Source organism: Tetrao urogallus (genome assembly GCF_951394365.1).
Source record: "Tetrao urogallus genome assembly, chromosome: 2".
Classification (NCBI taxonomy): domain Eukaryota; kingdom Metazoa; phylum Chordata; class Aves; order Galliformes; family Phasianidae; genus Tetrao; species Tetrao urogallus.
The window spans coordinates 76,413,910-76,477,471 of NC_136814.1; the positions used below are offsets into that span (position 1 = coordinate 76,413,910).

At 39.3% G+C, this 63,562-nt stretch overlaps 2 protein-coding genes across 2 annotated transcripts; both read right to left on the reverse strand.

Moving 5' to 3' along the window:
* Window positions 1–401: 401 nt before the first annotated feature.
* On the reverse strand, window positions 402–28,640 carry LOC306944064 (cytochrome b5 reductase 4-like; the record flags this gene model as incomplete). The annotated part of the gene is made up of 16 exons (XM_079532500.1): window positions 402–456; window positions 1,209–1,373; window positions 2,756–2,842; window positions 7,429–7,579; window positions 8,033–8,185; window positions 8,315–8,455; window positions 11,992–12,114; window positions 12,769–12,801; window positions 13,415–13,508; window positions 13,609–13,666; window positions 15,242–15,296; window positions 19,685–19,726; window positions 23,220–23,304; window positions 25,320–25,420; window positions 27,988–28,141; window positions 28,566–28,640. 16 exons carry the CDS (start codon window positions 28,638–28,640, stop codon window positions 402–404), a joined length of 1,572 nt encoding a protein of 523 aa, XP_079388626.1.
* Window positions 28,641–29,212: 572 nt separating this feature from the next.
* On the reverse strand, window positions 29,213–31,074 carry RIPPLY2 (ripply transcriptional repressor 2; the record flags this gene model as incomplete). The annotated part of the gene is made up of 3 exons (XM_079549990.1): window positions 29,213–29,378; window positions 30,780–30,844; window positions 30,913–31,074. 3 exons carry the CDS (start codon window positions 31,072–31,074, stop codon window positions 29,213–29,215), a joined length of 393 nt encoding a protein of 130 aa, XP_079406116.1.
* Window positions 31,075–63,562: the final 32,488 nt, after the last annotated feature.

The following is a 63,562-nucleotide window of genomic DNA, read 5'->3' on the forward strand; positions in this document are numbered from 1 at the left end:
TACAAGGTTTAAATTCAGACAGTATTGCTCTTCAGAGATATTACAGTAAGAAATAAGACTTTCAGCTCAAAACCTAAATCAGTGCTTGCAACAAAAATAACTTTCATGAACCAAAACAAGAGATACCTTACATAACACATATCATACTCTTCTGCTTCCCTCTACAATAACTTAATACACACAATGTCTTAAGTATTAGAAAAAAATATTTACAAGATAAGATTTACAAGATAAAACACAGTATAAAATTTCTTCTTCCAAAGATGTATTTCTTTCAATAAACAGTTTGGTACCAAGTGTGAAATTTCAAGTCTTACAAAAATCACTTCTCACTTATTTAAATTCATGAAGGTAAATAAATAAGATTGTATTGAACAAACAGACTGAGATCTTCTACAGCTTTACGCAGTAAAAGCATGCATCTCTTCTTGAGAGTATCCAAGATCCTCCAGACATCTGGAAGTCAGAAAACAAATTTGTAACATCAATATCTGGAATCCAAAATTCAGCACAGACAACTTCAGCACCTCTGTCTTGTTTTCATTAAAACACACACAGTGAAGTTTTCCTTCACTTACCTTAGTAAATGCATTTAGAAAACACTTCACGACCATGTATGACATGTTAGGATACTAACATAATTCCTAAAAATAAGTAGAGCTATCATTTGATGCATCTCTGCTTTATTAAAAGACAACAGTTATTGTATTGGGCAATTCCACCCTCCATTAGATCTGTGCAGCTGTCCTCAACAATGCCACAAGAAAGACAACCCTTTATCTTTAAACATAAGCCATATAATGAAAGTATTTGGTACAGATGTAAATAAATACATTAATAATAATCCAGAGAACTGCTTGTGATGGAACAGCAGCTTTGATTTTTACTTCCACTAACTTAATTTATCCAGCTAACACCTACACAGTAAGCTTATTTCCAATTATATCATTTGTTTCTCTGAGTAGTGAATTTAAAGCAGGAGTTCAGAAAAAAATAAATAAATAAAGAGATGCTCTTAGAAAGTTTTGATAAGTTACTAAAGCTCATGAAACTCGCATACTGCATTCACTCTTTAATTATAAGCTTTGTTGAAAAGCACAAAATAAAGCCATTTTTGAAAGACTTTCAAGTCAGAAACAACATAGCTGGCAAGGCTGATCAAACTTCACAGGTTCCTCATTCCCAAACTCATTACTTAAAGTACTCACTGTAGTCCCTGCTGTGTAAAAGGCGTTGGACCGCAGATGCAGATAAGCACCTTGGAGTCTTTTTTACTTCTTTTCATACACTCAGAGAGAAGAGCTGAAGAAATCTTCCCCCGTTTACCCATCCAGTCTTCTGCTGGCTCTGAAAGAATGAATTGAACCTCAAACCTGGAAAGCAGAAGAATATTCCAGAAATATTGTATCTTATTAGAAAACAGCAATATAAAATAGTACTGAGACACTGCCATCTGCTATGATTGTTTTTTTTTGCTCTGCTCTATTGCTACTCTACAATGTTAATTCTTACAGACATTTAGCTGTTCCCAGCACCATGTCAATCAAACAGCCTCCACAGTTGGGTGTTCAATTATTTAATGCAATCTTTAAATGTTAAGAACAGGAGCTGTGTATTTCATCTTACAATAAAGAAATAAAAAACAGCAGGTACCAATCAAGATACCGAAGCATAGATTTTATTTTTCCATTACTGACTTATCCAAATGTTGGCATTGCTCAATTCACAAGCAGGGAAATAAGAATGTTTAGCCAAACCTTTGAAAATATCAGCACAATTTAATTAATGAGAAAGTGTTCCAACTTGTTTCTAAAACCCACTAACAGTAGTTATTGAGTGAAAAACAAGCACTTGTGTATCTGAGGCTGCTACTGAAAGGGAAAAGGGGGATTTTGCTGTAAATTTGCACAATGTCTAGACTACAAAGCTTCAAAGGTGCCAGACATCACTATGTTATGAAATAATATTGATTCTTCACATCAGTGCCATGAAGGAACAGATGAAATTAATTTGTTCACACAATTTCAACTAAGAATTACATAAGCATAAATGAAACATGTTTGTTTCACCAAAAATTCAGGCATTAGTGATTTAACTAGTGCTAAAAGGGTATTGAACTTAAAAGGCAGCCTAACATTCCTATGTCTGCTGACATAAATCTGATATGCTAAATGAAGTTAATATTACACGTGCACTACTGTGTTTTAAGCCATAATTAGATTGTAACTGAGAAAAATAACAGTGAATAAACAGTAAGTAAAAATTTAAGTAGGGCCTAATTTGAACTCTGAATTTCAAGCTAAGAATTTTGGTCAGAAAGTGACACTAAAGAGACTTTTCATGACTCCTCGGTAAATTCAGTGTTGTTCAGTGGATACACTACCCTAGTCTATTATTTCCCTCTCTTTGCATTTCTATATGTCCTATCACTAAGGCTAATTTTCTTCATCTTCAAAAAGCTTCTCTGACACTCTTAGCTATTATTACATCTAACATTCCATCTCCAACAAACATCTCAAACAGTGCCACACCAAACTCTTAGCTTCCCAGAACATAATGATATACCCTGCTGCTATGCATCTGCGACCTGTATAACCAAATCACCTTCAACCTCTTGTCTCACTAAATTCGAGGTAAGAGTTTCCAGAAGCAGGATCTGCCCTTGTGCCATAGCTGTTCAGTTACTGTATGCCTCCAGATGTGTTCTGCCATACACTGGTATGATAAAATTGATCTTCACAAGAGTTGTAAATACCTTTCATCTTTAAGAGCTAATTGCTCTAGCTGTTTTCTCCAAAGTATGTCATCATCTTTTTTGTTGAAGAAGATCAGCTTCACTGTCCTTAAAAATAAACAAACAGTATAACTGCAGGTTGTTCCTGTTAATGAATCAGAACTTAGTGGATTATAAAGAAGCTTCTTACATTAAAACAAACAAAACCCCACACTTTTCCATTCTCTTCTTAAATCTTTTTTTGCTACTAATCCACTAAATCTTTCTGGATGCACTTTAAATCTGTTGGAACTGTGACCCTCTCTTCTAAATGCCCCTAACCTTGCCTATGATTGCAACTTATCCTTCAGGAATCACCGTTTTTAGAAAAATAAAGTCTTTTATAGTTACTATAGCCTGACTGAGAATACAGTCTGCTTGCTTTTCAGGATTTATCTAGTAGTTTCTCAATATTGTTTGAGCACTAATGCTGCAGTTAATACACCATTAATGAACTCTATCAATCTTTTCCGTGTTACATCTCTGCAAGCTAGTATATGTAAGTGGAATTTCAAGAAGCTCAAGTCAATACTAAATTCCTGAAGATAGAACCCTAACATATACGAGTAAAGAAACCTAATTCATGCAAAACTACAGCTGTGAACCTGAGCTCCATTCATTAGTTCAGTGCCCAACACCCTCCTATATGGAAAAAACTTTGCTTCCAAGAGACCAACAACAGACGCATTATGTTTACGTGAAGCTGCATTGAAGCTACTATTTCCCTTCTCCTCCACTTGTTAGCTTGCAGAGCCATCTTTCATTCATGTCACATATGCTAGGATTTCTGTGGAGAGGAGTACATGGTCTCCAGCTGCTACTTAACTGCAATTTAAAAGTCTATGTTCTCTCTGAAGACATCACGTTTTTCTGTCTTTTAACCTTTTTCCTCTTTTGCAGTTTGGTCACAATTCAAGATACCAGCAAATCTCCTAAAAGCTATAGGAGATGCCAAAGGTAAGAGATCATCTACTTAAGAGAACACATTCATTTTCAGCTGTCAAAACTTCAGCACCGAGGTATGATAGTTATGTATAATACCAATCATCAACAGCATTACCGAGAGGTTTCAGATGCAGTACAACTCAAAGTAACTTGCAGTATACAAGCTCTGGAAAGCCTTCCCAAATCAGCCATGATGAATCTTTAAACCCTAAAATTAACCCAAAGACCAGGGTTCTTTACCCAGGTTCCCAGAGCCTGCTGCCCTGGAAACATGGAAAGTAAAGCTTACTTCAAGAACGTAATGCTGTCAAAGCTGGGGTGATGCTCCACCGCATTAAGTACTACTCAGGTGAAGAAGAGTCAACAAAAACACACATGGGAAAGCCATTGAATTTATTCCTTGAGTAAAAAGGTAGGAACTGGGATGTGCAAGAAATAATTCTGCACACTCTTACTGACATTCTGTACTCACTGTATACACATTTATCTGGTGCAGTGCTGCTCAGAACATGTTATAAAGAAAATAAATATCCCCAAAACTTGGAATTAACTGCTAAGAGTACTGCTACAAAAGAGGGAGAAGGCAGCTAAACGGAAAATGTAGAGATTTAGATATGATCCTTATTGCTAGAGAAGACGTATTTGACAGAACAATGATGGAGCTTCAGATCAGAAAAAGAATGAGGAATTGTCAGTTTTTTGAAAGTTGATGGGAGTCAAACATACCGAATCATCTGGGGATGATAACAATGAACTCTGTAAATTGCTATGAAAGGTCTTAAAGAAGGGTGCACAGGCAGAGGAACAAAAATGGTCCTTACATGAACACAGAGGAAGAAGAAGTAGAGAATGTTGTAAAACCAGCTTCTAAAACAGAAAAGAATGCTGACAAAAGTGGAACGCTGTATTAAGAATGAATATAAAATTGATGTGGTAATTTAGGAATGAAACCTAAAAACAAAACAAGACAGCTATCAAAGAGAATGAAGAACAGGCTGTTCTAGAGAAGTGTTAGCCCTCTGCTGAGTGCTTAGTGCCTCTGTGCCTCAACCTTCTTTATGAAATGCATCCAGCTGATCGTAGCAATACAGCACAAGTAAAAAGGAACAAAAAAATCTCAAAAACTGTGCAAATATTCTTCTGAAAGGAATACTGTGTCCTAATACAATCTGGCCAGAAAGAGACGAAACAAGGCTGAACTAAAATCGTTATGGCTTCATATACAAAAGGATATTGCAGACAGGAAGAGAATCGATTGCATTCCATGTTCAGTGTAGATAGGAAATGACAGACCTAAAAAAAATAAAATGAGGAGACAAGCTAGACAGAATGAATGGAAATCCAATGATCCAAGATAATAATGTCAAGGAAAACACCATGCAGGGAAGCTGCAGGTTCTCGAGTGTTAGCAGTACTACCTCAGAGGCTCAGTCAGCACCTGACTAGAACTAGACAGAGGCTGCTTCAGTAGGTGATGTGATCATAAAGTCATTCAGCATTCTCTCTGCAATTTGTGTTCTAGTGTATGTGAACCACATCTATGGCAACTGTTACTTTGCACAGTCACATAAAGAAAATAACATTCATATATTTATATATATTATATACACAAAGTATACAAATATAACATAAATACATGTATACACATGTGAAAGAATTCTGCGAGATTTGTTTTAAAATAAAAGTTGGAAAAAAAAAGTTGAGGGTAAACAGCAAAAATAAGGCCATCAAACAGAGCCGTCAGTTCATCAAACCTAGAGCAGTCAGAAACGCAAGGCTTAGTACCTATACTGAATCAAGATATTCTAACCATTCTACCTCATGAGTCACCATGGCAAGTAGAAAAAAAAAAAATCATTTATTTTAATTAATAAGAAAATATATGCTGCTGCAGCTTGAACTAACTGCTGCTACTGAGTTCCCATAAGAAACCATGCCAAAGAGAATTAAAATGAACACTTCTGGTCATCTTTCAAGGACACAGTAGACACAAGCACCAGCTGTGCAGCAGTAGTGTTCCACACACACTACCTATTGTGTTTATTCTGCTTATGAACAACATATTAAGACTTGCATCTTTTACTATTGGTTTTACTTTCATATTATATTTACCTTACACATATAAAGTTTTCCACTCAAGAAGGACAAGAAAGTCAAATTCACTTAATAGTGTTTCCCAAGTATTTTGCCAGGTGATAAATTTATTTCACAGTGCCTATTTGCATGTGACAATACAAGATCCTTTGGAAAAGCCTTACCCTCAAACAGTACATACGTTGTGTCCTCACAAAACAGCATTTTTTTATGCCAGACAACATGCAGTATAAGAATAACATACACTTTTAGATTCTTTTCTAGAAACAGATCACTGAAGTATACATGTAATCCTTTTTATCTTTATTACGAAGACTACCTTCAATTTAAATCCTTTATCCTCTTTCAAAATGTGCTTTATGAAGACATAATGAGCCAAAACATCCTGTGCTTATATTCAATAAAACCCAGTAATACAAATTAATGACTCTTACAAAAGTCTGAATTTAAAGATACAGGAAAGGAGTGTCAAATCCATAAAACTATCCTCTGCAACAGCTCTTAGGAAAATGAAGGTCAGGCATGCTTTCTATTTATGTGCTCACACAAATCACAACAGTCCACACTGACAAAAATAATCTATTAAGAAATTCCATTAAGCATGATGCTGGAAGCAAACTGTGGCTAAAAGCAATACAAAAATACCTTGTATCTCTTTATAGAATCATAGAATGGTTTGGGTTGAAAGGGACCTTTAAGATCATGTAGTTGCAACCTCCCTGCCATAGGCATGGACACCTACCTCTAGACCTCTTTCAGAAGATGAGCCCCAGTCACCCTTTGCATTTCCTTTTGAAGCTGAGCTACCATGTTATTGAGTTTACCTGAACTCTCCTGAGACTTTTTACACTTCTAGTATACATTACAGATTAAATAAAAGATACACATGACAAAACATTATTTTAGGGATCCACGTCGCCTTTTACAAGAGAACAGACCCAAGACAAGCAAGAATCACATGCTCTGCCTGAAGGCAACTGAAATCCGTATTTGAAGACAGCAGCATGGTCAAACTCAAAAACAAAACAACGAAACAATAAGAACAATGGACCATATCTGGAGTAACTTTAATTTGAGCTCCTAGTCACATTCTTCTCCTCTCAACAAGAAAAGATTTTTCTAAGTGATACTGAAGAAACAGTTGAACTCCAATGAAAAGCACTTATGTCTCACATCAAACCACAGTTTACTCTTCACTGTGAAGTGGATTGAGATAACTAAGCCCAGGAACTTGAAAAGCTAAGGGAAGCTCAAAATTACAAACAGTAAAAAAAAAATTGATGTTATTTATATGTCTGCAGTGACACTGTTCAAGGCAAATGAAATTAGCTGCCTGCTGAAAATAGAAGGAAGATTATAACATGTAGAGTTACATTAGCAAAACGTAATCAAGCGGCATGCAGAAAACTAAATGGTAAAAGAGTGAGAAAACTTGAGCAGAGACACAACAAAAAGAAAAGGTGCTCTGCATCAGTATCTCTAAAACACACTGAAGAAAAATGCTTTCATGCCCTTTGGTTTTGAAATCATTTTATTGAGGACAGCCCATCACATTTCATCTCATTCTTCCTATGGATCACTTTAGCTTGAGGTTAAACCACAATTAGTGTACGTACCGGAGACAATCAACTTTAGCCAGAGCAAAATTCAGCAGTTTAACCATTGGTGTGAAGCCTGTGCCTGCTGCCAATAAAAAGAGGTCTTCTAGAGCTTCAACTTGTGACTTCTTGAAGTTACCTTCAGGATTGCTGACAGAAATATCATCACCTTTAAAATCAAAATAGAATAGTAATCCTTAATGAGATGAAAACAAACTAGTAATCTGATTTTTAAAAGATCCTTTTATACTCCCTTCATCTTTGTAGTGTTAGAATTCATTTCAGAAGGGTACAATATAAATCACACATGGATCATTTATGCTAAAAGAACAGGTGTTCAATCAAAATGATTTGTGAAGTTACTATTAAAAATCTACCTTATATCTGAAACATAAAAGGAAGTATATCTTGAGTCTAATAAAACAGATTTGCTTGTCTTTATTAAAAAAATACAGTCATTTTTATTTAAGATATATACACTCAAATACAAAACAAGCAACTAATATATTTATATACACAATCAAGTACAAGTAACTAACTGCTTGATACAGCTGACATATGTGCAAAGACAAGGCCAACCTCTGCAAAACTAAACACGAAACATCTTAAGCCACATACTTACCTATCTGTAGGTGGTCAAGTGCCTGCGTAAACAATCCACAGGAATAAATTTTGATCATTAAATATATATGCGCACCATCCTGGCAAAATGGTTCTTTGAAATCCAGTGGCAAAAAAGGCAATAAAGGTGTATATGGTTTTACTACTTCTGTCCCTAAAGAAAAGACAAAAGGTAGCTGATAGAATAGGAAAATTGCATACAGTAAATTATCTGCAAACAGCAGAGGCTCAAAATAGAGACATGCGTTAAGATATCGCTGGTCATGTTCTCAGTTTTTCTTACCTGCAATGATTTGTTTGAGGTAAACGTGTTGTCCAATGGGAACCTGGAGATGAGTGCTCTTAGGCAGCATAAAGCAGAAGAGCTTGGTGTCATGGGTAACTTCTGTCTTAGAAACCAACTTGCATTTCCTGTAGAACAATCCTAAAAGCATCAATTGCCTGTTACTTACATATCTTTTAATGAGAAAGAAAAAAAAACAATAAAACCAACAAAACCAATAAGAATACTTTACAAAAATACTACAGATAGATGCTTTTGTACCATTAAAATTATTTTTCTAATTTGGAGCTAATTTTTTAGCCTTACTTTAGGCTCTTACCAGACTGAATCTGTGTTATTAGATAGCAATGACTATGAAGAAGCAGAAAATCAACACAATTTTTCTTTCAGAAAGCAGAACCATCTCTGTACCACATTGTACCTGTACTAAAGTCACCACAGAACTTCAGCATGAATAAAAATCTGTAGATTAAAACAGCTTGGGTAATGGAAATGAAAAGTAAGGAGGCAGAGCACCACGCTGCCTAAACTCACCCAGCACTCTGGGTATTTATTCAGCTGACCACCCTGCATTGTTGCTGTTTCACTGCTACTGACACAGCAAATATTTCTGATAGGGCTGTCCACAGGGAATAATACTTACAGCTCTTGCAGAAAGATGGCATATATTGGCTAAAATGTATGCTCTGGCACCCTTTCATCAACTACTATCCTAGCACCTATACTTACAGCACTGATACTACTACACTATACCAGAACACCTTGTGTATGCTCACCGGAATTTCTATCCCATTGTTTAAAACATCAAACAAGTTACAGCAGGAGGAACTTACATTGATGACAGTTTAAAATGAAAATGTCCACGTTCATGCGGAGTTTTTTCATCTTAGATAGACAAGCACAATGGCCTATCAACATGCAACTGCAAAGAGCTTTGCACATTTTTTGGGGGGGGACAAATATCAACATTTAAATGCTTACACCTGACATAAAATAAAACTAACAAGTGAAAAACAAATAGAACTCAAGGCAATGCATCCGTGATAGCTGCACAGATAGCACAGAATAAAAATGCCAGATGTAAAGCTATAAAATAGCTTTAACTAGACAGCTCAGCTCTCAAGGCTCTCCTTTAGCACTGGTACTGTGTAAGGGAAATGTTGAGTCCTGGCCTGAACCTCTGAATGATAACCTCAAGCTAGCCATGAGTCAGCCACAGGAGCACAGGTGAAGGCAATTCACCTGTGCTGCTGGAAGGGCTGGAGCCTGGCTGCACCTCTCCTAGACCTATTTAAGAGCTGGGTACCAGTGGGGAAGGATCTCTTCTGGAGATCCACTCTACTGCAGTTTTGTAAGTGAGCCCAGGATATGGGTAAGCTTTCTACCCTCTTTTTGTTATTACAGTCTGCTTTGCCTAACTCTCTTGTTTATTTTGTAATTATAACATCTTAATATTCATTGATTATCCATACTGCTCTTGCTGTTGCCTACCTGCCTGCCTAGAAGAGGTGCTGGTCCATAGAGGTAGGTGCAGGTACACAAGTTACAATACACCTTGTATCAGTTGTTCCACCTACTCTTCTCAGCCATGGTAAAACTTCAGTAACTTTGCTCCTCAACAAAACAGGGGTAAAGTTACTCCATCTGCAGCAAAAATGCTTTTTTTCCCATCTTATTACAACTGATACATCATGTAAGCACAGCTACTTGCACAACCGGTATGTCCTTCCTCCACTCTTCTAAAAGTTCTCACGGATCTTTCTCAGTTGTCTCACAGCTACACACTGGAGTAGCATAAGCAGCCATTTATCTACAGGAAACCACCCTGGCCAGCAGCATACGCGTCCACGCACCTTTCTGAAGGGATTACTCTCCTACTTGACAGTATGTTCTGCCTGTGTTAAAAGTGCTTCTAGCATTGTCACACGTAAACAGTCAAACTGCAACTGTCCAATCTTAATATTATTACTATTCAATAATGCAAAATACATTATACTAGACTGTAAGTAGTATTAAGGAGAGCTGCTGTGTTTGCAACACACTTTGTATTATTGGTTTCTGCAGTTCATTGAAGGAAATATAATATTTTCTTTAAAGACTTGCTTAACCTCTTATATAAAAATGCATCAGTTCACTTTACGAGGTCAGTATTACTTTACCAGGCTGGAAGTCATGATCATTTTACTTCCAGAATATATTTGTTGTACTTCATAAAAAGTTGTTTGCACACCAAACCAGTTTCACATCCAGCAGACAGGAAAAACAACTGAGTTGTTAATTACTATTTCTGTGCTCTTAGTACAAGAGATGGGGCTTTCTCACACTTAACAGCATTTGCTCTATGGGAGCAAAATTGAAACCTAAGCAATTTAGAGGCAGGAGGCACAATTCTAAGCAAAACTGAGTGAGGCTGATTAAGTCTACACTATGCAAACAGAAGCCTCCAGTGTGTAGATATTATTTCCAAACTGAAAGCAGAGAGCTGGAATAAAGGAAAGACATTTAGCTGAACATTCCTCTTTTGTAACCCTTGGAGTATTTCAATTTTATTTCTTAATTAATAAATCGCTGAATAAAAAATTCTGGACCATGGTTTAAAAAGCCACAGATATCAATATACTTACTATATTTCCTCACATTAGTAATTGAGGAACTGAAGAAACTCAGCTCAGCAAGCTCTGATTCAATAGGTTCTGAAACTTGCGTAAGCAAAACTACATTCTGAAATAACCTAAATGTAGCTAAGAAATGTGCTTTTATACACATAATCTTCCTTTTTGGAGCACAATGTCTCAATTTTCATGGTCTAATTACCATAACTACGAGCCAGCAAGAGTGAACAATGTTTAATCAGTTCTTAACTTTGCTCTCACACATAAGGCAGTCTAAATTTAGTCAGCTTTTGAGCATAAATAGGCAGAGGGTCAAGAGTGCTTCAGAGAACTGGGACAGTAGCAATAACATCAGAAACATCTTTATAATATATTATGTTATTGTATGGAAATTTCTAGTTTAGCTGGAAAAAAAAAAAAAAACAATCACAGTGATCAAGGTAATGCACTTGAGTGCTGCCACAAGTTCATACCATTCCCTCACCACAAAATGAATTCATATGTAACCTCTATCATCCCCTGCAGATGCAGCAGCTTATTTAGAGGTGGCTTTGAGTGCCTCGTTTAGGCATAGCTCAAGTTACAAAGGTACAGAGTGCTGGAACAATGTTACAGCATTGAATAGGGATACATCTGTAGTAATAGCAGGACGTGGAGGTTTTTGTTTCTTCACTAGTTACTCCTACATCCCTTGCCACAAGGTAAAGGTCTACTGAAGTTTTCATACAGATAGAAGGGATATCAAGCACACAGGCACCCATGAGATGCAACAACTCTCAATCAGTTTTCAACTTTCCCTATTACGTTCTCCCACCCTTTCTGCAAGACTCAAAGGCCTCCAATTCTACTGGAAGACAAAACAAGAAAATGAAACCAGGAGGAAAGAAACAACAAAAAAACTTCTACTGTGAATCTGTTCAAGGAGAGTATCTGAACAGTTTTCAACAACTCCAGAAAACATTCTTAAAAAAAAATGAAGTATGGTCACAGAAAAGAAAAATCCTGGGTGAAAACATGTTGAACATGCCCTAAAAGACTTAGAACTGCCAATGAGGCCGTATTTACCTCTTTCCACGCGCCTGAGAAGTGTATTATGACTCTCCAAAGGCAATCCCAGCACTTTCCATTGAATATGATCCTTTTTCTTCAAAATAATCTCTACCTTCCCAACTTTTTCAGCAATATTTACTATAAGAGAAAATTGTTTCCTACTGTTACTTTTAGTTACACTTCGCACAACAATATAATTTTACTCCCCTATTAAACTCAAGAAGGATTAGTTATTTTTCAAGAAGCACAGGATTAATGCATTATATTATAATATTTTGTTATCCCTAATGCTTTATGGGGCCTTTAGAATACATATAATTAATGTATAATATTTAATACATCTAATAAATATGTTGTGAAAAGATTCACAGTCCATTCGGTCAGAAATAACACGAAGTTTGAGTCCTTATTTACTGGAAATAGTTAATTACTACCACATACTTCCCTTTTTGCCAAATGGCCATTTGAATGAATAAATAAGTTTATGAAAATCCTATTCAAAACATAGAATGGTTTATATATACACACAACACAGCTCCCTTCTAATTATTTTAGTGATACTCCAAAGGATCAGAGCACCATCAACATTATTATTATTATTATTATTTTTTTTACAAGCTCAAGTGTCAAAACGAAAAAAAAAGAATTTAATTGTATGGTTTGATTTGGTTGACTGTGTCAGAAGCTGATGGTATGAAAAGCTGTGAAGTACCTGATGGATCAGAAAATTAAATGAAAGTTCTATATTTCTTCTAACATGGGAATGTAGAAAAGTTACAAGAGACAACTTACCAGCAAAGTCATCTTGAACTTCATGATCCAAGTCTGAAATAAAGAGCAACAAATTAGTTTAAGCAAAAACTGAATTACATTCTATATATGTAATACATGTCTTTATATATTTGTACAGCTTAGAGCAAGAAATACTGTGTGAAGTAACATGCCTACAACCCTATGTGTCTTTACTTGGTCCTGAAATTTCACTCTTGCTTCATATCAGTCTCAGTGTTTTCTGCAAGCTAACGCATAACATGTTAAGAAAGGCATCATTCTCTCCTTTTTTTTGTTTTTAAACAGTGACTCATGATATAATTATCAACTTGTATTCATCTAAACCATTCCACCTCCCCTTTTTGAATAAGGGCTTTTTAGTAAGTGATCTATAACACACACCTGAAATAGAGAAACTTGCATAACTTTTACATCAGTCTCTTACTACACTTTATTCCATGTTGGTTAGAACATCAAATAAGAAACAGAATAAAAAAAAAAATATACATACTGACCAGATGAAGATAGGAGTTGATAATGTAATCATTTTCAATAAAGAGGAATAAAATTTAAGTGGTATATGCAAAACATATATGGCCTGATGTGAAGGTTTTAATATCGGAAAACAAAAATTAAGTATTTTCAACTGTAAAATCACAGTACCTACCAACTTCTACAAGATACGAATGGTCATCCAGGATGATCTCTCCCCTTAGTCTTTTGTGTTGACAGTCCACTATCACCAACTCTGCATTCATACCCTTTCACAGACAAGGAAAAAGAGCATTTTAAGGAAGTTCTCCAAGAATTCAAGCTGGATCACAAGATCCTGTAATTATCTCTTTCATAAAATACATTTACCTTCTGCTTAGTATATATGACAACAGTGATCAAATCATCTGTTTGAAACCAGTCATAACTGTAAAACAGAAGTACAGGAAGAAAAAAAAAATGTATATATATAGACTTTTGTTCAGCATGCCAAAATATATTTAATGAGCAATTTTCAAGCAGAACTTCTTTCACAAAGATACCAGCCAAACACATTATTTACTATATTTTCAAGAGGTAAGCCCAGCAATTATAATTTTGAAAAGAAGATCAAAATAAAAGCAGTCTAATTATTCATCCTAATAGTGCATAGCAGTTAAAGTTATATGCAGTGGTTTTAGTTATAAAGCATATGCATCCTCTTTGCAGTATATGAACCTTCCAAGAAAGATGGTTGAAGTCCTTGGCTCCAAGCAAAGTTATTACATTGTCAGAGCAGTTTCCAAGAGTTCTACCTTTATACCACAAAACCACAGTTTCCTTCATTTGCCCAGATTTAGGCTTTACATTCTCACGATTCCCAAGCTACCCAAATCTTGTAATAACTACAGGGTAGAGTAAGCATTTGAAGGGCATACTGTATATTTATTGCTTTCCATTACCATACACTTGCCAGGGTTTTCAAGACCTCTTTGGCACAGCAGCCTACCTATCCAAGGCAGAAAAGCTATACATCTGACTACATCTTACACTTGGCTCTCAAGTGCACATCTGTAGTTCTGACATAACTCCAGCATCATGAAGGCTGCAATCCCAGTAAGTAAAAGTCAACTCTACCCGCACAACTCTACACACTCCTTATGTATACATTACTACTGTCTTCTCTCTTCCCCAGGTCCTAACCACTTCTGTTTAGTGTTTGAACTCTTGGAGAAGAAAGAAGGGATGCCCCCTCCAAGACACATTCCTGTTAGCCAGCACCTTCCCATTTGACATCTGGACATGCCAGACACACATGAGGAGAAAAGAAGCAAGGACTGAGGAACAACCCCAGAAGATAAGCCATGTTCCAGTTGCAAAATGAGGATCATGAACATGGTTGCACATAACTAGCTCAAAGTTTCTGAAGTTGCATTATGCAAAAATCAGAAAATAAACCTCAGAGATTCAAGGAATAATGAGAAGAAAGATACCTCAGCGACTTCAGGTACTTCGTTGTGTTTTTAAGGTTTGAAAACAAAGGTTTTACGTTTTCAAACTGCAGAAACCTGAATAGCTCTATCACATCTTAAAACATTCCAGTCTGAAATGAGGTACCTCTCCAAGGCATGCCACTTATTACTGACAAATAACCCAAGTAAAAAAAATAAAAAATAAAAAATCAGCCCACTTGGAATCACTTCCCAGGACTTTTCTTAAGAAGCAAAAGGCTGAGGAGCCAGTGAAAATAAACCATACAGTTGTATGCAATGCACGGCAGTAAAAGTGTTAGAAGCCAACAGACCAAGCCAAGAAATATGCTTCATCTTTTGCCTGTAAGGTCAATAAGACCTTTGGCAAGCTATTTAAATCTGAACCTCAGCTTTCCTACTTGTGTTGGTAATGAGATACTCATTCAGCTGAAACATCAAGATCTAAATATGGAAAAAATCGTCTCTATTTACAAAGTACTGCACAGAGTTATTAAATAGAATGTTCAACAAAATGAAAACCAAATGTTTACCTTGGAGTTGTATCTCTAGCAGAAGCACCCAGTACTTCCCTCTCAGAGAGCATACCTACAAAGGGCAGAGAGTTGTTAAAACACGTGCTGTGATGCTCATTTAATAAAAAATCATAGTAAGACTTTTTTCAATGTTATATGCTAAATATCCTTTCTCAATATACGGTGGTTTTCTTTCCACAGGAAAGTATTCATGTCCTTTATTTTGCTTTTATTCAGCATTCAGTCCAGGAGAGCAGGCTCCTAGAACATGAAGCTCTGTTGCAGAAATTAAGAGTTCCACATTCCACAGAACCCCTGCATGCGAGTTTCCTGGTATGTGTAAGCTGCTCTGTTTCATCAGGTATTAACTTGTCCTTTCATACTTTGTGACAGTGAAGCAGGGATAAAACATCTTAATCAATTCAATGGAACTATTTGTTCAGCTTTGTTTTCAGCTGATATCTCTCTACTTTGTGCTTTGCTAGGAATTTGGAAAATATAAAACAGAGATAACATTAAAGCAATTGCAATCCTTTCTCAATTTCAATAGAAGGAAGCTGTGTAGAAACACAATGGAAGAATCTGCACTGACTGAGATACAATTTGTAACACTGCATGAATAGAGCAATTTCACCAGACAATGGTTAGGCAGAGGTCTAAGCTGGACAAGTGAAAAGGATTCCAAGCCCATTCAAAGACAAGCCTTGCAAACTAGAAAAGGATACGCATATAATGATTTAGGTAAGTGAGAATTCACAAGCTAATTATCTTCAACGTGCCAATTCAGTTTGGGAGTTTGAATAGAAGTTTAAATGTGCGAATTACATGACTTCACTATGTAAAAAGTAAATAAAACAAAAAGCACTGTTATGGTCTAAACCAATCTGCCAAGACTACAGATCATTCATATGAGGAATGGGGCTTACTGGTGTTAAGTCATAACAAAGACATATAATGTATGCTTGGGCTGCCCTCTGTGGATAAGTGAAATTTGTGACCATACACACTATTCGCTTTCGTGAGGCAACAGAAATATACAGCTGCCAGAATAAGAACATTCTAGCAAACTAAGTTATTTGTTAATTGCTCTGAAGTACTGTAAAATATTATTTGAAAATAAGAAGTCACACTGCAATAAAAAAAGAAAATTATTCAGGTGATGAATGAATCAATTAAGGTTAGTGCTCTGCTGTGCATGACAGTCATACGGTCATAAAGAAGAACTGGTAGTGAATCCAAAGGCTGACGGCAGCTATGAAATGAAGGAGTTTCAGTTACTGAGAGAAACAAGTAAGGTAGTGAGCAGAACTACAACTTCAGCTTGTTCAGGGAACTGTTTGGCAAAATCTCATGGGAGATCAGATAGCAAGACTGCTGATTGATAGCCTCTTGGGTAACCCTCATAGCCACACCAGAGAGATGAGTTTGACAAGTTCAAATCTGAATAGGAAATTAGCAGTACTACCAGGTGCAAAAGGTGTGATCAACACTACGAAGTACAACTGCTGGCTAATTAATTACAGCTGGCATTCCTGCTGCAGACAGTAACAAATGAAGGGAAGCAGCTGAAACATTAAGTCCCTTCAAATGGTATCCATAACTTTTGTCAGGCTAAAGAAATAGGCTGACAAAAACTGCATGAAACTCAAAAGAAAATGCATGATTTCATAGCAGAACGGGCCGAGGAGCCGGTCTGGATAAAAAGCAGTTTTGCAGAAAACTTCCATGGGACACAGTAAGAAAACCTGGGCAAGCTAGGGCACATACTACGTTACAACACTGTATGACAGAAGCCAAATGCAATCTGAGCAAAAACACAGCTTATCAGCTTGAGGAAAGCAGTTCTTCCCCTCTATTTAGAATTTGTAAGACCACATCTGCAGTACTGGCTCCGTTTTGGCTCTCCAGTGCAGGGCAAACATTGACATGAGCAAGTCCAGTGAAGGGCTACCAAGTCGGTCAGCAGCTGGAGCAAAGAATGCTTGAAAGGAGGCTGAGGGAACTGGCCCAGCTCCATCTGCAGAAGAAAGGACTACGGAAAGGACTAAGCTCCAGATGTTTGTTCCGACCTAAGCTATTTTAAGATTCTGTGAAAACTTTCTGTATCTGTTATTTTCTTTGTTCTCTGAAGCCCAGAATAAGCTTAATCCATATTTATAAACTTTAAGTATTACTAAGAAAAATAGAAATGCCTACATTACTTACACTAAAGAATCTCAGCTGGTTGAACCACAAGATTTAGTTTTCTGTACTTGAAGTCCTAACTCAAGCTCTCCTCCCATCATTCTTTCCCATGCCATCTGATGAGCTTATACTCACACACCAACTTGTTCTCAGATGGTGGAATTGCCCAAGCCATTTATTTTACTTTTAATACTACAGAAATATGCATCTTAATAGTTTGAGTACATACGAAATTTGGTTTAGCTTGAATGTACAAGGTTGGAAAGCTCATTATTAAAGTATGTCTTTGATGCTTACTTGCTTTTAAATGAATGCGAAGTTTTCAAGTATGCTTTGGAAATAACAGTGTGTTGAAATTTTGTTTGAAACTCAAATATGAAGAGATATCCAAGAACATATCTGCCTTTAAGACTTAAAATGAGCAACATATCCTGGAAACTTCAGCTTTCCTTGTCTCTTACACTACAGGTTGTTGATTGTCACAAAAAAATCAAGGATGCATTCAAGTTAATAGATATGAGCACACTACACAATACAATTATTATTTATACTTTTTGGATCAATAATGCAACAAAGTGTCTTCACCATACCAACAACTTCCTAGAAAAGAAAAAAAAAATAAATCAGAGCCCACACAGTTTTCTCTTTCTAACTTTCAGATAGTGCTGCTTACTTCTAGACTAATTTTGACTCAAATTTACAAGAGCTACAAAGCAAAACAACAGAATAAGAAAGAAGTCTTACAAGGTAAAAGTATGTCCACAACAGTTAAAAGTCAGTGCAAAAATTTTTTCCTGAAGCCCTATCAAACAGGTAAACTGAATACGAAAAACAGGCATCAGCACTTTGGCAGCTTCACTGGAAAGCACAATCAGAATTATTTCCTGTCTCCTGAGGAGTCGCACATTCTATACAAGAAAAGTTATTTCATGATCCTTCTTAACCAAGAAGAGATGAACACCAAAATAGATGGCATATTTAACTTACTTCTTGAACCAAAATACTTGTGGTGTATTTAGTGACTAATAACTGCTGTCTAGTGATACGATTCTAATATAAAGTTGAGTTTGTGTTCCAGTTCTTCCCGCCTTTCAAGGCGGGATGAAAATGTTCCAATATGTTTGTTGATGAAGTCAGGCAGCAGACTCTGTCGCAAAGTTTGGAAAAAAACACTGTAAAAGGATATTTAGGAGAACAGGAACAAAAAAAAAAAAAAAAAAAAAAAAAAAAAAAAAATCAGTTTTTTTTAATTTTATATCATATATGTTGAACTCAAAGGTATTTTTGTGTACTTCAGCGCTACTGCATACTGCGAAGTAAACTGCCTTTTGGAAATCAAGTATGAGATACAATGTTCACAGAACACAAGACAGCAAGAAGGACAGTAAGAACAGAAGAAAGTAAGATATCAGTTTGTATCCTTTCATGCTTAAAAGTCAGCCTCCAGATCGAACTGCCTTATTTCACTTCACAGGTGTTCATTTTACTTCCTTTACCAGGAAACCCCCAGCTCACCTCAATTGATTGGACTTTATAAATCACATTCTGTTAGGAAGCCTCTTAGTATACTAAGATGACTAATCACTACTAATCACACTAATTTTTTTCCTAAAAAGACCAAAATCAAATACACAGTTCTTGTACACTTTCAATCAAAGCTATACCTGATACTCAAGGAGGGCTCAGCAAAGGCTACTGCTTCCCTATCTCTGCAAGGACTAATGTCAACCTCAACCTCCTGTATCACAGAACAGAATATTTGCTCCTCTTAGAGCACATCAATTAACAACCTAGTTATTCACACGGTTACACCTCAAGTAATTCAGTCACACCATGCTCAAGTAATATATTTCTATTTCAACTCGTTTTCCAGTGATCAACTTCATTCTATGCATTATCCAACTTTCTGTCACATCTCTGCAATTCAATTTCCATGGCCACCTAGTTTTTCTGACACAGAAGAATCACAAAGCCTGGCAATTCTGTAAGGGCAGATTTCAATAGCACATTTTTACTTCTGATCTACCTTCTCTAGTAGAAAGCCTGTCCATCTCATACTTCCTTCTTCCACACTACTGCGCTGCCGTCTTTGAATGCTTTAAATCACTGAATTGGCAATGCCTGATTAGGATTTTGCTTTTTGGAGTTTCCCAAGATCACCACTGTCTCAAAATCAGATTCAAACGTAAAGACAGAAGCTGGATAAGTACTGTGCATTAAAAAATATTCAGTTAAGTTTAAGATTCACTTCCCACCTTGCTCCAGAAAAATACTTACCATTAAGCCGTTTTTTCTCTTCAGGCGGGGTAGAAGAAATGTCTACAAGCATTAAGAAAAACAAGCATGACAGTGAGAGGTTACAGTACAGTACTTGCATACATCATATTAAAAAAAAGGAGCCAAAGTAAAGCTCTCCAAACAAACCACACCAATAACAGACTGACCAGGATGCTTTGGGTAACAAGAAGTCACAATTAAATGTAGTAGCACAGATACTATTCCAAAAGATTATGTGTAATAATAATTAAAAAAACCAACAACCTATAATACAATATGTGAGAAGTTGCACAGCTGAAGGGTAGGAAATGAGAACTTATCTGACTCTTACAAACAGCACAGATTTCCTTGTGCAACAGTAAGCTTCATAGCCAAGAAGCTAAGTCTGTCACACTTGGAAAGGCATTGTTTGAAGACAACATACAGTAAACACCAAATCTGACCTGCCACTACCAAAATCGCCTGGCAGAAACACAGGAAAAAGAAAACCTTCCTTTAAGTTCCTTCTCTCAAGTAGTTTTATTTGACAAGTTACCATCTGAACTTTTCATTCAATCTCCAGCATGCTGTAGCTAACTCCAAATAACAATAAAACAAAACAAAAAAGCAGAAAAAGAAAACCCTAAGTAGATGAATGCATAATGTCAATTCATGTATGTAGTGCTTGACTCAAGGACAAAGTCATTGCATCTCTTGGTCTTATACCTTTCTTCTAGTTCCCTGGAAGTACTCAAATCCCTTCCACCTTGATACACATATCACAAAATATACAAAGACCCCTTCTGCATTCAACTCTGTTAAGAGATAGGTCAGGGGAAAGCAAGAGAATCTAACTTATTCTTCCTGCTCCCTTTCATGAAAACAAAAAGATGAACGTTTCTCCCCTTACTATGGGTTTCTGAACCCCTCCCTCTGTTCTCTCCATCACAGCAGTCAGGAATAGAGGAAAAATGCCAGTATGATAGCAGTAAAAGCAAGGCTTCTGGAACAATCCACCAAGCACACGGTACTGCAAAAGGACTTCAAAGCTGAACAAGAATTGCCCTCATCAGAGACTTTCACGCTGAGTTGAAAACACTTCAGGATGAACAGCACAGTTCCTCCCAAACTTTTGTTTTAAAATGTGTTCCTCTGTATATTCTGCTATACACTACTTCAAGCCATCTGCTAGGACAGGCAAATAAGTCACAAAGTCACATTTGTCATTAAAAAATAATTGTCTCAGTTCAAAAATACACTCTCTTCTCACTTCACTTTAACACACAGCACTGAATTGGCACTGCAGATTCAAGGACACTTGTTTAGAAGTATTTCCAAGACACAACCCTTCCTCTCTTTTCCCTGGATCATACTATACCTCTTTCAGCATATCAGTGACAGAGCACAAATAAGTGCATACATTCCAACTCCCAGGTTATGTCCGTACATAACTTCAGTGGTAACAGACACTGATGTGTCTAATAGAAACATCATCCATATCAACAGGTACAGCCAACAAAGTACACATCGGCGCAGATGTTACAGCTGAGTACCTTGAAGGCAAATCAATAATGGCAAAAAAGTCTAATGCTGCAGAGGTTTGTTGAGAAAACTGCAGGAAAAAGGAGATTCTGAAATAATCTTTTACATGCCTGAGTACTGTTGTAGCTACTGCACTGTAACACTAAAGAAGGGATACTTTAGAATCTCTTGCTAGTCACAACCCTACCCATCAAACAGCATTCCCAGAAGACAAGTTAGCAAAAGTATCACCAGCAACTTCAAAGGACTCTTAGGAAACATGCAAGGACAAGCTTTGCTCCAGAACACAGGAAACAAAACTAAAAATCACAAACCTACCAGCAAACCTACAACTGCATACTACTGAGTATCAAACAGCACATACCAATGCTTGCCCCACTGTCAAAAGCTCACCTCTGCCACGAAAAGAAAGCAATTAATAGTGTAATTCAAAATCCCTTCTCTATACCATTCATACTAAATCTGTATTTTATTCTTCTTTTTTTTTCTTTTTTTTTTTCAGATCCAAACTTTGTCAAAGGCAGTCTTCTGGAAGGAGAAAAGACAAGAAGTAGTGCTGCCTGACTACTGACTAATCACGAGCTTGATAATTCACTATTCAAAAGCAAAGGATATATAACCCAATATGAACCATAGAAAAGTCTTGAGAATTTTGATACAAAGAATTTCAGTAAACATGGTCTAATCAACTTTATTCTTTAATTAATAACTTTCAGGCCTGAGATGGCCAAAAGAGACACCAGGCAGCCAAACCACTTTCACACAGTGTGTTACCTTCATCCTGCAAGTTTTATCAGCGCAAAACAGATAAGAACAGTCTTACTACAGAAGAAGGCAGAGAGAAAATGGACCATCGTAGCAGTCAGGAGCAAAGATATGTTTATTTTTTTACTGATTCCTTGCCATGAGAATTCCTCCAGTTACAGAAAAGTTAGACTAACAAAACTGGTAAAAGTCAGGTTTACTTTTTTATGTTTGTGATTCAGATGACAAAGTGGCAGTAACATATCCACAACAACTCAACTCCATGAAGCTGTTATGCTGTGAAGGTATCTCCTTGCATTGCAGCACTCAGCTTAAAAATTCTACAATGAAATTAGCTACTTAGCAACACAGAGATGTAAAATCCTATCTCACTCTGAGTACAGAACAAAATCAACTTAGATCATGAAGTGACCTAAGTGCTAAGCAAATAGCCATGTTCCCTTGTCAGAAGTTGAAGAGCAGCAAGAGATGCCTGAAGTTGTGACCTACAGGATACCACAGAAGGTGAGAAAATAGTTGCAAATATGAATTCTGTCATGATTTCACAGCAGTTTTGCTAAGGGTCACTATTCAGTAATAGTATCTGGTTGTAAGATATTGGTGTTTTTCACTGTGGCCTGCAAACCAAAACAAATACTGAAGATAAAGTCTTTAGAAACCACTGCCAGCATTTTAAGACAATATGCTACTTTCTCTCGCTGTCCTGGCTCTGTGAGCCTGCTGAATCAGCAACATTTTCTCCAACTAAATTGAAACTTTAGCAGACCCAGTAAGGAGTTTTCTAAAAACAATAACTGTGTCCACAAACTGTGTTCACAGATCTCATTTCAAATGCAACTTTCAAGACCTATGTCTGGGGCTGAAATCATCAAAGTAAAAAAAAATGACTTATTTTAAGATGCTCTAAATCACATCAGAGGGCTGTTCAGGAGAGTTTGCCTGCTGGGGCCTGAAAAAAGAGCAATCTTTGGGAAAAAAAAAAATATGTACCTATTTCTACAAACATATAACCCTTTTCTGATGAATTACAGCAAAAGAAAAACATAGCAGCATGTTATTTATAAATGTCTTCACTTGTAAAATAGTTTCTCCTTCAGGTATATACTACCAAAAGACTACGTATACGCAACAGCCTTCACCTCTGTATCAAAACATAGACAATCCTTGTAAATACGATGATTTCTTGCAACTTCCAGACAACTTTGGAATAAAGCATTATCAGAAATTATTTCATTCTAAAAGCCCTCACCTTTTGGAGCAGCAATAGGCTTGAAAGCCATTCTCCCAACAAGACATTCCTTCAGCATCGATTCATAATTGACCCAACGATGAACCTATATTAACAAAATTGGTTTGCACAACTTTTATAACTTTTACTGTGTTGTAAGATACAAACACCATTTCTGCATAACAGCTAATATAATTCACTTCTTAGTGTTATGTTCTTAACACAAACACCAATTGATCACATTTTTCAGTACGTATTTTTACTTCTTTCACAGACAACAAGTATTTAAACACACACACACAGACCCTGATTATGTGACAGTAGCTTAATTTATCCATTTTATGTTTTGCAGTACCTGAATATCACAATGTTTAATGACAGAAAAAGTTTCAGAATAGTGTGTTTATTGCATTTACAACATAATAGAATTTGTCCTTATCACAAAGGAAATTAATCTTGTTTAGATACGAATATGGGGAAAGGGACTGATGAGGGAAACAAAACAGAGCAGAATAGACACATCGACATCTCCTGTGAAGTTGGAGCATTTGTTTGGTTGTGTCTGACAATCACTGAATTATTGGGAAATAATCTACTTTAAAAAGCCAAATAAAGTAATGAAAGAGCAGTCATTTACAGACCAGAACTGAAGAACTTCCTTAGGAAATAGATGGCAGAAAAGCCAACTCTGATGGGGCATTCAGAATAACACCTCAGGAAGAGAAAAGGTAAAGGAGTGCAGCGTGACAAATTTGAATGGTACAAAGAGATTTAAAAATAAAAACTTTCAACTGGACCAGCTAAGCAAATAAGATAAGGAAGTCCCATCCATAAGTTGTAGCTGCATTTTACACAGGTAAAGAAAAAATTCTGAGTGAGAGTTATGTTTTTTAGAAATTTAAGAAACACCAGCAACCTATCAAACTCTTAAACACATCAGTATCTAACAGATATAGAATGCACAGGCAACAGAAATGCCTCCAGAACTGAAAAGACATCAGCCAGAAACTAAAACCTGGAGGTGGTTTTCCACTCCTGTCACAAAACAAACAAAAATGTACCAAGTATGTTACAAAGTTCAGATACACTTTGTTGGTCTTCTGGAAATATCTTTGCTGCCAGGATTCCCATTTCTGAGTACATCACACCATACTTGACAGTGATTTAGCTACAGACTTTCAGGCCACAACTTGACACAGCACAAATTTTCAGGAGTGAAAATGCAAATTTCTTTAAACCTGAGCAGATTTCTGACCAACAAAGAAATATACCCAAATCCTGTGCTAGACACTTCATTTGACAGGAGATTAACCAAAACCAACAAAACAAAGTGCATCACATCTCTCATTTATTTACATTCATTCTTAAATATGTTTTGCAAGTTAAGACGTAACATACTATGATGTAAGAACAGTAAAGAAATGACAGAATTCTTTCAGAAACAGAGGAAGTTCCCTTTCTGCTCTTCTGCAGTTTCCCAGGAAAACCCTGTGAGCCAAGGAGATGGGAAAAATGTCTGCTGCCAAAAAGACCAACTCAGTGAATCACCTCCTACAAAATCAGGTCTTACTGGAAGACTGCAGACCTTCTTTTCAGCCTTAAAGAAATGGTGAACAAACAAGAAACCAGTTGTCATCTTCTGATTTGTTCACAATGAGTTAACAGCAGTCCCTGAACCTTTTCCTCAGTTCTTTGTTCCCTGATAATGCAGTAACTAAGCTAATAGACAGAAAAACACTACAAATATTTGTAAAAATAATGAATGCTCTCTGGGAAGAAAATGGTTTTCAACCAACAGCAATTAGTCAACATGGTAATTTATTTAGGAGGTAGGAATCTGAAGTTTAATAGCTTTTTCTGCTAAGAACCAATCAATTTGTTAAAATGGTCAAATTGAAGCAAAACCTCAACATAAAACAACACTTTCATTATTGACTTTTGATGCAATATTTAAATGATGTTTCTCTTTCAGCACGTTAGTGCAATTCTGAACAGTAAACTATTGCCTACGCTTAGACCTCAAATGGTTCAAATCATTTCCACTGGGATGACCTAAGATAATCAGGAAATACGCATATATTTTTTTTTCAAAATACCTTTTAGTGAGGAAGTTGTTCTCACCTGGTCAAAAAGATCTGTACCATCAGTTCCAGCTGCTTTCATTAGCTCATCCTCACCACCGGGATGATATTCCATGTACGGTGTGACATTGTATACGAGTCCTGCAGAAAATGGAATGTGAGATCATGTGAGTAACATTTTTTACAACCACTGCAACTATTCAGTCATCTCCAGAAACAGTGGAAAGATTAGTATCTGTTACACAGTGTAATAGCAAGCAATATGATTTTCCAGAATCAGAAACAGAAGTAACACAACCGTATGGAACCTGATATGAAACATATCACACAGAGTTGTTCAGTAGGATAAGTTTTGTGGCACTGCAGGACTAACATCTGGAAAAACCCTGCAGGTTTAAGACTAACAAAATAAACACCTGAAGATGAAGGTGTCACAGTCTAGTTAATGTGTATGAGAGCCAGAGGCCAGTTAAATAGAGACACAGAATTGAACTAGTTAGTGCAGGGAATTGTTTTTGTTATCTCTTTGAATTAAGTCACTGCTGAGGTGCTGTTGAAGTTGCTTCTCTGTCATTCATCACCTATGGAGTAAAATGACTATGGGAAGAAACTGTCTTCCAAAAACAAAAGCTACCACCATCATCAACAAAACGTTCCCTCTGTAGATTCAGCAGTACAAAAAACCTGAATGCACTTTAAGCTCATTAGAGGCTGATAATACTGATGATAAATTTGTCTTAATAAAAGGATTCAGCATTCATTTTACACAAGCACTACTCTGTATTTTTAGTAAGATTTCTTAAAAAATGCTTTATAGGTCTGGAATCATGAAGACCAATTACTGAAATGCAGAGTAATCAGAGTTTGAAGAATGCAGCAATAAACAGATTTAACCACAGACGTTTCTTCTTATGGGACTACTGCAGGTCTACATAGCAAAATATTTCAAAAAATTAAACATTATCTGAACAAGAAATTACTAAAGCAAAACCATGCACTATGTGCTTTTAAAAAGTTTACATTACTCCAGAAATGAAGGCATTCAGCGTTAGGTGAGGGGAGACGTATTCCTGGGACAATCTTAATTGGTGAGAACAATTCTCCAGGACTGGAAAGGTTTTTTTGCACACTCTACTGACTTGATGTTCTGAGGGATGTAACCACTATGCCACCTTGTGCACGGGATTGGTTACTGCACAAAAGAAAATGCACAAGGGAAAATTAAACAGTTCAGAACTCCTGAATGTCAATAAAACATTCAGATTTCCACCTTATACGTGTTCTTTAACCCGCTGCCATCCCATTTTATATATCTGTGCCCTACATGACAACTCTGTTTGGTGATCACCCTACTGATTTTTGAAAAGTTAGCTCCTGATTCCCTTCTCCTTCACATTGCTCTCAATTTTTGCTTTTTACTACAGAGCCATAGTCCAACTACACTAACACAGATGCCTCAGAAAGGCAGCCTGGGGGAAGTAAGAGATTAGAAAGCATTTATAAGCTTTGTAAGTGATTCTACCTGCAGCAGTAGATGTGTTGTTTTTTTTTTTTTTTGAAAGGTATATAAACAAATCTACACTGCAAAATACATTTTCTTCAGCTCTCCTCTCATTATAATTCTGCTCATATCTGCAAGAGCAGTATGCAGAGCATTAACAATCCTACTACTTTGCTCAAAAAGCTCACTCTCGTTCCCCTTTTTGACCCAACAAAAACAGTCATCCTTGTGAAGAACTTCTTAATTTTGCCGGAATTTATGGATGACATTACATTAAATTCCTTAAGTTACCATTAAACAAAGCACTTTTCCTATACAGGTCATGTAAGTAAGCCACTCTGACCTTCTTAACAGCACTTCCACAAAACAGATTATCTCACAACAAATTCAAAACAATATTAATGTATTTTAACCTCTAAACAATTAAACAGCAGAGTGAGTACTCTTCTTCTTTCTGTAAGACTAGAAACTTCATCTTCAGCACTGAGAATACTCATCTAGACAAGGCTATTGCTCCAAACTACCTTTAGCACACTGCCATCTAACAATATACAATAATTTTAACTTGAGTTAAAATTTCATAAAAGTAACAATAAACAAACACCATGAGTCGGTTACCAAAGATATTTACAGTATATCTTCAGATATACTGTAGATATAGGCAAAGATTTATCTGCATGGCAATTATCATTCACCTTTCTAAATTGTATGAAGTGGTACGTGGGCTTACATACATGCATTTTCCAGAAACCATCCTACAGAATCTAAATAACATCTTTACATATTTTTATGATTCTAGATACTTTAAAGCAATCAGTGAAAGTCTTCAGCTGCTAAGGATGATACACACTCTAAAGACTTCAAGTACATGTCAGCATTTTTAATGTCTTATTCTTGCTAAGATGTTGTCAGAAGAGTCAACCATATTCTTAAATTTTACTATTTTCACATAAGTATCAGGTACATCAACTTTAAAGACTGCCTGAAAAAAGTCTGAAAGCAAAGAATAGCACTGTTACATAAAACCGCCAACTTGGACAAAGTTGTGTCCTACTACATCAACATTACACCTGGTCTAAACATAGACAACACAATACACTGTTCTGGGGTGAGGATTTTTGGGGGAGGTAGTTTGTTGTTTTGTTATGTTTCAAATGCAGAACACAGGCTAGGCAACAAATGCAAAAGCAACAAGGTAGAAACCAACCTCTTATACATATCCAGCAATCTTCCTTCTTGTTGTGCTTAGCAAGTTCATCTTCGCTCACTTCGATCAGCCTCCCTTTTAAACCAGTCAGGTCCTTTCCACTTTTAGTTAACCGAATCCAATCCATAAGACTCCTTCCTGGTTTTAAAGGAACCTGAAAAATAACAAGATGTATAAACATTATTCAACTCTAAAGGGAGAAAGAACCGTTCAAAATGCTTTTCTAAGCTCCCAAGGAAGACTGGGGCAAAACAAGAAATAACCCATACTCTTCGTGATCTTTTGGGAGCCCTACCCAGCAGTAAAGCTGTTTAAGGAGGCTTCCTATTTTGCAAGCCAGCCAAAGGATTCATTTATCGTAAAAGACTGAAGAAAATCGAGACGATACGGAAAGGCCGCACAAGAAGTGCTATGAGCCCCGCTAAGAGAAGAGCGGTAATAAGGTAACTACGCAGCCTCGGCCCGGCCCCGAACCCGGCCGGCCGCGGATCGCCGCCAGCCCCGCAGTGCCGCGCCGTGACGGCCTCAGGGCCGGCTGCGAGAGAGCCCCGACCCCGAGGGGGCTGCGCGGACCCTACCTTGCTGCGGCCGCCCGCGGCCGCCCGCTGTTGGGAGCCGGGCGCGGGGAAGGCCTGCGGCGGCACGTTCAGCATCCTGCCGGCCCGGCCTGCACCCGGCGGGCGGGCGGAGCGTTCCGGCACAGCGCGCAGGCGCGGCCCGATGGGCGGGCGCGGCCCGTCACAGGGGCGGGTGCTTCTCACGGAGTGCCGGCCTTCCCCACTTGATTCCATGCGGGCTTCCCGCGGGATGTAGGGCTGTTCTCGCACATTCCGCTTCCCTTTCGCAGCGTCGCACAGGGCTGAGTTGTGGTGGGTCCCCTTCAGAGCAGCGGAGCTGTGCTCTGACACGGGGCTCTGCTCAAAGCGCACTCCTGCGGCCCCCTGCTGCCTTGCCATGTAAGCCCAAGAAGGGGGGCTGCTCCTAGAACTGGTGTTTACAGTCTGCAAAATAAAGGACCTCAGACTAAATAAATAAAAACATTACTCATCAATACTTTCCCTGTCCGGAAGCGAGACAGAACTAGAACAAAGGCTCAGATGAAATTACAAAACATTCCAATTTTATTAAGAATAACATATATACATATAAATTATCTTTAAAAATACTGTAATACATTTTTTATATTAAGTTTAATAGAAGTAGTCTCGATTGGCCTTTCTTGCCATCAGCAATGTGATTCTGTTCTTGCATGTTGCTCCAGTTCACCTTCATCCTCCTCACTGTCTGAGTCTTCATAAAAAGAAATCGTAGCTTGAACAGGAAAGTTTTTCAGAAGTGCCTCAGCTTCCTGATACAAGTAATCATAGCACCTTGATTTGGGCCAAAACAGTCTGAAACAAGCATAGAGTAAGTTTCCTTATTGTTATTATACATGCTACTTGAAGGCTGACAGTTAAGGAACAGTGATATTCTGCTACACAAACTTCCTACAGCATTCCTCTCACATGGCCAGTGACTAAACTAAACTCCACATATAAGTAGAAACATATTCTCTGGATTCTTATTTCCACCAGAAGAGAGAAAAAATAGTGCTTCACATGCTGTGTCGTTGCAGCAATACTGCTCTAAACTCCAGGATCCATGCCTGAAGCATATCACTCTGGTACCCCATTATCAGTATTCTTTTGGACCTAACCCAAATAACACTGCTCTAAGTGAAACAGTTCTTTGAGGATACAGTGGGTGTGAGATAGCATTCTCAAAGTACCTGGTGTAAATCAGTGGTTTTATTAGAGATGGGTAGATTTTGGGTGATGTTGCTATGGTCTGAGACAAGTCTCAAGGTGAAAGGAACAATGACAGCCTCAGAGGATCATGCTTTGATGCTCCACCAAAGTTTCATCTTTGTAAACAGAATCTCCACTAACTTCTTACAGAAGTGTTGTATGTAGGAATCAGGATGAAAATTGCTGACAATATGGTGTAGCAAGAGCTATCAGCTAGTATACATCATATATATTGCAACAACATCACAACTGTTTCTGCTCCTTTTCAACTAACATCCTCTTGCTTACCATTTGGAAGAAGCTGCAGGAAACAATAGAAATCCCAGGAGCTAAGAGACTAGCACAATGCAAATTAAGTGCTTACTACAGACTGCTCATAACAGAATTGCACTAAGGAACAGAATTAGAATGAGGGTTTTTTAGCAAGTACAAAAATGCTTTCTAGGCAGTGGTTTAATAGAACACCGTCTCCTTTACAGCACAAAGCATACTTGCTCTGTAATATCTCATTCCCAGTGCTCCCTGCAGCATTCACTCATGCACAGGCACAGCATCAGGGCACTGAGCCAGTGCAGTGGCTTACGTTGTTTGACCGGCATTTGTCAGAGCAGAGCCTAGGTTAGGGAGAAAGCTGCATCTTACCTAGAACACCTTGTGCAATAAGATTCAGCACCTTGCAAGTAGCTGAATACAGATTTTCCTGCAGATTCAATAAGAGCTGTTTCATTTCTCTCTCGGACCTAACAATGCAGATAGCATCAGTGCCTTCACCATTAATTCTAGCAGTGGTTACATGAGCTGGCAGCGATCAGACCCTGCTCCTGCTTCTTGCTCCCATAGCTGTACTGCACTTGCAGGAAGACACCGCAAGGACCGTCCTCTGCTCCCTGCATTAACCCTGGGCACGGCAGCGAGTCCCGAGCTGCTTCAGCCAATCCTGCTGCCACCACAATTAGTAAATAAAAAGTCAATGTGAGAGCTGCCCAAGTCCCCTTTCCCACTTACCGCACGGGGTGCGCGTATTGAGCCGGCTTTCCAGAGGCCTCGGCCAGCCCGCGGGGACTGCGCGCCTGGGGACGAGAAAGCAGAGGTCACCCCGCGGACGGCGCACAGCCCGCAGCCCTACTGCCCCACTCACCGCGGCGGGGCCGGGCGCCCACGGCCTCCAGAAGGGCGCTGAGCGGCGGGGCGAGGAAGAGGGAGAAGCGAAGGGCGCGGAATCGTGCAGAACGCAGGGGCAACCCCGCGGGGACAGCGGCACTGAAAGCGGGCAGCCGCAGCGCAGAGCTCCAACCTCCATAGTACACCGCAACCATATCTCATCGCACCCCGGGCCCGGCTGCTTTTATACCCCGCAGTGCCGGCGGCGGCGGAGCCCACCTCCCCCGGCTCATTTGCCAGCGCCGTCAACAAAAAGGCTCCGCGGGAATACGCGCTGTGTCGACACGGAGCGCGGACGCGTGTATGGCCCAAATGGCCTTAGGGGGGAGATGCGGCAGCTCGGTGCGAAGCGCGCTGCGGCGGACACGTGGCTGGAATTGGGGTGGTGGCACCGGGCGGGGCGGGGGGCACCGGGCAGGGCTGGCAGCGACCCCGCGGGAGCGGACTTCTGCTGTCGCAGCGAGTCCGCAGGTCCCCGGGCATCGCCTGCGTACGGAGCTCGGGCACGGAGAGGGGAATAAAGCGCCGAGGTGGTGGAGACGGTGACACTGGCGGGGGTCTTTATTTCCCTGATACATCCCTGACGGAGTCTCGCTGATACACTCCTGTAACGTTTTCCACCTCTTGAGATATGGTTTCACTAGCATAGCGGCTTTCTGACAGGGTATTCTTACCGAGGAAAAGTGCCTTCTTTTACTCTTTTTCATACACTGCTGGTGCTTTATCCAACTGCCAGCATCAGCTGCTCTGTGCACACGGTTTTATGCCAAACTCATACTGCATGCCTCAGCACAGAGGGAGCTCCTTTCTATTTTTATTTTCTCTTTTTTTTCCTTTCTTTACGAAACTGCAATCATTGATGCATGTGAGCAGCAGTAGGGGTCATATATAAGAGTAAGCAGTAACAGCCCTGAGGAGGTGGGCAGAGTGGGCGGATTAATCTTCACTAGATTTGGAAGGAGAGCTCCAGACACAGTTTATTTACTGGCCCATGGAGGATCCATGGTAATGATTTTGACTTTAGATGTAATTAAGGGAAAACGCATTTCACAGTGAAAAGTTCAACTTAGTAGGATATTAGGATTAAACCAAATGTTAAAAAGAGTAAAATTTATGGGATTATTTTGCTGCACTTTGTGACTGTCCATGTGGGCCCTCAACACGAGAAGAACATGGAGCTGTTGGAGCCAGTCCAGAGGGGAGCCATGAAGATGATCAAAGGGCTGGAGCACCTCCCCTATGAGGATAGGCTGAGAGAGCTCAGGCTCTTCAGCTTGGATATGAGAAGGCACTGAGGAGACCTTATAATGGCCTTCCAGTCCTTGAAGGGGGGGACTACAGGAAAGCTGAGAAGGGGCATTTTATAAGGGCAGATGGTGACAAGATGAGGAGAAATGGTTTTAAACTGGAAGAGGGTAGATTTAGACTAGATATTAGGAAGAAATTCTTTACTGTGAGAGTGGTGAGACACTGGAATAGGTTGCCCAGCGAGGTTGTAGATGCCCTCTCCTTGGAAGCATTTAAGGCCAGACTGGATGGGGCTGTGAACAACCTGGTCTGGAGGGAGGTTAGCAGAGGGTTGGAACTAGATGATCTTAAAGGTCCCTTCCAACCCAAACCATTCTATGATCTCATTTTCACTGTGGCCTAGAATTGGAATGATTAAAACCAAAGTGAGCAAAAGGCTCAGATTGCTGGTAAATATTCAATTTACCATTTGCAGAAATTGAGATGACAACAAAGCAGCTAGCACAGTAAGGAGAATTTGATCATAACCGACACTGTATCTATTTTTCTTCAGTTTCCAAACAGCTTCTGTGAAACCTTGTCAAATGTGGTAAAGTGTAGAACAGATGTTTAAAAGCTGTCTGATGGCAGATTCTTCTCTTGCCTAAATTATGTGAGGGTCATTTATGTAGTTGGTATTTCTCTCTTGGGAAATATAACACATGCTGTACAAGAGGAGAAAAATAGAGGCTGAGTCCATTGTTAAAGAAGAAGTGCAGAAGCATCATCGTATTAGTACCAACAGAGGACTAGCAATTTCACATCAGCATTATTTGTTTGATAAAGCATAAAAGTGAGTATCAATGTGTACAGGAAGATAAACTACGAGAAAATAACTTTGGCCAATGGCCGTTAATTGTTGCAGAATTCTCTTAAATATCTGTCCCAAATGAGAAAACGTCCCATGAAGAAAGTGTGATTTACCCATTAAAAACAAACTGACACAGAGGTGTTGAGAGGATAAGGAGAAAATAATGGCTAACAGCTGTTTCTCCCTGCATATTTTCGCTCTACGTGACTCCTTGGCCTTACAGGTTAGTAATGCAGTCCTGTTTATTGACAGAAATTCAAACGTTTGAATTTGCTAAGAATAACTTGCTATCACTGACACCACAAAAAAAGAGAACATAACGTTTTGCCAAATTCCAACTGACCTTGAAATATGGGCCTTGACATATTTATATTATATAGCATCAGAAAGCATAGTTGTGAATTCAACATTCAGTCTGCTACAGGAAGTTCCCCCATGCATTCTTGCTTCTCCCAATTAAAGCAGTGTTCTCATTCCTGTGTCTTACTTCTTACTTTATTGTATTTAAACTTTTAAAAGAAGTATGAGTGCTGAAGGGATGGTTTTTCTTGACTGCACATGCATAACTAAATTGACTGTAGTAAAGCAAACCTGGGAGTCGAGAAATGATACATTGTGCTGTAAATATTATAGTGGAATCAAACAGGAAGAAATGATGTTGTATGATTTTATTTACTCTCTTACGCAGTAATAAAAATAGCCAGGAACCTCATAAATTCTCGTGTTCTTGAAAAGAGCTCTCAACATCCTGGATATTTTTTAATTAGTGCTTTTGAAGCAGGAAAACTCATAGGGTTCAACTGTGTTTAGCCGCAGTTTAATTATTATAGGTATCATGGTATAATTACACCTGATTACAATTTCAAATGTGGTATAAAGAAGTCTTGCATGGTAATTCTGAATTTACAGGAGAAGAATTAAATATACAGTTTAGCTTTCTCAGAATATGTATGTTGTGGTTGGTATACCAAGGACTGTGTATCCAGAGCAAAAGTAATTATCTTGTAATTAAATTGATTAAAAGCACTTTTGTGGTTCTCTGCAGTACGACATCTTGAGATGTGATGTGCTGTTAATGGGATAGACAGAAGAGCAAACACAGAGGACTGTGCAGGTTTGAGCGTGCTACTACAAACAAAGAAGGTGTTCACAAATGGCTTAGAGCTACATTTGACAAGACAGTGCTAATCACACTTGGAGTGGGAATATCTGGACAGAGAACACTCAGCTGGCTTTGTGTTAACCTTTCTGAAGGCAGAGAGAGCTCTCATTTATTAGTAAATCGTGGACATGCATTGCTTGAGTTCATACGTGGAGAAAATCTGCTTAGAAATTTGTTGAGTGAGAAAGGAGAAATCAAACCCCTGCTTACTGAGGCTGGGTCGAGGAAGCTGTGATGAGCAGACAACACTTGATCCTGAGTGTTTGATAACCTGGCTTCTTGGTATTTCCCACTCTGACAAAACTTCAGAACTGGATTTTGAAAACGAAATATATACTTATTGTTTGCATGCAGATATATAGCATACATGTATATGCCATTTATTTACATTTGGTCTATTAGCTGATAAATTTTTTTCTACTGTAACTTGAAAGTAAAGCATTAATTTATAAAGAACTGAAGGTTTTACCAGTCTCTCTGTTCTCACCATTGTTAGTTGGAAGCTCCTGTTTCAAGCGGAGACATCCACCCCTCTTCTTCCCATCTCTCTGGATTTGGACTGGGATGCAATAGAATTAGGTGCCTTTATTGCATTTCATAGAGAAAATGGTTCTTCCCCTTCCTCTATGTGGCTGGATTGGAAGGTTTGCCTGTGGGAGTGTGCACATGTGAGAATGTTGGGGTGGTCAGTGGTATCTGCTGGGCAGAAGGGAACATGTTTATGTTTGTAGCATATGTGCACCTACTGGAGGCCCCCCATGCACATGTGGCAAGGTGTGACCCTCACAGCAGGTTGGTTCCCTCCTTTCCCTGCCCCACAGCACTCAACTCCCATCCTTAGCAAATGGCAAAGGATAACGTATGGGAAAGTGACACACTAAGGGGCTAAGAATGTGTAATGAGTTCAGCTACTGAGTGCAGGGAACTTTTTTAGAGGATGAATATCATTTGCTGTCGAGTTCTGAGCACTTCACATTCCATGCAGATAAGAAATGAAGGCCTCAATGCTGAGCACCACTCTTGCCATTTCTTTTAATATAGCGGGAGTTAATGAAACACTGATACATCGCATATGCTGGGGCTCTGCAGAAGTGTCTGGCACACTCAGAACAATGCAGCACAATGCCACAGTGCTTGCTGCAGTTGGAGCTCTCTGTGCTGCAGTGTGGCAGCAAGAGGATTGTCCTATCACCTCTAAAGAGAAATGAGAGGCAGCCAAATGAAATGCAGTCAATCTAGCTCAACAGCTATTGACAGAAAAGAAGAAGAAATTAGATAATCATTGCATGTCCTGGTTTGACTCCTCTGGCTGGTAATACAGTCCCTAGCTGTGTCACCTCTCCTCTCACAATGCACCGTTCAATTCAGTGTTTCTTCAGATTTGTTGCCTCCCTGGCTATAAAGATATTCATGAAAACAGAGAGGTTGTTTTTCAATTTCCTGTGAATCTCTAAGGCATCAGCACAGCATCAGCCCTCAAACAGGATGCATGCCACTAAATTTTGGATGGAGATAAGTCAGCATTTAACCTCCGGCAGGGAGGAATGAATGAAACAGCCATACCTTGGAGAAACAAGCACCTGAGACAGGCAACATGAGTCCCAAAGATAGCAGTGCCAGCCCCGAGGAGTACATGCAGTGTGCTGTGCTGCTCTGTGGGTGACAGAGTCTTCACACAGGTGCCTGGACATGAGTCGTGACATAGACGCCTGGCTCTTCCCGACCAGGATGGGTGGCTTCTGGCAAGTGGTCTCAGGAGACTGCAAATCCTATTACGGCAGAATTCCATATTTTTTAATTGCTTGCTTACAGTCATAACTGAGCACAGGGAATATAGGGCACTCTGTGTGGGCTGGCAGTAGCCTGCCCATTCCAGTTATGATATGCATAAACAGCAGAGGTAGTGAAGAATAAATACTGGTATCACTTTTAAAACTGTCTGTCAGATCCCTTGAAAATCACATTTTCCTTTCCTTCTAGCTTTTCTAGTCCTATTTGGACCATGTTTTTACACACTAGGTTTGTTCAGGCTTAGTCTGAGGGAAAAGTGCAATCAAAATAAGACAGCTCAAGCCATTGAGTCATTCCCAAGAATGAGGGAGAAATGGTAGAAACACTATCTTCCAACATTCAAAATGTTTAGTGCCTTTTTTGGAGGTGTTAAACAATTATTCCTTCCGACTATGACTGTTGCCATTGCATTCTGAATTTTGTCTGAAAATCCATGGAAATTTGGACAATTTCCAAATCTACAGAATGATTGTTCTAATTGCCCACTGAGAATACTTTGAAGAATTTAATTAATAAATTCATATGAGGAATTACATCTGGATGGGTCCCATCCCACCCAGAACCAGGACTCTCCTTGCAGCCTCAGCTGTGTGTTGCTGGAGACTGGGTACATTTTGGGATGAGTTATCCAGATTCAGAGCTTCTTTCTTTTCTTTTGCTCTCTTCCTTTACATAACCCAAACACGGGCTGCAGAAAGATGAGGGTTGCAGGAAGAGGAGGAGGAGAGAGGAGAGAACTGGGCAAGTGCTTTGGTGACAGACAGTAACTGAGAGGTGAGGACAAGGCTGGGATTTGGCAGTTATTGAGAACTAGCATTAGAAATTATGTGAAGAGGAGACAGCAGAGAGTTTTAGTTAACTCAGTGGAAGAATAAAGATGTGAAAGAAGATAAAGGGGAACTGAGACTGGAAGCCAGGACTATGACTACACAATACTACACAACGAGCACAACGACACCACGACTAATTCATTCCTGTTGGCAAGAAAAAAAGATGTCACACCAACCTCAGACCCACCTTGCAGATGGAGAACCAGACCCTGGAGCAATAGGCTTAATAGACTTGAGTTAATGAGGGACATTGCAGTTGGCTGACCAAGTAGCTGAAGTGCTGGGAAGGCATCTTGGAGGAATCAACTCCAGTTGAAGAGAGTAGCCTGGGGATAGGTCATGCTTGAGCAGGAGGCTGGATCCAAGTCCCACATGGGTACAAATGGGAAAAAAAGAAGGAAGGAAGGGACAGAAGAGATCCCTACCATGGCAAAGCTTGTGAAACCTGTGGGCAAGGTCTGCTCACCTTCTAGGGAGACTGCAAGCAGATACCACTAACAATTACTAACTACCAACTGCTTTTTGCACCCAGTGTGCTCCCATCTAGGTGCTTGTATAGCATTATCTGATGCAAAGTGAATTATTCAAAAATCCTGAACTTTCAATGAGGAAAAGTTATTAGCGGTTCACTTGTTAATCATGTCTCATCTAAGTTCAGTGTTCGAGATCTGGTCATCCAAGCCTAAGATGATGATTTATTTAGGCTGCCTTCAGTGTTAAATGTATTTCATCCTGAGAGGAGATGTCTAGGGTGCTTAAAATGTACAGGGCAGGCAAGCTGATGAGCTCTCTGGCACAAACTGTGTCTCTCTACTGATTCTAAAAAAAAATGATTAGATTGGAAGTGACTAGATGAGCTTGAAAATATCTTTTAGAAGCCCCAGACTAGGCAATATAAATCCTAATGATGTATTTTTGTGTCTGAGATGTGAGTCTGCAATGTGATTTGCAGAAATGTTTCAGTGCAGGTCCCTCAGGGTTTGTAAGTGCAAATTTCTTCTTGTAATTTTTGTGTCCTAAATAGCTTGGACACAATGGGTGTGAGGCTCAAGACTGCTGCTGGACTGAATAAGAATCATGCCTGAAATAGAGTGCTATGCGAAGCTATGTAAAAATGAGATCATAGCTATCTCAAACTGGCCAGAGAGACTTAAAGAGCCTTCCCAACAGAAGCGTGTGTCCTTAGTTGCCTGTGTATAAAATGGGAATGCTAGGAATACACTGTGCAGTCCCTAAAAGCTCTGGGAAGCCTGTTCATTAGTTCATACAGCCACTAGAGTTACTAGCATGCAGAAGACTCATAGGGAAATTCATCAGGGCAGCACTCTGAAATCCTGTCTGTAAGCTTTTGCTGTGCAAGAAAAATGTCTGAGTTGCAGACTGCAGAGAGAGAAAACAATACATTGAACAGTAATTCAACAAATTGTCATCACCTCCTCTGGGCACTGAGAGGAAGGGGACAGAACATGTTGATGCCATTGAAACTGCCATGGTGCACATACACTACACATATGAACTGAATTTAAGTTGTGCAGGCATCCATGATTCTGACCTTTTTCTAACTTTTTGGTGCTTCCTGTCACATTCTTAATAATTTTTTTTTGGCACATAATTGCTTGGGAGTGAGAACACGTGTCTATATTTCATCCCATCTGGAGATTTTGTGTAAGATCTCCTTTTCAAATTCTCTTGAAAGCTTTTGAGCTTTATATTGTTTATATGCCCTGACTTAATATCCGAGATATTAACATATTCAAGATAAAACACATCACAATATTCAATATACTTGATATTCAGTGATAAACAATGAGGTGCAATGCTTGTTGTTGATAGGAACACATACATTCAGATTACTGCAAAGTAGATGATAGCAAATATTGTCTGGTAGGCATAAAGTTGTTATCTTTAAAGAATTTGAAAATCATTATGGAAGAATTTTTAAAGCTGCATGCTCTATGTTTTTATCAGCTTCCTCTGCTCAACGCTTTATTGATTTCTTTCCTCTCTGAAATGCAGTCACGTTCTGTTATCACACATTTCGTTCTTGTACATTCCAGCATTCATAATACAAAATACAGAATTGCAAATCAGTGTGATATCACGTTATTGTAAATTTTCTTGTCTCACCTTTTAAATTTTCTCCTGTCGGACTTTTTTCATGAGTACTCTGTAAGAATTCTGCAGATCCCTCTTGCCAAGTTACTGGGGTGGCTTTGATCGGTGGAGCAGAAGGCTCCCAACAATTACCATTCTGTTAGTCAGCCAAATGTCTCTCTGGCCTCCAACCCTTCCTGCAGCATAAGCAAAAGAAGTCTAAATTTTTTCCATTACTTTTACCTGCTGTCTTCTTAACCTAGTAATTTACCCCAAATAACAGCTTGTATCCATCTTTTTTCATGTTGAAATACTTCGCATCTGTACTAGACATCCTAAAGTCTCACCAGTTACTTTACTTCACCTGGAAGAGTATATATACACACGTACCCATATATGCACATATACATAATACATTTTAAGTGCACTTCTACCTGAATAAATATGACCTAGTTAAAAACCTATGCATTAAAAATACAAACCTTGTCAGATATCTCTGAGTACCTAAGTTTCTGATTAGTCTATATAGATATTTTAAACGATGCTCTTATTAAGAAGAAAAAAATAACGTGCAAAGGATTTTCAGAATATTTTCCAGCCAAAATGTGGATCTCCTCATTGAAATGATTACCTTGGGCATTCATTATGTCAGCGCTGCAAGAAATCACTCATATTGTATATGACATTGACATCAGGAAAATACTCTGAAATAAAATATGGTTTGAAATGCTTACCAATTAAACAGCTGTTTGTCTGACATAGTTTAAATACATTTAAGCTCATATATTTGACATCTGTTTTGTGTATTCACTGATTCCCTAAGAGAGGATTCAGATGACATGAGTAGGAAGTGCTGGCCTAATTTACACAAATATTAAGTGAACTGGGTTAAAGCAACTCTTACATATATGTTGTCAAGCTCATAACTGAAACAGTTGTTTTCTTTGATTTTTTAACCTATATTAGCCACGGCTGACAACTATGACTATGTAATTACTGCAGTGTAGGTGGAGGCTTCATTTCCTGGTGCTTTTTCTGCTTTTATCAGAAAAAAAATCTCGTGCTGACTGACACCATGCTGACCATTTATAAGGGATTTTATGACCTCAAAAGGAAATGCAGTATTTAAGCCTGCCCTGGCTTCCTCTGAAACCTGCAGTGATATACTTCTGAGCTCCAGAGGAGTCATGTCAGCTTCCAGCTGCCACCCCACCACCAATAAATGCATTCCTATGAGCAGGAGGGAAAGAGCTCATGGTTGGTACTCCCCAGTCTGTACAGAGAAGATAGCAGCTTCTGAGGTCACATCCCCCCCCTGAACTTCTTCGGAGAGCTGAGGAGCTGAGATGCCTTTCACAACAGTGTTTGTATCCATGGGTAGAGAAGCAGGGAAGAGTCATGCCTTTTTTTCCCCACACTGAGGCCAAGAAATAATTTATTTGAAGAAAACTGATCGAGAGAATTTTCTGAAGCGTTAGTTGTTATTTCTTTTTCCTTTCCTTCTGCTGTCTCTGTTCTCACTCACTGCTCTCTTCCCATGGAAGAGAGCAGGTGCAAGGCAGACTTTTTGGCAGATAAAGATGTTCTAGCAGTATAATTGTAATCAACATTTATATATAAAATACCCAGGGAGTTCTGGATGCACATACAGGGAGTTCCACACAGTCTTGGATTCCTTGCTATCATTCATCAATTCATAAATACTAACAGAATAGTAACAACTTCAATCTTCTGGAGAATTCCCAATATATTTTGGGGGAGGCAATAATCTTGAGGACTATTGGCTTGGCCAGGCTTCATCCTCCTTCTCATAGCAGGTGCCTGTGGTGCAGTGCGGTGAAAGGGGGAACTCTAGGAACATTCTGCCAAAACAGCTGCTCTGATTGACCTCAGCTCTAGAATGGAGAAGAGATTGCTCCAGGGAGACCTCACTGAGTTCTTATTACTTGAACGGAGCTTATAAGTAAGAAGGAGGATGGACTTCTGACACAGTCTAACAGTGATAGGACAGGAGGGAATGGTTTTAAATCAAAAGAAGGGAAATTTAGGTTAGGTATTATGAGGAAATTCTTTACTCAGAGGGCAGTGAGGTTCTGGCACAGGTGCCCAGAGAGCTGTGGGTGCCCCATCCCTGGAGGCGCTCAAGTCCAGACCAGGTGGGGCCTTGGGCAGCCTGAGCTGGTGGGGGGCAGCCCTGCTCGTGGCAGGGGTTGGAATTGGGTTGTCTTTGAGGTCCCTCCCAAGCTAAGCCATTCTGTGATTCTAAGATTCTGTGGTGCAGAAAATGGCTAGAGCCTCCATCGCCTCTCTAGGTGCTTGTGGTGGGCTTGTGTAGTGGTTGATGACGGAGACAGAGCAGAGGAGGACCAGCCTTGTTGCTGTCATGGGCTTTGTATAGACATGAGATTCTCACAAGTAGCAATATAAACCTGTATGGCTGTCAGAGCTGAAAGTAATGGTGGTGTGAGCTTTCTAGACAGAGGCCCAGGAGGAGGAAGATGCATGGTTTGTTCCTGTGTTCCTCATGATCCTTTGCCTCTGTGCTTCATATGCACACCCTTTGACGGTGAGAGGGATGGCTTCATTGCACAAACATGAGAAATTATCTCCACTTAATAGTGCAACTCACTGAACAGTGGAGCCAGGAACAGAATTTTCAGTAAATTGTTTACTTAAAAAGATTCAGTTCTGTGCATGCACGTGCATGCTTCCTTATTTTCGCAATAGGTCTACAGCCTGAGAAATACCTGATTTTTTTTGTTTGTTTGCTTAAAACCATGTCTCTATTTTTTCATAAATTATGCACAAACAGTTTTTGTACTTCCTCCTGACTGAAATCTTACTGCGTCTGTGAGGTGGACAGACAGTGCACATCTCTGTTCTCTTCCTGAGTTGGACTTCTATGACTGATCTTCCCATGAAGACATTGCACGCATTCATATTCATCACAGAATCACAGAATTGTAGGGGTTGGAAGGGACCTCCAGAGATCATTGAGTCCAACCCCCACTTCATCACTTCATCACTTAAGATTTCTTTTCCCTGAACATTTCCAGTATTGAGTTTAAGAGTCTTTGTTTTCATAATACAATATTCCTGCAAACAAAGTAAAGGCAAACACAGAATGGATGAAAAACACCACTTAAATGTGGAGCAGGATGAATCTGCTAGCACGTAAGGTTAAAAAAAAGAGCATAGGAGTGTTTTTAAAGGAAGGATTGAGGAAAAGATGACAGGTGCTGGAGAGCACACAAGCTGGAGTGACTCATGATCTACAGGATAACAGCAGAAACACTCTGCATATGTGAGAGAAAATGACAAAATCCAGATAGGAGTCAACAAATATCAGTGCCTACATTGCAAATAAAACTGGGCATATGAGAATGGATTCAAATCATAGAATCAGAGAATGGCTTAGGTTGGAAGGGACCTCAAAGCCCACCCAAGTCCACACCTTGCCACGGGCAGGGCTGCCTCCACCAGCTCAGGCTGCCCAGAGGCCCATCCAACCTGGCCTTGAGCTTCTCCAGGAATAAGGCATCTATAAGTGAGTACTTCTTGGCCCAACCAGTCAGATGTTCCACAAGAGACAAAGTCGCTCCAGGTGTAGACCTGAGCAGTTTGCAGGAGCTATTTCCACGTATGACTGAAGGAAAAACTGCAATGGAGAACCTATGGTGTTACATCCAGCACGTCTGCAAAGATGGAAAAGACACCAACACACAACCACTTGGAGAAAATAAGTACAGCACATCTGAGTTCAAGAAGGAAGCGGCTTACAAATGAAGAAGCCAATCAAAATCAAACTGTATGAATCATAAAAGAATAAAGTAGAGGGAAATGATTTAGATTTGAGGAAGTATGCATGGCTTATACAGGTGGAAGTGACACTTCACCAAAGGATGGTGCATTGTTTAAGGTGTCAACCACTTATTAAAGTACAGAAATCAAAATTAAACAAAAGCCATCATTATACCATCAACCTTGTGAGCTTATGGTGAAACTGTGTTGAGCACTGCAAGATTGTTCCATTGTCATGAAAGTGGATGCAGCACAATTAGAAAAGTCATAGGAAGGCATCGTTTATGTTAAGAGTACTGAAACAGCATCTAGATGAGGGGAGTAAACATTACAGCACTCTCCAATTTAGAAGGAAAAGTGATGTACAGAATTCTATAATTCTACTAGGTATCTGTAAATTGTTAGTGATAAAGAGAATAAACAACTATTTCTCATGATTTGATCTCTAGGAACATCATATAAAATTGCCACGAGACAGGTTTAAAATTAACAGAAGATTCTTTTCCATACAAGATACAATTAAACTGAGAAATTCACTGCCACAGGGTGCCATAGAGACCAAAGCATAGAGGTGTTTGAAAGGATCAGACAGAGATAAGGCAGATATGTCAGAGAGTATTAAAAAGGATCACATGGGTATCTGTCTGACTGGGGAAATCAGAGTGAGCAGTTGTGCTTTCTCTGATGCCAGGAGCTCTTCTCTGAGCCCACAGAGGGCTGGTCTGGTGCCTTGGCCTGCTTGGCTGTGCCCTCATGTTCTGACCAAAGGTATGAAGGAGCTGAAAGGAAAACCAGGGGGTGATTTTGATTACTAACCTTTGATTATCAAGCTGGATTGTGGAAGTGTTAATTTCAGATTGAACAGTTCCAGCTAAGTTATCATATCCTAGCAGCATTGATTTGTAAGTGGAAGACAACATGAATATCAAGTGATTCTTAATTGCATGAAGAACAGCAGTTTCCTGTCTTTAACTCAGATGCAATATATGCCTTTCAGTGCACAAGTCAATTATTAGAACTTTTATGTTCTTCTGTTACAGTAAGAATTTGGTAAGAAAAACATTAACAGCAAAACTTGTCTGACAAATACTTTCTCTTTTCACAGTCATTACTCAGAAAACGTGACTGTGCTTATCTGCCTTCTTCCGCTGGCTCAGTGTATTCTGTGCCTCGTCCTGAGGCACCATAAGCCAGGAATGATAAACTTAATTAAGCTCCTTAAGCAACAGCATTCTGGCTCAGTAAACATTAACACTTCCCCTCACGCTTGAGCAAACACGGAGATCTGGTCTCAGGCTGGGAATGGTTTGGAGCGCTAACACAAACAACACAACCTAAGCTATTTCTGCAAATGGTCCTGAAAGGTTTTCTAACAAGTGTTAATCACACTTCTCACTTGGGAAGATAATTTTGCTCTGCTGTTCTGCATCCTACCAGTGGAGTCTTTTGCATGTGAAGTGATTTATTTGGCACAAGGAAGGGAAGGAAACATGCTGGGAAGCCTCTAAATCATCATGCTAGAATTCTTCCCCCCCTAAAAGTAACTATAAATTAAATCTGTGGGTATTCTTCAGTGACATGGAGTAGATCAGATGGTTTCAACAGCATCACCCTACACAGTCTGGAGGGGCCAGAGTTACTTTTGTCCAGCTTTGCACCTATATTTTATGCAGATAGCTAAAAGGCACATGTGCAGAGGCATGTGCATGGTTACACATGGGCTTGTATGTGGATCAGTAAGAGCCAACAGTGGTATTCTGATGTTTCCCAGAAGTTTCAGTTAGCTGTAAGGGCACATCTCTGTACCAGGCAAATCCCTTCATTACTCTCTCCCCATAGACCTTTCTACCTATTCAAAGGGCCACATAACACTCTACTCAGAATTCATTTTCTACTTCTTGTTGTTACTGGATTGTTTGTTTCATTTGTTTTTCATTGCTGAATGTATATGATGTTGGCAGGTGGGAGCACAGAAGAACTGTCATGAAGTGTCCATGACAGTATAGAAGTGCAATGTGATTATCTCTGTTTGGGGCAAGCAGTAGTTCTGTCATTTTAATCTTATTTCACTTTTGAATAAAACCATAGTTAAACGTGGCAGAGAAAGAATACAATGAAATAAAAAAAATGTCTTATTAAATATATAAATATATTTGTTTTATGATTCTATTTGCTTATTTATTAATAGCTTTTTGTTATGGTATAGAAATCTGATGGGGTTTCTAAATAGTCTGTAAAAGGAAACCAAAGCATCTTTATTCATTTGCACTGAAAAACATGGAGCCAAAGCCTGGTTACTTGCCTTGATACTCTTTATTATTTCTATTTCATTCAAACTGAATGCAAGAAGAACAAAGATAGTTCCAGTCATTGAGTTTTTATGCTTGTTGTTCGTTAAAAGGCTTTTATTAAAGGCTTAAATGTTAATGTTAATGTTAATGATAATGTTAAAATACTTTTTTTTTTGTTGCAAAATCTGAAAACAGGGAAATGCTTGCACCCATGACTATTTACCCTTCGAAATATAGAGATATTGTTTAAATAAATCTTTGAAGTTCTTTGTGTACTCAAAGGTAGGTTGGCCCAATTAATGTTTCTTTTAGTCAAGCTCATTTAGTCCTTACCCTTTCACTGATTGCAGACTGCACCTCGTTTACAAATACGCCTATATACACCAAGAAGCCTTTTTCATCTATGTGAACAGTGTGCTGTGTAGGTTCTTCAGGAAGGCACTGCATGCTTTATAGGCTTGCTATTACTTCATTTCTTTGTTTGCAGCTATGTTTTGTTTGCAGCTATGTTTTGTTTCCTCTTATGAGTCCTACGCTCATCCATCACTTTTCTTTTGTTCTTTTCCGTCGTCAGGCTGTTGTCTCAGGGAACATGAGCTAAACACCAAGCATGCCTTTGTTACTTGGTTGTCCTTATCACTATCATCAGGATCAGTTCCTTTCATGTTTTCATGCCCTACCAGCCTTCCCAAAAGCCAAAACTATACTACAGTCTGCATTTTTTTGTCAGGTAGAAGGGGTTACTTAGAAAGCAGATGAGAGATCTCAGCTGAACTCTGGCCCAGGAGGTATCTATCTGACTGTTACCTTGGGCTGGAAGAACTACAATTTATGCCTTCAGCCTCCCCAGAATATAGACTAATTGGGAAGCATCAGGCTATCCTGCTGAGGAGGAGGAAGGTCTCTAACTAAGAACACACCTTTTGCTGTCCAGGAAAGCATTTCAGTACTCACTGTCTATAAGATAGAGAAAAGCATCTCCCCATCTTCCAAATCTGCAGAGGTAGACAAGAGGATGATGGGGAGAGGGTGCAAGGAAAAGGACACACAGAAAAACCTGGGGAGGTGTGGCCAGAGGGGGTGTAGAGGTGAAAGGCTGGCAGGAGAGGACACAGTCACAAGACATCCACTGCCTGTCCACAGAGGACCTCTGCCTGCTGTCCTAGTCAGGAGGCTGTTGTCAAATGTGTGAGTGTGATTTATGTTGACTGGTGTGGCTGTCCTGAGAGGAAGAAAGGCATGCTACTCTCAAAGTCCTCATCCACGAATTTGGTTGGAATGTACTCTGTAGCTCATATATGTACCTCTTTTCTCTTTGCCTCAAAGGCTTCCTTCCACAGAAGTATTTCCAATGCTTTCTTTTTTCCTCCTTGAGAACTTCCCTTGTCAACTCTGCCATGAGGTAGCTCTCAGCACTGGTTCTACCTAATTTTCCTGCTCCCTTACCTTCCACATATTCTGTTTCTTTCTTCCCAATTTCTGATCTCCAATTTCAAGCTCTGACTGATGGCATTTATCTAATAACAAGATGACCTCCAGAGATCAGAAAGGAAAAGAAGCTGAGAGTGTGCTGCCTATCTCTCTCCCCCCAATATCTCTGTTGCTAGCATGAAGTCTTTCATTTTCTGTTCCTTGCTATAAACCTCTCAAAGTTTTTGATAACCTCGCAATTTGCTGAGCAGAGCTTGCTGTACCTTCATCTGCACAGAAGTAAACAAAGTTTCAGGCGGGATTACTTGCTGGTACAGTGGCTGCCAGCCTTTGTATTAGGCAGCATTTGTGGGGAGCCCTAAGGTGAGGGTCTTTTAGAGGATGAGCTTCATGCTCTCTCATAACACATGGAGATTTTGTATAGTGTTATTCTCAGGCTGTGTATTTCCGTAGTATAAAGTAAAAATAGATTGAAAGTAAATTCCTTGTTCCAGGTGCATAAAAACATAGTGAGAAATCTGCCAATCACTTTGTTGCACCTGATGGTACCCTGCATATTTTTTTTTCTCTTAAAACTTCTCCTTCGTGATAGAGATGTTCTGTATCTATAAGAAAAATTCAGTAGTTACATTATGATGTGGAATACTGGTGACAGACCACAAAACCATGACATTTTCTTTCCAAATCTTTAATGGATCAAGATTAGATGTGAATATTCAGGAGCCCAAATTCACTGCTTTTGCTAATACTGATCAGACAAAAGAGCAGTGGAAGGAAACAGTGGTTGGGACCGAATATGATCAAGAATTCTTCACGATGAAGGAATATCAAAACCAGAGTTACACTCTGACATGAGAGCAGATTATACCAAGGCTACCCCTGAACATCCACTCAGTTTCCAGGTTCCCTTGCACTGCCATGAGCCACGCTGGAAATCTCCCATTCCACCTAGGACCATCTCCTTCCACAGGACAGTGTACACATCTTTATGCAGGAAGAAGCCCGGGACCAAATTTTGATTTGCAATCTCTAACTTTCCTCAAGTCTGGAGAACAGAAAACATTCAAACACCATGAACCCGGTGAATAAAGGGTTTTTCAGTAAGTAATGGATGCTGACACTTCCTGAAAGTCTCTGACAGAAGAAGACTGATTTAAGATTATATTTCTTATGTCTAGAACGTTGTGTTTTCTTTCTTTTCTGTATTTGAGAACTGAGTGCTTTACTCTATCCCATTTGATACCTTAGGGTCAACTCAGTATCGTATAAACTGAGGAAAGAGATTACACAATGTGGTTGCCTGTGTTCCTACGTCAAAACAAGTTTGGCCATCAGTGAGAACAGAATCATATCATAATTCCCACACAGCTTGTGATGACAAACAGGATTACAATCTGTGGCTTAGTAGGGGAAAGAAATAGTGGAAGGAAACAAAGTCTTAAGAAACAAAGGCTGTTTTCTTTCAGCTAGATCTAAGAGCACAAAATAAAGAAAGCAATACCCTGAGAAATGTGGTTTGGGATGTCCCTGACAGGCATTTATCCCAAGGTGTTCAATCATCTTATTTTTGTCACAGGCACTAAAGTATCAGTGTTCTTTTTTGCTGGCTGTACAATTAGATGTGTTATGGATCTACATTACATTATGAAGTAGGAGACGTAAGGAATCTGAAAAATCAAAACCCTGTAACTGACATTATGGTGGAAGAAAAGAATGTAGGTCTTACAGCTGTGGTGAAACCTGCCTCAGTTAACGTTGGCAGGGACCATAACTCTCAGGGTCCAGCAAAGCAAAAGCTGTGGCTCTGTAATGTTGCAAATCAGAGCCATCTTTTTAAGTTCTCAGTCAAGCAGAAAGCCACCAAAATGCCTCTGCTGCATGTTCTCATGCAGATGGTACTTGATTAAAAAATTTTTATATTTCAGTTTAGTGTGCTCTGTGTTTTAATGTTTCTTAAACCTTAGTTATCTTAGAGGTTTACTTCTTTTTTCCTTTCCTTCTTTCTTTCTTTCTTTTTTTAATTACTTAACACCAAATCATTCATTCAGAACCAACCATCAGTGAAGACACAATTTCTGAGTTATAGTCTTGCATCTTTTAAGTAAAGCCCTGTCCTTCAAATTAGCTATACCACATTAGAGCTATAATTCCCACATGGGAAAAATTATTAAAAAGATATCAGTCTTGCTATGTTTCCATCAGCTCAAAGAAAGCAGCATCCTTCCATTTCAGATGTTGCTGACACCCCAACCCAGGCATCTTCAGGGGTTCCCATTTATGTCCATTGGGGGTTCCCATTAATTTCTTTTTGAGGTACATACCAGGCTGTGGGTATCTCATGTGCTGTTGGAGGGATCTGACAGCAAAACCTCCCTGTCACTAGCCATCTTCTGTGACTCTATTTGATCACAATAAGTGTCAACATTCTCCACACTGCCCACTGAAGGAAGGAAGTGGTGGTTTCAAATGCTAATTGCATTTACATTGAGAGGTAATGGCCTTATGTTGCACCAGAGAAGATTCAGGTTGGATATTAGGAAAAATTTATTCTCAGAAAGAGTGGAGAGGCAGTGGCACAGGATGCCCAGGGAGGTGGTGGAGTCATTGTCCCTGGAGGTGCTCAGAAACCATGTGGGTGTAGCACTGAGGGATGTGGTTAGTGGGCATGGTGGTGATGGGCGGATGGACTAGATGATCTTAGAGGTCTTTTCCAACCTTAGTGATTTTATGATTCTTAACAGAAGCTGGGAAAATACCCCTTCTCTTCTCAGATGGCAAGGTATTTCATTTGGCGTTTTCATTGTCCCCTCACATGACGAGTGGATGAGATCCCACACAAAGCAAATACCTTCCCAGATTTGTGTTGCATTTGTGAAATCACTGCTTGCTTAAGGAACCTGTAATTACCACATGTGTAAAACAGAATGAAGCTCAGTTGTCATTTGATTGTTTTGATGTCATTTGTCATTGATACTCTGATAAAGTGATGCACAGCTGGAGGAGTAGTGGTAGGGAGAAGTAGGAGCTGCTCTTAGTGCATGAAATGAGGCTTCCCAGGTCTGGCAGTTCCTTGAAGGGCTGAGATGGTGCTTCAGGAAAAAGAATTCACCCTACTTACATGTTTGTGATCATATTGCTCTTCATCCACTATTACAGAAGTGGGAGGGGTTCATGTTTAATACTTCTCATTAGTATTATCTAACTTCTTTCAGAATGTCAGATCACATAACAGGATGAAAATATTACAAGTGAATACTGTAACACAGTAAAAAATGAAGTAAACTCACACAAAAGCATGTTAAGTTAAAAAGTAATTTAAATCCAAAATAGTATAATGTAGTATTTAAATATCTGCAAATGGATCAGTTTCTTTTGGCTGGACAGGATTGTACTTGCTTGCTTATCTGCTGGGGTCAACCTGATTAAAGCATCAGATGTATTTCACAAAACTGACAGCAGAAAGTTCTTAGAATTTAATGTTTCAGCTAAAGCATCTGTTGCTTAGGCTCCTGCACATGGTACCTAAGAACACACAGCAGATTGTAATATTGCCTTCACCAAAGGGAACATCGACAGTGAGCAGTGCAAGGCAGCACCCTGACTATGTGGCCGTGGGAGATTTCTCCCCCAAATCCACTCCAGTGCTGGTCTGCAGCTAGCTGTAGGAAGTCTGCTACATGCTGAAGGCAAATGATTTAAATAATCCTTTCTCATTTGTGCAGTTTAAGATTCAATACATTAAAAATGATAATTAGTGTTTGGTGCAGTCTGTGAGCAGAATACTTCTCCACAACAGAGATGCAGAGTTTTCAACCACAGCCATTAATAACATCGATACCAATTAGGCTCTCTAGGGGATAGCCTGGTGTAGGTATCATAAGTAATAGCTGTGAGAGAAAATGAGGCCAGTAATGCAATTACTGCTCAGACACACAGTAAATGTTCTGCAATCTTCTAAATTTTGTAGGGCTTAAATACACCCTGATGATCTGAATGAAGCACTGGGGAGCAGAATGCTGTAGAGAAGAGAAGAAGAAAAGGCACAGTGTGTTGTTAAATAGTGGCTACAGCATTAAAATAGCAGAGCTGCTTCCTCCCCAGCTCTTGGTGCTTAGAAAATCACCTGCATCTGATCAGGATGCAAAGCAAAAAGCTTAGGAAATACAGAAGCACGAGTTCCACAAGTTAAAAAAAAAGAAGACATATAAAAACAAATGACAACAGATTTTCAGGTTGCATAAAACTTTGTTTTTCTTTTTCTTTTTTCTTTTTCTTTTTCTTTTTTTTCTTTTTTCTGTTTTTTTTTTGTTTTTTTTTTGTTTTTTGTAAAAGTAACGCAAAAGAATGCAAAGTGGTATTGACTAATTAGACTGTTTCAAATATATGAGTCTGGAGGTTTCACACTAAAGGGTAAAAATGAAATATGCAAAAAGATCTTGTAATTACTTACATTGCTATTTCAATACATTAAAATAATTCAAATAAATGTTAAGAGGGGAATACACACACATATATATATATATATAAATCACATATATAAATTCTTGTGTAACTAGTGATAGGACTAGAGAGAATGGTCTCTAGTTGCACCAAAAGAGATTCAGGTTGAACATTAAGAAATATTGCTTCTCCAAGAGAGTAGTCAGGCTCTGGAATAGGGTACCCAGGGACTGGTAGAGTCACTGGCCCTGGAGGTGTTCAAGAAATGTTTAGACGTTGTCTTGAGGCACATGTTTTAGTGGGAAATATTGGTGAAAAGTGGACGGTTGGACTGGATGAACTTGTAGGTCTTTTCCAACCTTGGTGATTCTGTCATTCTATGATATATATGAAAAGTAGCCTAATAGGCAAAACATTGGAATGGTTTCTATAACACCATAACAGCAAAGAGGTAGAAGTTAAAAAATTGTTAATAAATGTCACAGTTCATAGAATATGTTGACAGGGACCCACAAGAATTAAGTCCAACCTCTGGCTCCCAAAAATGACTACCCAAAAACCAGACCCTCTATTTGAGAGCGTTGTCCAGACACTTTTTGAGCTCCAACAGCTTGGGGCCATGCACGCTGCCCTGCAGAGCCTTTTCCATGCCCACTGCCCTGTGGTGAAGAAGATTTTCTCAATACCCAACCTGACGCTCCCCTTGACATTTCTCCTCACCACTGGTTCCATGCAAGTGAGGTCTTATCAGGTTTTATTTCATTGTCTTTGACTCAGTGATGATTTGGGCAGTGGACAAAATGTGTCAACGAAATCTACTTGGGCTTGCACAGTGAATGTGTATGTGTGCTATTGATATCTGAAAGCTTTTAACTGGTGAAATTAAGGTGGTGGGAAATGCAGGCATTGACCAACAGCTCCTGAGGTAGGTAAGGAGAGAAGTCCCCAGTGAGGTGCCTGATTGGGTGGGCTTTCTCAGCTGGGCTGCTTCTGCTTCAACACACTTTTCTGGTCCCAGGCTATTCACTGTTTATGTGGATGATTCACAGAGTGATTCATAGAGTCTTTGCCAGAAAAATTTTGAATCTCAGAAGATTGAATCAATAAAACATGTGGAGAATTGGTATGCTCTGGGTCAGTTATGTGCATGGTCACAATGTTAGAACAAAGAAAAGGTTCTAACATCTACAGATGAAACATTCAGTTACTAAGGAGGGGAAAGGGTTATTTCTGTTCATTTCCAGTGTGATCAAAAATGCTGGAAAGCAAGAAAAGAAGGAAGTGGGAACGGGAAGCAAGAGGAAGAAGATGATCCTTTACCCAGGAAAGAAGTAGAGGCTGTTCATTTGAGTTATGTCCCCATCTCACCTGTGGGTACAGCACGGAAATATCAGTGTGCATGCATATGTGTGTGTGCATGTTTGAAATCTGGGGCCCACCCTGCACATACACTGGAGCCTCCTATACAGAAAAGGAAACTCGCTGCTGTGTTCTTAATGCTCATAAATTATGCAACTCTGTAATAGGACAATGATTATAATCAAATCTCATGCTTGAAGGCTTCAAGGTCAGGAAAAATGTAATGACCCTTCATGCCACCACCAGGACATGCTCCAAATCCCTCCGGTACTGAATAGGTTCATCTTCAATGAGCCCAGGCAACTGAGGACCTTGGGAACTTTCTGCTTGGTTATATATGTATTCATATGAGCCCACCTCCAGTGGTGCTGTTTTGGAAAACTGGTATCACTTGTGTAACTAAAAAGCATCAGATTGATATCTGATGTGCTGAGATCTGCAGGAAGGCAGATGAATTTATCCATGCTCTGCTTTAGGTTCCATTTCTCAGAAGAAGAAAGCAGAAAATAAATTCCATTGTTAATGCAATAAAACAAATTAAAAAACAAACAAACAAACAAGTAATTGAATGGCTAAAAGTAATGGAAGGACAGATGAAGCTGAGAGAGCTATAAAATAAAATTGCTACTGCATTATTAAACAAAGAAAGAAGGAAAGCAAATCATAGAATCATAAAGTAGTTTGGGTTGGAAGGGACCTTTAAGATCACACAGTTCCAAACCCTTGCTATAGGCAGGGACACCTCCCTCCAGACCAATTTGCTCGAAGTCCCACCCAGCCTGTCCTTAAATACTTCCAGGGAGGGGGCATTCACAACCTCACAGAACAACTGGTTCCAGTGTCTCACCACCCTCACAGTAAAGAATTTCTTCCTAATATCATGCAGCTATGAAAAGGCTACTTAATTCCAACAGATGTGGGTAAGAGTAGTGGCCAGCCTATTTTTCATGCCTTTCCTCTCTGTTTTCCTGTGGTTAGTTGAAAATAGCTAACAGTAATGGAGAAATGTACTTTTAGGGAGAAAATAGTAGTATGTATGCTGGCATTTGCAGTACCACATTGCAGTAACCATTTATAACAGTAGCAAAGGCACTGGAAGAGTGATGCCCAGGACTTTTAACTTTGTACTAAGTGAAAGAAGAAATTGTGATATCTGAACTTGCATATCAGTTTATCTATCTTACATATAACTTGTGCATCTGCTTAAATAAATGCCAGTGTTAGTCAGAAGGCCTGGGACTACATTAGTGTTGCCACGACTGCACAATCAAAAGGAAACTGAGGATCTGAAATGTCTAAGCAGTAAGAGATATCAACACTGGCCTATTTAACAAGACACGACATTTCAAGGTACAGCTTACTGTGATGTCGAGAGAAGCTAAATAAAACAACACGAAGTAGAAGCTGCATATGTAAAGTAACCATTTATGTCTCCCCTGTTGCTCTACTTTTTCATATGATGAAGATCCTTTATGAATTATTGGATTGAGCTGACTGAGCTGTTCTTATATTCTAATTCTGCTTTTTCTGTGTTCAATCTCTACTAATACAAAAGTCCCTATATAGTTACTATTAATTTCATAGCTAAAGTGTGGTACAGAATGCACAAGACAATATTCTATTTTGGGAGTTTATAACCTATGTTTAATGAGACACCTGTGATGAAGAAGGTCTTAAGGGTATGAATTTGTGTTCACAAAATTAATTTTGTTTCTATATCCATATGGTACTTTTCCCTTCCTTAGTAGAGAAACAATCACTCACTTAGTATTGCTCAATATTCATTGAGGGAAATGAAATGGAACTGTATTAAAAGGAGTCCTCTCAGATAAAATGCTGCACCTGAGAGATGGAAATTATGAAATTAGAAATACGCCAACTTGCCAACCCCTGTTCTTAACCTAAAATACACAGGTTTTCACCTCAATGTATGTATTTAAATGTACAAAAAGAGTAATGAAGTTGGACTGAACTTTAGAAGTTCTGCCTGGGGACAAATCGCACAGTATGAACTGCAAATGAACCTACAGTGTGACTACAACAGGTTGTTATTTCATCTTGCTTGATCTCAGCTTCCCGTTTTCAGATTATATGACCTCTTTCAGATAGGAGAGAGGTCTGACTGGACTTTTGCAAAGCACTTAATAAGTCCTCCAAAAGGAACAAGTATTTTCTAGGCATTATAAGGTGTGGTGATGGTGAGCTGCTGTCTCCATTTGCCCAGGCAGTGACGTTTCAGACCTGAGGGCAGCTGGGCATAGTGTGGGGGGCCAAGAGAGGAGCAGCTCTGGGCATATCTCCAGGGAGATGAAGGCTGAAAGAGCACACACCGTTCCTCAAAATTCACATAGTCTAACAGGCCTGTTGAGCATGAAATAACAGGCAGGGAGAGTGTTTGTAGGAGAATGTACATCTACGGGTGAGTCTAGGCTGGAAATTAAAACCTTTCTAAGCTTCAGGGAGGCATAGGAGTAAAACACCATCCCAATAGCTGCTGTGGGAATAAAAACCATTGATTAAAATTTAAGATGGAACTTCATCAGTTTATGAATGGTGTGGCTTTACATAATGGCTTGTAAAAGCAAAAATTAGGCACTGTGAATCTAAAATTCCAAATCAGTCCCATGCAACAGTCTATTTAGAGTGCTAGTTCTTCAGAGCAGCTGTGGTCCCTTGCAGTGCTCTTTCAAAGTATCAAGATAGCACATTTGTTACCACAGCAGGGCTTTTCTTTGTGCTTCTATATGATTATTATTTTTAGAACTATATTATTATTGCTATCATTATTATTATGTTAGTGGTAATAATAGAAATAATCAGTAATTATTGATTGTGAGGAGTTAAAAAATAGTTGTGAAGGCCAGAAAGACTGATTTCTGGGGGATGTGCAGAATCATGTCTTGGAAGGGTCTGTAACATTTCTAGCACTTGATGGCGGGTTTGCTGGAGCTGCTAGTCAGCATCCTCAGGCAGACAGCTCCAGTAGCAGGAAGCTCTGCTCGTGGTTGTTTGGTGCCATCTATGGCCAGACACTGAAACTCATTCACACACACTAGGATCATTTGAGGAAAGAAAACATGCAGTGTCTTTTAATGAAATCAGCATTTACACTGATATTCAATATATTTATAAATATATCTGTGATAATCACCTATCTCTATATCCCTATCTATGTCTATATCCATCTATCTATATATGATCTCTGCATCTGTGATGATCACCTATAACTAACTCTTCTAGCAGTTGGACACTGTGAGTGAGTTCCTAGGGGCTATGAGTAGTTTCTGAATTTACTGAATATTTTTCAAATATGCCTTCATAGCCAAAGCACAGTAATAATTAAATTGGGGTGTGGAATTAGGAAACTTCAACGGAGAAAAGGAAATGTGGTGCTGAAGGGTGAAAATGCATCATTTGTTTTTCTACATGAATTATATAGATGCTCATCTGCAGAAGGTGGCATGGGCACACACACAAACTCATCTCTGCCTGGAGAACCTCAGGTCCTCAGGTAGAGCTTTATGAAGTAGAGCTCTATGTCTTCTCTCTCCCCCTTTCCAGCTTAGTCCCAGCATCTGACCCCATGTCTCTGGACAGCTGTGAGCTCTCAGAAAATATTGCTGGAGAAACTTAGGGCATGTCAGGGCTAGGACAAATTTTGGGTAAGCATAACGAGCCTCTTGAGATGAGAATCTCCTAGATGTCATATGGGGAAGGATGCAAACACCTGCATGTAGGTGTCTGCATGTCTAGGTCTACATTTGAGAATCCACTGAGAGACTGCAGAATTGGGATGCAGAGCCCACCAGTAGGCACTGTGTGCTGTTAGAGATATCCTCTTGTGTCTGACACATCCTCACATGCAGGATCTGCAGGAGACCCAAACCTTTCTGCAGCAGGAGCTGGAGACCTGACAGGACATGCAAGAAGTCACTGAAAATCATAGGAGCTGGAAGGATCTCTGTGGATCAACTAGTGCAATTCCCTGCAAAAGCAGGTGCCCAACATTGTTACACAGGTAAGCATCCACACGGGTTTCAAATATTTCCAGAGAAGGAGACTCCACACCCTTTCTGGGCAGCCTGTTCTCATGCTCCTTCACCCTCACAATGAAGAAGGTTTTCCTTGCATTCAGAGGAACATCCCATGTTCCAGTTTGTGCCCACTGCCCCTTTTTCTGTCACTAGACCACACTGAAAGGAGCCTTGCTCTGTCCTCTTGACATTTGCGCTTTAGATATTTGATTATTATAGATATACAAAAGGCTTTACATGCCAGCACTTGGGCAATGGTAGACTCTTGCATTCCCGTGTGCTGATCTGGAGCTGAATCCCACTGTCTGTATTGTTGCCTTTTCTGAGCTGCTGGCAACATGAGGCCATCTGGTGTGGTCTCTCTGTAAAACAGACTTCAGAATTGCCTCCAAGTAGTCATAATACTCTGCCGAACATTTCTGCTGACATTATTAGCAGTTGCAATGCCAGGTAGTCAATTTAAGTTGTGTTTTTTAAGTTTAAAGGAATATTTTAAAGATATTCTAAGTGGATATATGAACAGACAAGTGACAATAAAAATGCCTAGAGGTCCATATCTTTAGTCCCAGTCATCCGATGTTTACTCATGCTGTGCACCTCCTGACAACTTCAGGGAGATTTCTTAGAAGCATAGAATCACAAGGTTGGAAACGACCTATAAGATCATCCAGTCCAACCGTCTCATCATCACCATTGCCACCACAAGCACTAAACCATATCACGCAGCACGTCGTCCAGACGCCTCTTGAACACTGCCAGGGACGGCGACTCCACCACCTCCCTGGGCAGCCATTCCAGTGCCTGACCACTCTCTGAGAGAAAAAGTTCTTCCTTATGTCTAAGTGCAATACTAATGTCTTGTGCATTACTAAAGTGATGAAGGTGTGCATAAGTGCATTCCCATAATTTGACTAGGATCAGCTGTCTCACATTGACAATAACATTGCCATAGACAATACAAGAGTTATAATTTTAATGACAAGAATTTGGAATCCATTCATTATTTGTGACGTTTACTTAACTAGTTGGCTATATATTACTTTGTTGGAGTTTAGAAAATAACATTAGTATCTAGAAAGATACACTGCTACCAAGAATTCCAGCATCTGTAGGAGCCAAATGTAATGGATCAGTGCCAATTGTCTAAGCTATTTGAGACATATTTGTCAAATGACAAAAATATTGTGCTACTGGGGCCTTTTCTTCTCAGGGTGAGTAGATGAAACATTACAGTCATTCAGAATTTTGATATCTTTTGTAATATAGAAAGTACAGAGGACAGAAGTGAATATGGCACTGTCAAGTTTGTCTGACTTTGTCAGTGCAAGTAGAACTACCTCCTATTACTTTAATAATCATAGCAATTTCCGAGGAGAGCTTTTACTGAAGTATTCTCTTATTTCTCAATTTAAGCTGGAGGCAGAAGTAAAGATGGGCTAGACAGACCTCTCTATTATGTTCTCATTTTCCTCCTATCTGATGGAAAAAAAAAAAAGAAAAAAAAAAAGAGGAAAAAAAAAAGGAGCAAAGAGAAAACTGTATTTTTTTTCTGAAGAGATTGTGCTGATACAGTATAACTGGCATTGTCTTTGGTTTGGTTATGATCTATAAAAAACGTTAAAGAGGCCCCTGGTTTTAGAAAATCAAGCTAATCAGTGATAGTCAAAGAAATAATGTTTGAAGCTTCACAAGCACAATTACTTCAAGGGCAGTAAACATCATGGTCAACCTCATAAACTTGGATCCTGAAATGATGGGTTTCATCTGCTTTAGATGACAGGACTCTGATTGTGTGCACTGAAAAGTACAATTATATCAGTAGGATGGAAAATTGTTTTTGTTCTGAATAAGGAGATGAAGAGACATTGAGACTAAGTGACTCCTTTAGATCAGAATTCATGGCAGAAACAGTCTAAATGAGTTAACAATTTGCCTGTCTGTTCTGAATGAAGATGTCCAACTTGGGATCTGTACCCCCAAATAGACTCAGTAGGCTGTACAGTGGTATAATAACTTCAGGACTTTCACAGTATTGCTTTTAATGAAACCTACACTTATTTTGGCCTTTTTCACACAAGAGAGTTATAACAGGAGGAAAGAAAGCTTTTCAAATGTCTGTCTTGTCTTAAGCTCTCACTCTGCTCAGCTGCATTAGACAGACCCCAGAAGCCAAACTTAGATGATGTGGATCATCTCTTAAAGGCTTCTGTCTCCCTATAAAGATCATTGGGTCCTAACTCTCTATTAAGATAGAGGGGTGTTCACATTTGTTCTGGGATCTGGCTGTTAAAAACTCACTTTGGGATGTAAGGGATATTCTGAATAAGAATAGCATATGCTGCACAGAGTTGAGTAATCTGGAACCCAGTCACGCGTATGTGTTTTTTATCTCCATACTTACAGGAAGACTTGGTGTTTTCATACAACCAAAACATAAAATTGTTATTGTTATTATTCTAAAGGCTTTATTGCACCTATTTGCTATCAAAAAGATTGGACATACATGACGTTAAAATACCATTGGAGAATGCTTTACTTCATGGATTTTCTGGCCAATTGTACAACTGCGGTTTTGCTTGTGGGTGCATGCTGATTTCAGTTTGTTTTTTTTTTTGCACCATGTTTGTGCCTTGCCTGGACTGCTTGCATTTCATGATCAGTTGCCTCAAAATGCAAACATAAATGAAAACAGGAAAATGAAAAGTATTCTTTCAGTAACTGTAGTTTAATCAGAGGATTTACTGCACTTGACTTTTAAAACCAGAATATTAACTATCATAGCAAACTTTTGAACTTTTCTTTAACATGGATGAGATAAATAACTGATCAGTCTTTTGTGTGCAGAGTGTACTGTAGGAAAGGAACATTCACAGATTTGTGATATATGTGAATATGTCTTTATTAAAAGAAACTAGCACATAGCCAGCAGCTTCACTTCTGGCAAGGCATCCAAATGCAGCTTTACAAACAAGCCAGTTTCTGAAGTTGAAGCAATAGACAACCCTGCTGAAGCAGAAGAATCTATCTTTTCACTTGGCTCATTGACAGAGATGCAGTCATATCTGAAGCCCAGAATTATCCACTGCTGCTAATTGTGTTTCCCTTCACTGAGAACACAGATGACCTTCAATTTGCCCCATCTCTGACGACTTCACCCACCTTCATTTACCACAATTGCATCATTTCTTTCAGAAAAAATGTGGATCACTAGGATCTCCCCTCTCATCTGCTGCTTTCCAAAGCCTGAGGTGCAGCCCTGGTTCAGGCTGTACCCGGGGTTACATCCCAGAAGTGCTCTATTATTAGAACTGACCACGCAGATGTGCTTCAAGAGACTGTGCAGCTGAAATGCAGAGAACACTCATATTAAAAAGAGAAATGTTTTCAATTTACTTCGTTGCTGCTTTCTTTGGCAGCTTTACTTCATGGATTGCACATTACTCTGCTTCCATTCCTTTGAGCATAGGTAATTAATACCTTTTCCATTATTAAAGCCTTGGGAATAGAAGATAAAATCCTGCCTCCATTGAAATCAATGGCAGATCACCCCTGAACTTCAGTTCCTTAAGTATCAGGCCCAAAGGGATCATTAGATAGTCCTGTGTATCTCTGACATTGATTCTATGTTAGACTACTGCTTCTCCTCCAGATGGTTGTGAATACAAAGGGACAGAAAATCCACCAATATCCTTGGCAGCAGTGTGTTCCCATGATCATTTACTATCCCACTAAAAAAAAAATCCTATCTTTTATCCTATTAATCTTGCCCAGTTTGAAATTCCAAGCTCCGATTTTTGATATAATTTTTCCTTCCCATATTAAAGAGACTTTTCCCATCTGTCGTATTTCTCCAGGAAGATGTTGATTCACTCCAATATTTTATTATTTTTTTTAAATCCAGTATCTTTAACTACCACAAGCAACTATTACACTTTTTGTCCTTTTGCCATAAATTATCGTTTCTGTCTTTAATATGCTGTTTTGTATTTTTTTTAATTCTCCTATGTCATCTAGATCTCTTTACAAGGGTCTATGAGTGATATTTCAATATCATCTCATCAGATTCATCTTCAGCCTTACCTTCCCACACTTGTTATAATTCCACTCAAGTATATCACATTGGTTATGGTTCTCATGTTTAGTTTCTCATCTGCTTCAGTCCTTTCCTCCTTCCTTGAACATACCTCCCTTGTTTAGACAAGGGATTGCATAATACTTCACACTTTCATACCAAATTCCACCTGAGGTTCTGACACTCTACGGAGCTCAATGAGTCGAGCTCCACAAAGATGCCCTGAAGCAGATGTTGTACTGGTCCCAAACCTGAGATGATGAAAAGGAATGACAGAAAGGATAGAGAATGCCCAAGGTCACTAAGGTCTAGAGAATGCCCAAGGTCACTAAGGTCTATGGCAGAACCAATTCTAGAAAAAAAAATCCTATTTCTTTGCCTTGGGCTCTCACCAGAACACTGTTCTTCTCTAGAACATAACTTTGAAAAAAATATATAAGATCACACATCTTATTAAGAAATATTCATTATTGTGCCTATAGGCATCCCCAGGGTCGTAGTGCATCAATGCACCAGAGGGGGCTCAGGCAGCATGTGGTAGAAGACAGAGTGAAGAAGACAGAAGGAAATGCTAGAATGAAGGTTACTATGTAATATGTTATTTTTATGAAGGTAATTCTTTTTGCGCACTGAACAAGTGGAAATAACTAACTGTGGAAAAACGAAACGTGGTCATGTAATTGGTGTGTTTCAGTGTCATTTAGCCAGTGGAGCTATTGTCAGTGTGACTCCAGCTTCACTCCAGAAGTTACAAAATGTGTAGTGAATGAGGCAGGGGACCGCAGGCAATTGAATGCTGCCCTGGAGAGACCGAGTCTGTCCCTGCCTCTGTCATTTTTCATTTTCTTGTGGCCCAACGGGAGACATCTGGGTCTAAATTAGAACAGGGCTGAGCATTCACAGCTGCTCTTAAAATTGCTAGCTGCAATTTGAACATATGAAAAAATGATCAGGCTCTAAGCATCTAAAATTGGGCATCCTATTCAGGCAATACTTAATTCTTGGTTTAACCACTGTTCTTCAGTTCTCTCTGTCTCATGCCCCCGTGTATAAAATTGATGGAATAGTAACCTCAAAAAAGAGCTGTAGGGATACATTAATTGATGTTGGTAAGCAGTGACAATATTGCAAAGAGATCATCACAGTAAATCTCATGAGGAGATTAATAATTCAATAGAGGATTTGAATAACTGCACTAATAATGGGTAAGGCGTGAGAGTACTGAACATGGAATATGCGATGAGCTTGCTGTGGGGCGAGGCCTGCCTGTCCTCCAGGCAAAGTGAGTAGGAGTGCTGTGGAGACGTGGCTGTGCCATCAGGCATGGCATCACCAACTGCACTCCCAGCTGAGCTGCCTGCACATTATTCTGCTAATTCTGGCACTCCCTGACCTCTAAGACGTTGAACTGCTTTCTAAAAAAATTAGCATTCTTTTACTACCGACTTCTACCTACTAAATCCTGAATGCTAGTGTTTGCCTGACCTGAAGGCTCTCCCCGTCACCAGGGACAATTCCCAAAAGTATAGGGATGCAGAAACCCCATCCCTCTCCCAGACATGACAGCAGCTGGCAATGCCAGTATGGGAATTGTATTACTAACAGCTGTTCCTTGTGGCACCTCCCTCACGCTGCTGTTGGGAAAGCAGGCAGAGCAGAGCTGAAGCCACAACAGACCACGGGGCTGCGTTTCAAAGCAATGGTGCGCCTTGGTGGAGTGTTGTATTTCCATCTGACCTTCTCTCTGGATGGTAAAACAATGCGAGCTGCAGTCAATCCTTCTGACGCCGTCAGTTGGCTCTCTGTGATTGCTTGCAGGTTCCCACAGCCTCACTTCTCGCTTGGGGCCAGACTTTGCAGACTGACTTCCACGTCACCAGGAATCGCTCCAGTACTTTTGCTGATTTAACTGACAAGAACAGGATTTTTTGCTTTAAAAAATCAGCCTCTTACCCCTATGAGAAATTACATGATGATGAAAACTGGAGCATTACTATCTATTCCAACACTAAAACAGGCACATAGTATAGCTTAACTACGATGTTGGCTTGCAGTGAAATAACATGTTTTATAACATTTCTGGTCTAACTTCATACAACAGATTTTAATATTTGTTATTGTTTTAAGTATGTGTTTTAATTTTGAGAGGAAGGACTTTTCTAGCTCGAGAGATCTTTGAAGGCAGGCAGCCAATACAGAAGGTGTATTTGGAAACTTTCCCTTTGTTCAATTAAGACAGCTGGGAGCCATCCGGATTCAATGCAGTGCTTTCTTTTACCATCTCTCCTCAAATTTATTGTTCTTTTATCTTTTTTTTTTTTTTTTTTTTTTTTTTTTTTTAACCCTAGCTTCAAGTAAAACTGATGAGAATATTAAGCTCTGAGAAAAACATTCCATCTGACTTCATCTTTCATACAGCAAGAGAGGCAAGGTCAAAACTGTCACTACTAGAAAACCTCTGTAATGTTAAAAAGGCACAAGAGCAAGCTAAAAATGTTATTTCAGTATTGACTCATTTTTTTGTGTGTGTGCATGTTTGAAGATTTGTTATAGAACCAACTCTTACTGATGTTAGGTGACTAATCTCATTGCAATGTAATAGCTTGCATAAGTAAGGCAAATTGGACTTAGCCTTTACTGACTGCTAGCCTGCTGAATTTAATTATGATTTGTTTTAATATCTTTGAATATATACACCCTTAACTCAAAAACTGCACTGATTTATTAACATTTTCAGTCTTCGGTCCTACCAATGGCAGAATGGGTTGGATTTTAGAGGAACAAACTAGGAGGGACAACTATGTAAAACATACCAAACAAGCATTGCTTGGTAAGCGCTGAGCAACGCCATCACAACTGAGCCAGAAAAAAACACAAAACCAACGTCATGTAACTCTGTTTCTTGGTCTTACAGAATTTAATAAGGAAGGAAGGAAGGAAGGAAGGAAGGAAGGAAGGAAGGAAGGAAGGAAGGAAGGAAGGAAGGAAGGAAGGAAGGAAGGAAGGAAGGAAGGAAGGAAGGAAGGAAGGAAGGAAGGAAGGAAGGAAGGAAGGAAGGAAGGAAGGAAGGAAGGAAGGAAGGAAGGAAGGAAGGAAGGAAGGAAGGAAGGAAGGAAGGAAGGAAGATGAACATCTCCAGTGTGTGCACAAATTCGACTGAGTTCAGGGTTTGCAGTGATGAATTTTTCCATAATTGTTTTTTTGGTAATAGAATTAGTATAAAA